Raw genomic sequence first — 72,089 nt, forward strand, 5'->3', positions numbered from 1 at the left:
TGGCAAAAGAAAAAAACAAAAAAGCTAAAAAATAAACACACACACACACACACACGCACAAACTAATAAATACCTGGTGACTGACCCCCAAAAAGCCGTACAATAAAAAAAGTGCTACAGGAATTTTAACTGCTGCCTCATAATTATAAAGACAAGCTCAAAACATGCAAAACAACTTATTTGCGCAGTCGATCGGGAGCGCTCAAAAAACACGTCCATTTACTGTGACAGTTCGAACCAACCGAGCGCAATCGTGGGTAGATGGATGGATATGGCTGTGCACTTTAGATTGGGCGGCGGCTAGCACCACCAAGCCATAATACTCAATGAACAAAAAATTTAGATTACTTTTTTCTTTAAATAGTGAGGTTGAGGATTCGCGCTCTGCAGTGAAGGGTTTAATTTTCACTCGTGCCTTGACTTTAGCCACCAATCAGACAACCTCCTGCTAGTTAATTCTACCCGCTTAAAGTCTATTTTGCCCTCACTGTCCCCTAAACCCCTGTGCTTTGAAAACTCTGTGCCATCATCCTGAACTATAGGGTGAAGCCCTTTACAGAACATTATCAAGTGTTCGGCAGTTTCTTCTTCCTCTCCACACGCACTGCATACCGTATCTACCCCTTCGTATTTGGCCCGATATGTCTTGGTTCGCAATACTTCCGCCCTGGCCGCAAACAGTAGAGAACTACCCCGTGTGTTATCATAGATCCTTTCCTTGGCAATTTCCTGCTTAAAAGTACGATAGATCTTTAGTGCGGACTTCTTAATCATGCCAATTTTCCACATGTCAGTCTCCGTTTCCTTCACCTTCTTCATAACCGATAGTTCTTTTTGATTTCGCCACCTGCTGTTTTCTAAGTATTTACCAGTCAATTTCCTGGTTTGCTTCCTCCATTTTGTATCGACATTGTTTATGGACAAGTATCTGAAAACCTTCCTAGCCTAACACTCCTCCCCCATTTCTCTCAATCGCTTCTCAAATTTTATCTTGCTTCTAGCTTCCCTGCCCTCAAATGATGTCCATCCCATATCACCTTGTATTCCCTCATTTGGTGTATTTCCGTGAGCTCCTAAAGCAAGCCTACCTATTCCACGTTGCTTAATTTCTAATCTTGTTTTAACTTCTGATCTCATGCACAAGACCGCATTGCCGAACGTCAGCCCAGGAACCATGACCCCTTCCCATATTCCTCTCAGAACATCATACCTATTGTAATTCCACAGTGCCCTATTTTTCAACACTGCTGCATTCCTGTTACCGTTAATCGTTACGTATATTTCGTGTTCCCTTAGGTACTCTGTCTATTGCTTATCCATACGCCAATATATTTGAATATATCTGTTATCTCGGGCAGTGGTGGCGGCGGCGGATACACAGGAGCAGCATCTGAGAAATTTTGCTCACTTTTGGAGTGCCAACGGGAGATCGATGCTCGGAACTGCGACGCGCCGACGAAGTGCCGGCTACCCACCCTTCCCAGGTTTCTACCGTGGAATCCACTGACGCAAAGGTGCCGGACAAGGAAATACGATGACACTTCAGAATAACATATTCAAGCGTCAACGCACCACGTGACCTGCTGCTACCCCATCTAATCAGCTATAAACGCCTACTGCACACCGGTGATCACACTCGGGCAGTGGTGGCGGCGGCGGATACACAGGAGCAGCATCTGAGAAATTTTGCTCACTTTCGCAGGTTAGTTTTGCTGTTCTGCAAAATATTTTTCTGCACTTGTACCCATTGCTATATTTTGCTGCTTCTCTACTGCCCGAGCAAGGGTTCTTTGTGTAACGCGTTTACTGAGAGAGTGTTGCTGAGCTTGTGTAGCGCGTTTACTGCACAAGCAGGTGTTCCTTATGTATCGCGTTTACTAGCACTCTAAGGAAACTTCCTGTGCACTATCACCTTGGAACTATCGTAAGTGTGCAGCCCGTGCTTACGCCATGAGCAACAACCCTGGCGAAACGTGTCTAGCATGTTTTGAGGAGATACTGACAGATGAATTGATTGATATGTGGGGTTTAACGTCCCAAAACCACAATATGATTATGAGAGACGCCGTAGTGGAGGACTCCGGAAATTTAGACCACCTGGGGTTCTTTAACGTGCACCCAAATCTGAGCACACGGGCCTACAACATTTCCGCCTCCATCGGAAATGCAGCCGCCGCAGCCGGGATAAGAACCCGCGCCCTGCGGGTCCGCAGCCGAGTACCTTAGCCACTAGACCACCGCGGTGGGGCACTGACAGATGAAGAATGCATGAAATGTGCAGAATATAGTCTGCGTTATCACCTCGGAAAGTGCTCAGGCGTCGGCGAGCGTACGTACAAATCCAAAGACGTTGAAGCGAGGGCGAGTATGAAGTGTCAGACATGTCGCTTAACAGCGTCTCGAAGCGCTGCCACTGCTCGACAGCAGGATGGCAATGTATCCATTGCTCTGAGCAGGCAGTTGGCGGACATAAGCAGAGCGCTTGCTGCGCTTACAGTTAAGGTCGATGAGACAACGAGTTTCAAAGATGTAGTGAGCAACATTGAGACATCTGTGCAACACATGTCTGACACTTATAAGCCTATAGAAGCCTCAAATAAACATGAGAAGCAAATCGAAGCCCTACAAAAGACACTTGATACGCTCGAAGCAGCTAATAACAAGCAAACAATTGCTGTGCTGCGCACGGAGCAGAACGCTCTAAATCAATATAGCAGAAAACAAAACATGGAAATACATGGCTTGTCTGAAACTGAACGCGAAGATTTGATGGAAAAAGTGAATGACCTGGCAAGAGGGCTCGATTTGCCGGTGCTTACAAAGAATGATGTTGATGGGCTGCATCGCATTCCCTTAAGGTCAGACAGAACCCCGGTCGTGCTCATGAGATTTTGCAAACAGTCCACAAAAGCGCTGTGGATTGCGAAGCGTAGCACTCTGAAGCAATGCATAAAGGATGTTAAGTTTTTCGACAACTTAACAGTGCAAAACAAGAGGTTATTGTGGCTCGCAAAGACAAAGGCTGCGGAAGCACACTGCCGTTTTGTTTGGACGAAGGAGGGGAAGATATTTGCTCGAAAGGAACCAAGTACTCGCGCCATCAACATCAACAATGAAAGCGACTTAGACAAAATTATCTAAAACAGACTGTGCGTTTCGCCAGAAAAGAAGTTAGTGAAGATGGCCCATTTTTCTACTGATTCATTCCTAGAAGTGTTAAAAACTTCTGGATACAGTACAAACAATAGCCTGTCCTTTTATCACTTAAATGCGCAAAGTTTAAGAAACAAGGGAGAGAAAGTCGAAGCTGAAATGAAGCAGATCAACTACACTTTTGATTTTTTTTTTTTTTGCTTTTACCGAGACGTGGTTCCGCTCGGAGGAAGACGTCATTCAATTTACTGGCTACAAACATGTAACTCAATTCAGGAAAAAAAAACTAGGTGGGGGTGTGACTATATACACGCGTCAAAACTTGTCTTTTGACATCCTGACTGATTATACGGGCGTTTTCGAAGATTTCGAATGTGTTAGCCTGTTACACCGGAACATTTTATCATTGCGCTGTACCGCCCACCTCAAGGTAACACAGAAGCCTTTCTTCAGTTTATTGAGACATGTTTAGATAATGCTAATTCAAATAAATGACGTGTTATTGCACTTGGTGATTTTAATATTGGTGTTATGGGTAGATTTCCCATAACACCAATATTTCCCCAACATGAGTAAACAAATCAACAGCAACAATAATATATCTTTGCTACACGAACTTTTCTCGAGACGCGGTTTTTTCCGGAGTGTTTTCGTCTGGTCTGAGTGGCCGTTCCTTGTATTTGTCCCTTTAAGTAATAAACGAACAACCCCTATCTATTCACGTAGAACGAATGATTTCAATAATATTGCTGTTTTCTGTGAGTTGCTGAAAAGAACCGATTGGACAGACGTCTACAATGAAACCGATCCAAATGAAGCGTACGAAAATTTCATTATAAAGGTTATTCACCATTACAATGTCGCTTTTCCTGTTATGGCAATTAGAAAATACAGAAAGGCCCGTAAAGATTGGATAAACAAGGCTCTTTTTATGAGAATAAAAGAAAAAACTTGATGTTCGCTAAATTCCTTAAAACGAGACGTTCTTAGATATTAGCTGAATACAAAAAGTTTCTTAATGTGCTAAATGCTGATCTAAAAAAAGCAAAGTCGTCATTTTACAGAAAAAAGTTTTCAAACATAGGTAACAATCCTAAGCAGATCTGGGAAGGAATTAAAACTCTCATCGGCAGCAAAGCTAACACAACACCCGTCGAAATGCGGGTTAAGGGTATTATCTATGACGGTGTTGCATTAGCCGAAAAATTCAATGAACACTTCCTGGAAGCTGGTAAATATGCCGGCTCCATTCCCTTGCCTAATAATACCTCTCTTACGTCATTCATTCAGATTCCTAACTATGACTCGATATTTCTGACGCCAACAACCGAAGCAGAAATCACAACCATGATTAATTCTCTAAAATATACTTGTGCCCCTAGTGATGATGACATCTCACCATTGCCAATTAAGAATTCCATTAGTTGCCTTATAGAACCACTGACCTATATAATAAATCAAATATTGGCTACTGGCGAGTTCCCAGATAGATTAAAGATAGCACGTGTTACTGTTGTCTTTAAAGGTGGAAATAAAACAGAATTCGGTAATTACCGGCCAATTTCAGTTCTGCCAATTTTTTCTAAGGTTGCTGAAAAAATGATTTGTACACGTTTCTTCGGCTTCCTTTCCGCAAATAATCTCATAAGTGATCATTAATACGGTTTTCAACCAGGGAAATTGACTGAAACCGCATTGTTTTATATAAAAAATGTCTTAATTCGAAACATTGAAATGAAACACTTTACTATCGGACTATTTCTCGACTTCAGTAAAGCGTTTGATTCGGTTCAACATGACATTCTCTTAGCAAAACTAGAAATTTATGGAATTCGTGGCATTGCAAGAAGCCTTATGAAAAGCTACCTGACTGCACGTCAATAATACACAAAGCTACATAACGACACTCGCTCTAACAACGGAACAATAAAATATGGAGTGCCTCAGGGATCAATATTAGGACCCCTTCTATTTACTTTGTACATAAATGATATTGTAAACATTCCTTCATCTTCGAACATTATCCTATATGCCGATAACACTAACATTTCTTTTCTGGTCTCAACCTAAAAGAACTTGAGCAGAGAGCGAATAGTTGGCTTGAAGAAATAGAGGGATGGCTGAGGGTAAATCAGCCGAGGTGAAACGTGAAAAAAACTAATTTCATATTATTCCGTGCTAAAAACAAAGCAATACACCACAACCCGAAACTCTATTTTGGTAATTCAGAAATAACATGTACCAGTAGCAGCAAGTTTCTAGGCGTACACTTCCGCAATGACTTGAGCTGGTCTGATCACGTGAGTCATGTAAAACTGAAAATGGCTCGATCCATTGGTGTTATAAGCCGTATTAACCATCTTCTTCTACATTCGGTGGCAAAGCAGCTGTACTTTTCTCTCGTTCATTCGCACTTCACATACTGCAACTTAGTTTGGGGCACATGTAATAGGACCAATGCACAAAAATTAATTACCATGCAACAAAAAGCATTGCAGCGAACAACTAAAAGGCCAGAGACATAGACATAGCAATTTATTTTCTGTTTTTCGTGTATTGTGTTTCACTGAATGCTACAAACTTAAAGTGATGGTTCTTATCTATAATCGTATAAAACAAGATTTTGCTTCATTCAGCAAAATGTACCTCACTCGCCACATTGAATATAAGTTACGAAGGACGTCACTTGTTTCAGCACGATCTAGAACAAATTATGGTACCCAAACAATTGACCATCAAATAGTAGATATATGTAACAGTTTTCCTTCTGTAGTAGAATTATCACAGATAAGCAGATCTGTATATCATTATAAAAAGAAAGTAAGATTACTATTTGATCCAGGATGAAGTGCTTGATGCAATATGTTTTACCACTTGCTATGCATACTTTTGTTCACCAGGTTGTACTTCACTGCATTTCAATTGTTAAGCTACGCACAATGTTAGCTCCACTTGAATTCTAAATTATGATGGATACTATTGCACCTCTTCATTCATTATTTCATTTCATTTCATTTCATTTTATTACCTTAAAGGTCCCCAGGGGGACATTACATAAGGGGTGGGGTTACAAAAAACGTACAAAAAAAAGCCATGAATTAGTTTGAAAAATGGCTTGTGACGCTATGCATAAATGTTGATGGACAGGTGATTGCTGCAATATGGTGGGGGAGGTCATTCCAGTCTTTTGCTGCACGAAGAAAAAATGAGGCAGCAAAAGTAACGGTGCGGGAACGTTGACGGGCAACTTGAAAGACATGGCCAATGCGATATGACCTGCGAAATGGGGGGGAAATGTAAGGTTCGATTGCAAGTGGACTGTGAAAAAGTTTATGAAACAAGCAAATGGTGGCAATGCGGCGGCGGGAAGATAGAGAGGACAGGCCAATTTCTTCTTTTAAAGATGACACGCTAATGTGATAGGCATATGAGGAATGAATGAATCTAGTAGCACGGTTTTGAAGTGATTCGAGTGCAGCAATGAGATACGCGTGTTGTGGGCTCCAAATTGACGATGCATATTCAAGCTTGCTTCTTACGAGGGACTGATATGCTAATAATTTTACATGGCGGGGTGTGTTGCGCAGATGACGTTTTAGGAAGCCGAGAGTACGATTAGCAGCTGCGATGATAGTCCGGATGTGCTCAGCCCAAGTTAGGTCACTGCACAAAGTTAGGCCAAGGTATTTGTAGGATTGCACAAGTTGAACAGGAGTGTTAGAGATTACGTAAGAAGTGGTGAGCGGGTTATGGCGACGCTGAAACGACACAAGTTTACATTTGTTAGGATTAAGTTCCATTTGCCACCGTTCACACCAACGCTGCACTTGGTTAATGTCACTTTGGAGGCTAATTTGATCAGATACATTCGTTACTGTGTGGTACAAAACGCAGTCATCAGCAAACATGCGTATGTTACAAGTTAAGTTTGTTGGTAGGTCATTAATATATATTAAAAATAACAAGGGACCAAGGACGGAACCCTGAGGGACACCTGATGTAACTGGAATAAAGTTGGAGAGCTGATCATTTACAAGGACAGATTGGGAACGGTTATGTAAGAATTCTTGGATCCAGATTAAGACAGCGGGATGTAAGTTTAAGTGGGAGAGTTTCAGTAACAGGCGTTTGTGAGGTACCTTATCAAATGCTTTGGTGAAATCTAGAAATATGGCGTCGGTTTGAAGGTTACTATCGAGATTGGAATGAAGGTCATGAACAAAAAGTGCTAGTTGAGTTTCGCATGAAAACCCTTTTCGGAAGCCATGTTGTGCAGGATGAAAAAAATTAACCTTGTCAAGAAAACTGATAATGTGAGTGAATATGACGTGTTCCATGATTTTGCAAGGCACTGAAGTTAATGAGATGGGACGATAATTTAGAGGCGAGTTTTTGTTACCAGCTTTGAAGACTGGAATGACCTTCCCTTTTTTCCAATCGTCGGGCAGTTGGCCTGTGACAAGTGACTGCGAAAACAATAAACATAAATATTCGGCACAGACGTCTACAGTGTTTTTGAGGAACTTGGAGTTAATATTGTCTACACCCGCGGAGGACGACAGCTTTAGGTTGTTAATTATAGATATTATACCAGACACGGAAAATGTGATGGGTGGCATCAAGAGTTCGATAGTGGAAGTCGGCATGTAAAATGAAATGTCTGTTTCTTTTGTGAACACTGATCCAAATGCGCTATTAAAGATGTTTGCACAATCAACGTCACTTACAGGTCTGCCGGCATCGTTGGTGAAGTTAGTAGACTGCGTGGGGTGAGGGTTGATTATTTCAAAAAACTTGCGTGGATCACTTTTTAGAATGGTCGGCAAGTTATAGTTATAGAAAGAGTGTTTTGCTTCGCCTATTTTTTCTAGGTAGTCATGTTCGGCTACATAGTATTTTTCCCATGCGCATTGGCTTCCCTTCTGTTTGGCTGAACGAAAGAGGCGTTTCTTTTTGTTTTCTAGGCGTTTTAATGTTTTGGTGAACCAGGGCTTTTGAGTGTCAGTCTGGAAATTGAATGTGGGTATATGTTTTCTCACAAGATAATCCACTTTGTCCGCAAATAATTTCCAGCTATCTTGCACTGATATATTTTGGAAAAATGATTCGAAAGATGGAAAGAAAGAGCGGAGTTCATCAATGATAGCTGTGTAATTTCCTTTGTCATAAAGACGTATAGTTTTTTTACTTTTCTGACGAGACACCGGTTTGAACGTAAACTCAGCATGAATTACCTTGTGATCGCTAATTTCTGGAAGATATGTAATGGACGAAAGGCTGTCAGGGTGATTTGTTAGTATTAGGTCAAGGGTATTGGCGCACGTTTGAGTTACGCGAGTTGGTTCAGTTACAAGTTGGGTTAAGTTAAAGTTGAGGCACACATCAAGAAAGTCGTGCGCTTCGGGTTCTCCTGACGTCAAAGTAACTTGGTTTACCCAGTCAATGAGAGGATGATTGAAATCCCCAAAAAGAAGAATGCGGGCGTTAGGGTATGCAGTAGTTAAATCATTTAACGTGTCGTTAAGCTTACTAGCAAAGTCGGGAGTGCTGTGGGGAGGCCTATAACAGGCACCAATTAAAACAGTTTCAGGAGTGGCATGGCAAAGAAGCCATATAATTTCGAGGTCAGTCTGAATGTTAGGCGCATTACAAGAAATATCTTTGCTGATTGCAATAGCCACGCCCCCGCCTCGCCTGTCTATACGGTCCTTGCGAAACACTGTAAAATTTGGAAGGTCTGTAAGAACTTCATGGTCGCTAATGTCACTGTATAGCCATGTTTCTGATAAAACTAGTATGTTGCTGCTCGACGAGGAAACAAGATTAGAAATGACGTCTCGCTTTGGAAGAAAACTGCGTATATTAGTAAAAATAACTGATAGCGAAAGTAGTGGGCGGGGGGTGGATCTGGGGCCATGACGCGTGTTTGGATCGCGAGGAACTAGCTATAGTAATTCTTTAACGGTTTGTGACGATTCCTCAAATATGTAGCGTTTCTTGCCCATGCGTAGTGTTTTGAAGGTCAACATAAATGGACATGACTGGGACCTAGCGAAAGCAATAAGATGCCTGCGAGCAGTTCGAACTGTTGCGGAAAAGTCTTCGCCAACGCTGTAACCGGTGTTTTTAAGTTTGCGACCGTTTGAAAGAATCTTGTCCTTTGTTTTAAAAGTATTGAATTTTACAATTATCGGCCTTACTTTGCCCGCAGTGTGACGGCCAAGACGATGTGCTCTGTCTATATCTTTTGATTCAATATTCAGTTCCATGTGATCAGCACAAAGAGCAATGACTAATTTTTCCGGTTCAGTGAAATGTTCGGAAGGGTTAGTGTCGGGAATGCCATAGAATATTAAGTTGTTTCTACGGGAGCGATTTTCAGAGTCGTCCACTCGGGCTGATAAGCTGTCTATCTGGTGGGACATCTGAAGTGTGGTAGCCTTTAGGCTGTCCATTTCAACTTTAAGAGATGAAAGGGACTTGAAGTGATTCTCAAGATCTGTTATTCGTTTACCTAAGTCTGTTATTACTTTATCAGTTGATTGCAACTGATTCTTCAACTCTTTTAGTTCGGTGAGAACGGTGGATTGACCAGCGGATAATTTTTTTAATTCGGTGGCAACTTCTTGAATGGTACTAGGTCCGGGGTTTGTTTCAACGTCACCGGCTTGCAGCAACAAGGAATAAATGACACTCGCGCATTCAGCGGCAATGGCAATGCAACACTGTGGGCTCGGAGACTGTACCAAAAAGTAATTACTAGATTTTTTAGCGAATAGACTGTGTGAATTACTGACCTGCATGGCAAAGGCAAACGGATTAGTGAACTGCGCTGTTGCACAGTCACCGAGCCCACAGAGCGCCGGCGGACGGTGTTGGTCTTTTATAGGCGAGGCAGTGGCTGATGTCGGTGGCGATGCTGTTTTCCGCGATGAAACCAGGTATTTGGGAGGACAGGAAAGGTTGAGGGGTGGCGCTTCCATGCACGCTGAAGCGTGAACGAAGTGGCGTGTCCAGTTGCCTGCACCGGTCCCGCAACTGTGAGTCGCTGGGATCAGCGAGGCTGCAGATTGGGGCAGCACAGGTCCAGAAAGCATGACTGCGGCGATGAGGGCGTAGGTCTGCATGGCAAAGGCAAACGGATTAGTGAACTGCGCTGTTGCACAGTCACCGAGCCCACAGAGCGCCGGCGGACGGTGTTGGTCTTTTATAGGCGAGGCAGTGGCTGATGTCGGTGGCGATGCTGTTTTCCGCGATGAAACCAGGTATTTGGGAGGACAGGAAAGGTTGAGGGGTGGCGCTTCCATGCACGCTGAAGCGTGAACGAAGTGGCGTGTCCAGTTGCCTGCACCGGTCCCGCAACTGTGAGTCGCTGGGATCAGCGAGGCTGCAGATTGGGGCAGCACAGGTCCAGAAAGCATGACTGCGGCGATGAGGGCGTAGGTCTGCATGGCAAAGGCAAACGGATTAGTGAACTGCGCTGTTGCACAGTCACCGAGCCCACCGAGCCATTAAATCAGTCACCGAGTCACCGAGCCATTAAATCTATTCACAACTTTATTCTGATGGACATATCAACATGAAATGGTGTTTTTAGGTTTTCGTACTTCTATAGCGAAATTGCTTGAAATTCCATGACTTCTCTACAGTGATGCTGATCAATTGTGCTGTACTGGATGTTTTTCGCTTTCCTCATCACTGTCCTTGTTTTTATTTTTTTTTTTTTTTGCTTTTTGTTCACGAAACTGTTTACACGAGTATCTGTCTCACTCCTTTTTTTTGTTTGTTTACGAGCCGGGAAGTAGGCCTAGTCAGGAAACAGTTTCGTCTGTTCCCTTTTGCCTCATTTCGGTGGCATGTAATTGTTGTACAAATGCCAGAATGAAGTAATATTATTATAAAGTATATTATAAATTATTATTATTATTATTATTATTATTATTATTATTATCTCTAGAGTGACTTCCTGTATTCTAAGCTAACTACCTGCGTTATCATTAAAAATCTTGACTGCTGAATTTTCCTTACTAAATCTAAAATCTAACCAATCTCTCTCACTACTGCAGATGTCCATCAATCTCTGCAAATCTTTGTTGTCGGCCAATAGCACTATATCATCTTCGTACATTAATGGTGGCAGTGCCTGATCAATGAGCTTTCCTTGACTAAAGAGAGGTTGAATCCAAGTCCCCTTCCCTCAAGTTTGGCCTATAATCCTTGTAGGTACATAATGAATAACAAGGGTGACGGTGGACACCCCTGCCTAAGTACCCGTTTCACCTCTGCGGGCTTGGATACCTGTTTTTCCCACTTTATAACTTTACCTTTATAGATTTCCTTTAAAAAATTAGTGACTCCATCTTCCACACCCAGTGTGTCTAGTATTCCCCACAAGTCCTCTTGGACCACGCTATCGTACGCTCCCTTGATATGCAAAAACGTTAGCCACAGTGGCCCGAGTTCCATTTCTGCTATTTTGATGCACGGCGTCAGTGAGAACGGATTGTCTGCCAACTTCCTGTGTTTCCGAAACCCATTCTGCGATTCCCCCAGCACCCCCTCATCCTCTATCCATGCCTGCAGTCTTTCCTTTATAATCTGCATCGCCAGCATGTAGACCACTGATGTCACTGTTATAGGGCGGTTGTTGTTTATGTCATCTTTGTCCCTCTTTCCTTTATAAATTATGCTCATCCTGCTAAGTTTCTATCAATCAGGGACTTCACCATCGATTATTGTTCTTCTCACTGCCTCTCTCAAAGTCTGTTTAGACTTTGGACCCAATGTCTTTATCAGCATAATCGGAATGCCATCTGGACCTGTTGATGTACTACTTGGAACCCTCTTCTCAGCCCTTTCCCACTCTCGTTGTGAAAACGGAGCCATTGTGCGACTTGATCCATCCCTGTCTGTTGTGGTGCATAAGGCACTTCTTTGTTGAAATTTTTCTGTCACCCTTGTTCTTATATATTCAATAGCTTTATACCCTTCTAGTCTAGCACCTTGAACAGTAGTTATAAACCTCTGCTCTAGGCCCGTATAAATTTTAAGGAGTTTAGATGGTTCCAAAATTGCACAGCTGCCTTTCTATCTTTTTATGTACTTCTGCCAGCCAATGAGCTCCCTTTCTTCTAATCTTTTCATTTATCTGAAGGGATGCATTCCTTCTACAGCTTAGAAAGATTTGCCATTTTCTTTCAACCTCATCTGTCGGTTCCATCCGCTGCTTAGCATGTCTGTGTTCCCTAGAAACTTCCTGACGTTTCGCTATGGCTCTCTGACCTTCCTCGTCTCACCAGCTTTTGGGATTGTGTCTTCTTTTCTTGGGTGACTTGTCACGTGCCTTAGCAAGCTATAGCTCAAACAGTCTAATTAGATTCCTGTATGTCCACAGTGTTTTATCATCCTCAGTGATTACTTTCTCAATTTGTTTAGTGGCTATTTCAATTTGCCTTTCTGAATAAAAATTTTCCTGTAGTTGCTCATCTTGTCTCCTTCCCACTTTCACTGCTCTTCCAAAACATAGCTTGATACGTTTGTGATCACTACCCAGACTTAGAAATTGCCACAGGCGTGTAGGGGAGATGCTCCGGTATCGGTGGACTCCAGTTTCACTGAAATCGGACCATTTTTCTTGTTTTTACGGCCACTTCTTCGTTCGCCCATGTGGAGCCTTCGCTACCTCTAGCGTCCAGTAGAGGAGCGGCGGCGACGACGCCGGGAGACGCTCGCCCGAAGACGACAACCACGGCGTTGCCGCGGTTGCTGACGGCTATGGACTCGACTGGGGAGTCGCAAACAGCGTCCGTGCGACAATCCGAACCAGGTTTGGGTGAAGAAGTCATGGACTTTGCCGCGCAAAACTGGGATGAAGCAGCACTGCCTGGGAACTGCAACGCGGCGTCCACGCACGCCGACGCAGATTTTTCCGCCCCAACGGAGACCGACCGCACAGAGGAGGGATGGCAAATATCCCAATCGCTCAGAGCGAAGAAGAAACAGGCGAAGGAGCGGAAACTTCAACAAGGAGGGGACTTCTCCGCAGGCAGCAGACCTACGACGGACAACCAGCCAAAGCGCCGGGGTCGACCTACAAGACGGAGGCCCCCAGCACTACCCAAGGACGATCTGAAAGTAGTCTTCCGACCTCACCAGGGACTGCCTCTGAAGAATGTGACCACGCAAGCGATCTCCGACGCTATAGTGGAGGCTTGCCAAGGAAAAGTCAGGTGGGATCAGTTTATTCTCCGCATCCGACCGGGGTCCAACATTGCGCTAGCGTCGACTCCAGACACGACCGTCGCGATGGCGATGAGAGGCGTCACGTCTTTGAATATCAACGGAAGACCACACCCGGTCAACGTCTACGTTACGGCAGGTGAAGGAACCAAAAAAGGTGTTATTCACGGTATAGAGCCGCACACCCCGTCTGAGACCATCAAAGCGAGCATCCGTTTTCGCACCCAGAGCGTGACGCTGGTCGACGCTCGGATGTTGGGAGACTCTCAGAGTGCCGTCTTGACTTTCTTCGGGGACATTCTACCAAGATATGTTTACTACAGAGGAGGTGAGAAGGAGTGTATTCCTTTTCGTAACACCGTCCAATTCTGCCGAGCGTGTGGGGCGGTTGGCCACCGCACCGACGTGTGTCCGCAGCCAGACTCACCCGTGTGCCATACCTGTGGAATGCGCAACCCCGAAATAAACCATAATTGCACTCCGACATGCGCAGTTTGCACGGGAAACCATATCACTGGAGACCGCAGTTGTCTGAAACGCCTCAAGCCTATTCGCAAGCAAGCAGCGAAACCACCCAAAAAACCACACAAGCCAGCCCCTCGCTGGTTTCAGTCGGAGGAAGAGGAATCAGAATGGGAGTACGGACGAGGCGGGACCCGAAAGAGCCGTTCCAGAACCCGCACGCCGTCGAAAAACCGTGCCGTGGAGACAGGACAACCAGGACAGCGGCATCCAAAGTCGACTTCGACGCCGAGAGCAATCTCCCAGGACAATCCGAACGCGCAAGCCCTTCCGAGAAGCAAGCCACCGGGGGCGTGTCCTGCACATAGCAACCCACAGGCGGACGCGGTAAGCTATGCGCAAGCCGTATCTCCCACTACCAAACATAAACCCGTTACACCAACGATCACAGAACACCCAGAATACAAGCGGGTAGTAGCTGAAAACAGACAACTTAGAACAGAACTACAGGAGGTTAAGTCTCGAATGGCGCGCCTGGAGTCACTACTAAACCAGTCGAGCAACACACAAAGCCCGGCGAGCACACCTGTTGTCTCGCAGCCCGTTGCGCAGCCCGTGGAAACGCAACCACCACAAACACCGCCGATAGCGTTCCTAGTTCAACAAATTCAACTTATTTTTGCCAAACTAGGCCAGATGGAACGCACCATAAGCGACTTGAGTCAGGCGCAGAATCCTCGCAAGAGATCTTGTCAGAGCCCTGGTGCCCCCACCAGACAACCTAAAGAAAGTGGAATAACAGATTCCGAGAATACCAATCATGGCTAGACACCATAACAATAAAAAGACCGAGCAAACGGAAATATGGCAGTGGAACTGCTGCTCATTGAGAACAAAACTTGAAAATTTCAAACAATTTATTGGAGCATCTCCAATCCCTCCTGATATAATCTGCCTTCAGGAAGTAGGCAAATTTCAGATAAATATGAGAGGGTACATAAGACATGTTAACCCAAAGTACCCACTAGTGGCGACATTTACCAAAAAAGATATCGCATTGAGTGTCAGCTACGTGAGCAATGAGGCAGTGCAACACCAGATAATAACAGTGTGGCCCAAAAAACGTGGAGGACCAAAAACAGTGGGGGTCAATATATATAGCCCACCTAAGGAGAGACGAGCCGACTTTGAGAACATTATAGCACATGCGATGGGTTTATTGAAAGAGAAAGACAGGTTAGTTATCATGGGGGATTTTAATGCGCCACACAGAAATTGGGGATATAAGCAGGACAGCCCTAAGGGCAAACTCCTTGTAGACCTTGTTGAACGGTATGATCTCTGCCAACTTACACAACCAGACCTACCGACACGGGTCGGGAATAGCTTAGCAAAAGACACGTCACCGGACTTAACGTTTACAAATTCTGAAGGAAACGTCTCATGGGCGCACCTCGGAGAAAACTTGGGAAGCGACCCCTACATTCTCGGAATAACTATTAATGCCGCCACGACAAGAAGAATGGGGAAAGCGACAATATCTGATTGGAACAAATTTAGGGAGAACGTAGGAGACCAAGGGGAAATAATAGATCTAGGTAACTGGGTGACACAGATAAAGGAGGCACACAGGAAAGTGACAAAGGAAATAGAAACAAGCGTGGAAATCCCAGCAGTCGACAAGCACCTGCTACATTTGTGGGACGCGCGGAGAAGCCTCACAAAGCGATGGCGGAAGCAAAAGCTTAATCGCAAATTGAAGATAAGGATAGCTCAGTTGTCACAGGAAGCCAATGACTACGCACGTCAACTAAATAACAGTAACTGGAGGCAATTTAGTAACTCACTTAGAGGGACGTTAGGAACCAAAAAGACCTGGCACATCCTGAGGAGTATGATCGATCCAGGGGCAACAAAAACAATGACGAACAGGGCTTTAAGAATTCTGGAGAATGAATTTAAAGGTAACGATGACGCACTTATCTACGAAGTCAAGAAATTATATGTCGGACAAGACGCATGTGAAGTGGTACATGGCAAATATGCAGGAAAAGAACAACCAGAGTTAGACGCTCCCATAACATTTGAAGAGGTTTATGCGGCGGCCCAGTCTTTCAAAAAGAATACTGCCCCAGGACGAGACAAAATAACAAACTCTATGCTTAGAAATTTGAGTGATGCGGCCCTTCGACGAATCACGGATTTCTTTAATGAAAAGGTATGGGTAGATGGAGGAAACCTTCCAGTAGAATGGAAGGACTCAAACATTATGTTAATACCAAAACCAGGGAAACCAAGAGATATTAAGAACCTCCGACCAATCTCCCTTACCTCATGCTTGGGTAAGCTTTTTGAAAAAAACAATATTGACTAGATTGACAGAATATGTAGAGAGAGAGGGTCTGCTACCGGTGAATATGTTCGGTTTCCGACCACATGTATCGGCCCAGGATGTTTTCCTGCTGTTGCAAAATGACGTCATGAACCCAAACAGAGGTTCAAGCGACGAATTCGTACTAGCACTAGATATCAAGAAAGCATTCGATACAATATCACACAAGGTGATAATGGAAGGCCTCGAATCGATTAACTGCGGCCAACGAATATATGAGTATGTCCGGTCATTTCTGACAAGCAGGAAAGCTACCATTTCTTTAGGCTCGGTTACATCTGAAACCTTCGACTGCCCAAATAGAGGCACCCCCCAGGGAGCCATGCTATCCCCGATACTATTTAATATCGGCCTGAGAAAGCTCGCATGTGAGCTGGAAAATATAAAAGGTCTAGGAGCAGCTCTTTACGCAGACGATGTCACCTTATGGACAAAGGGTGGCTCTTATGCGGACAAAGAAAACGCCCTCGAGGAGGCAGTAGATAAGATACAAGCTTTCGTGACAGCTGCAGGAATGCAATGCTCGCCGGAAAAAACTGAAATGGTTAGAATTAGGGCAAGATACGCAAAGAAAAAGGACTTAATACCGGTAGCAGTACTGCTGGATGGGAGACAAATCAGGGAGGCAGATGTAATACGCGTGCTTGGCATGTGGATACAAGGAAATTCGGGAACGTCACACACACTACAAAGGCTACGGGGAACCACGGCGAATGTGGCCCGGATGATCAGGCGGATAGCAAATAGCGAAATGGGACTAGAGGAGAAAGAAACCATTGCACTCGTTCATGCATTTGTGATCAGCCGAGTTACGTACGCGCTACCGTACCAGACAATGACAAACCAGGAGACAAAGCAAATAAACACAATAATAAGGAAAGCATTCAAAGCAGCATTGGGGATTCCGGAAAATGCCAAAACCGAGAGGGTAGAGAAATTGGGCATATACAATACCTTTGAGGAGTATGCGAATGCGGTGCTTTTATCTCAAAAGGAAAGGCTCAATTCAAGCTATCATGGGAGAAGAATTCTGGAAAAGATGGGATATACATTGCGACCGTTATATTGTGACGAGGAAACGGTGCTAATAGATGCGGAAAAACGCACACATTTAACTGTAGCGCCTATTCCCAGAAATATGCATCCGGCGTATCACGCAGGAAGGAGGAAAGCGAGAGCAGACTCCTTACGCAAAGCATTTCAGAATAGCTCAGAAGCCGTCTTTACAGACGTAAGTAAAGCGAGCAGAGGGTCACATGTAGTGGCAATTGTAGCACAAAATCACACCACAATGGCGTCGGTTAAAACTTGTTTCACACGAGTGGCAGAGGCGGCAGCAATAGCCATAGCCATATCCAACGCAGAAATCAGGGGAGAATCAGTGGTTGTGCTCTCCGATTCACAGGCGGCATGCCGAATGTTTCTCCGAGGAACGCTACCTAAAATAGCGTATAAATTTTTAAATAAACCGATAACAGGAGACCATCACATTATATGGTGTCCTGCTCACGAAGGTTTGGAGGGGAACGTCGTGGCAGACCGTATAGCTCGAGGCATCACCAACCGAGCGGCGGCAGGCCACGACGTTGAACCTCTTTCCAATTCGCGTGACATCCTCCTCCAACAAAGGAAGCAACGAAAGGAATATGGGCTTCCACATAAGGACTTGGATAGCCAGCAAAGCAGGAATTGGAGACGCATACAAACCAATAGCTTTCCCAATTTGTACCATCTAAGTAGAATATATCCCGCAAGATATAAAGACACCTGTCCGTGGTGTTCACAAGCACCAACACTCAGCCACATACCATGGGAGTGCACCCAGAGGCCCACACACATCGACAGCCCACACATCACAAAGCAACCACACATGTTTCACAGGCAGTGGGAGGCATGGCTTGCGGACGAGGACAAGCAGAGCCAAATAGCTTTGCTTGACCAGGTCCAGCGAGCCGCTCGTGCCAGTGGAGCCCTGGACTGAGGGCCCGACCAAACTGCCTGCATTTCAATTTTTTTTCTCTCTGAATAAAGTTTCTTCCTCCTCCTTACCCAGACTTATGGAGCCACCTTCATCAATGTACATTCCCCTGAGCTTACCATACAACCTATGCTACATCAGTGCGTAATCTAATGTCGACTGCAGCCTTCCTACCTCCCTTGTTATTTGCCCTTCACACTTCTCGGTACTGTTGCAAATGATCAAATCAAGCCTTTCACACATATCCATGATCATTTTGCCATTTGAGTCAGTATACCCATCTATATCTTCTATGTGCGCATTCATATCTCCTAGTATAATTATCTCGCACTCTCCTCCTAATCACTCAATGTCCTTTGATACACACTCCATCATTGCCTGGTTTTCCTCTCTGGCCTTTGCTCCCGTTCACAAGTACACGAAACCAAGGTGTGCCGTTTGCCCTGCCACTTTCCCTTTTAGCCATAAATGTTCCTCTCACTTCTGCTTGACCCTTTACCAGTCTGAACTTTTATGAATGAATGCCCCAATACCACCCCCCTTTCTGCTACGTTCTGTTCTATTACAATATTCCTATGCATAGTCCACTTTGTTAGGAGGTTCTTCCATGTCCTTGAGATGTGTGTCTACAAAACCGTATAACATCGGCCTCTCCTCCCTTAGCTGTTCTTCTATCTCTTCCCACTGCGGGCGCGCACAATCATTAGAAGGATGGATGGATGTGGCTGTACCCTTTAGATCGGGCGGTGGCTAACGCCACCTATCCGTAATACTTAGTGAACTAACCATTACACTTATCTTTTTTTCCTTTAAAAAGAGAGGTTGAGGATTCGTACTTTGCACAGAAGGGTTTAACTTTCACTCGTGCCTTGACTTCAGCCACCAATCAGATAACCTCCTTCAAGTTAAGTCTACCCACTTAAGGTCTATTTTGCCCCTCCTGTCCCTAAACCCCAGTGCTTTGTAAAACTCTGCGCTATCATCCTGAACTATAGGGTGAAGCCCTTTACAGAAGTGTTCCATCAAGTGTTCGGCAGTTTCTTCTTCCTCTCCACACGCACTGCATAGTGTGTCTACAGTGTCTACCCTTTCGTATTTGGCCCGATATGTCTTGGTTCGCAAAACTTCCGTCCTGGCCTCAAACAGTAGAGAAATATCCTGTGTGTTATCATAGATCCTTTCCTTGGAAATTTCCTGCTTAAAAGCTTATAAATCTCTAGGGCAGACTTCTTAATTATGCCAATTCTCCACATGTCAGTCTCTGTTTCTTTCACTTTCTTCTTAACCGATCGTTCTTTTTGATTTGGCCACCTACTGTTTTCTAAGTATTTACCAGTCAATTTCCTGGTTCGCTTCCTCCATTTTGTATCGACATTCTTCAGGTACAAGTAGCTGAAAACCTTCCTAGCCCAACGCTCCTCCCCCATTTCTCTCAATTGCTTCTCAAATTTTATCTTTCTGCTAGCTTCCCTCCCTCAAATAATGTCCATCCCATATCACCTTGTACTCCCTGCTTTGGTGTATTCCCGTGAGCTCCTAAAGCAAGCCTACCTATTCCACGTTGCTTAATTTGTAGTCTTGCTTTAACTTCTGATCTCATGCACAAGACCGCATTGCCAAACATCAGCCCAGGAACCATGACCCCTTTCCATATTTCTCTCACAACATCATACCTATTGTAATTCCACAGTGCCCTATTTTTCAACACTGCTGCATTTCTGTTACCTTTAGTCGTTACGTATATTTCGTGTTCCCTTAGGTACTCGGTCCCATTGCTTATCTATACGCCCAGATATTTGTTTTTATTTGTAATCTCTAGCGTGACCTCCTGTATTCAAAACTCACTATCTTCATTATCATTAAAATCATGACTGCTGATTTTTCCTTACTAAATCTGAAATCTAACCTATCTCCCTCATTACCGCAGATGTCCATCAATCCCTGCAAATCTTCCTTGTTGTCGACCATTAGAACTATATAATCTGCGTACATTAATGCTGGTAGTGCCTGATCAATGAGTTTTCTTTGTTTGACTAAAGAGGGGTTGCAGCCAAGTCCACTTCCCTCTAATTTGGCCTCTAATCCTTGTAGGTACACAATGAATAACAAGCGTGACAGTGGACACCCCTGCGTAAGTTTCCGTTTCACCTCTGTGGGCTTGGATACCTGTTTTTCCACTTTATAACTACCTTGTTACTTTTATAGATTTCGTTTGAAAGATTAGTGACTCCATCTTAGACAACCAGTGTGTCTAGTATTCCCCTCAAGTCCTTTTGAACCACGCTATCATACGCTCCCTTGATATCCAAAAATGCTAGTCACAGGGGCCCCGAGTTCCTTTTCTGCTATTTTGATGCAATGCATCAGTGAGAACTGATTGTCTACCAACCTCCTGTGTTTCGGAAACCATTCTGCAGTTTCCCCAGCACCCCCTCATCCTCTATCTATGCCTGCAGTCTTTCCTTTATAATCTGCATCGCCAGCCTGTAGACCACTCTTGTCACTGTTATAAGACGATAGTTGTTTATGTCAGCTTTGTCCCCCTTTCCTTCATAGATCATGCTCATCCTGCTAAGTTTTCACGCATCCGGAACTTCTCCTTCGGTTATTATTTTGCTCACTGCCTCTCCGAAAGCCTGCTTAGACTTCAGACCTAATGTCTTTATCAGCATAATCGGAATGCCATCTGGGCCTGTTGATGTACTACTTGGAACCCTCTTCTCAGCCCTTTCCAAATCTCGTTGTTAAAATGGAGCCATTGTGCCACTTGATCCATCCCTGTCTATTGTGGTGCATAAGGCACTTCTTTGTTAAAATTTTTCTGTCACCCTTGTTCTTATATATTCAATAGCTTCGTCCCTTTCTAGCCTAACACCTTGAGCTGTAGTTGTAAACCTCTGCTCCAGGTTTGTTTCACTGCTAAGGGAGTTTAGATGGTTCCAAAATTTCGCAGCTGCCTTTCTGTCCTTTTTATGTACTTCTACCAGCCACTGAGCACCCTTTCTTCTAATCGTTTCATTGATCAGTATGCTTCCCTTCTAAGCTCAGCAAGATTTCCCATTTCCTTTCAACATCGTCTGTCGGTTCACCCCGTTGCTTAGCATGTCTGTGTTCCCTAGAGGCTTCCTGACGTTTTGCTATGGCTCTCTTATTTTCTTCATCCCACCAACTTTTGGGTTTGTGTCTTCTTTCCCGGGGTGACTTGTCACGCGTCTTAGCAAGCTCTAGCTTAAAGAGTCTGATTAGATTCGTGTATGTCCACACTGTCTTATTATCCTCCGTGATTACTTTCTCAATTTGTTTAGTGGTATTTTAATTCGCCTTTCTGGATAAAATTTTCCTGCAGTTGCTCATTTTGTCTCCTTCCCACTTTCACTGCTATTCTTAAGCTTAGCTTGATACGTTTGTGATCACTACCCAGACTTATGGAGCCACCTTCATCTATGTGCATTCCCCTGAGATTATCATACATCCTATCTAACATCAGTGCATAATCTATCATTGACTGCAGCCTTCCTACCTTCAATGTTATTTGCTCTTCACAATTCTCGGTACTTTTTCAAATGATCAAATCATGCCTTTTACACATATCCATGATCATTTTGCCATTTGAGTCAGTATACCCATCTATATCTTCTATGTGCGCATTCATATCTCCTAGTATAATTATCTCGCACTCTCCTACAAATCAATCAATGTCCTTTGATACATACTCCACCATTGCCTGGTTTTCCTCTCTGGCCTTAGCTCCCGTCCACAAGTACACCAAACCAAAGAGTGTCATCTGGCCAGCAACTTTCCCTATTAACCATAAATGTTCCATGCATCCCTGCTTGACTCTTTGCCAACCCATGCTCTTATATGTATAAATACACCAATTCCACCCCCTTTTTGCTGCCTTCAGTTCTATTGCAATATTCCCGAACGTAGTCCGGATTGCAGGGTGGTTGCTTCATGTCCTGAAGATCTCCACAACCCCACATACCATCAGCTCCTCCTGCCTCAACTGTTCTTCTATCTCTTCCCAGTTTAACCTATTCCTGCCACACTGCATGTTAATATACCCTACGTATGACTTAGCAGTGTAGCACTTGTGCTTACGTCGATTTGTTCTCTCACGGACTTCGTGTGGCTTGAATATTTGTGTCCCTTTAGGTCCGTCTTTGGCTACACTGTTGCCCTCAGTACTCTGGGTCCGCCTAAAAAGCTATGACTTGGCGACCCTTTCTGTTACCGACCCTCCTGCCCGTCGAACCACTGTAGTGAATGCGATCCTGTGCAAAGGGGCGAGCGCCAGGCTCGTACACGTCTTGGTTAACTACCATTACGCTACATCAGAGTTGCCGGCTCAAACCCTTGATCACACAAATGACCTCCTCTACCCTCCTTTCAAGTCCACGACGCTGCTCCACACCTCTGGGACTGTGCATATGGTCACATGCACACTCCCAGAGTCTTTTCGGAGCTTACGAATCCCATCCTCTACCTTTCTCTGAAGGTTCTGATCCTTGCCCTTCAACACATCATTGAGCCCAGCATGAATAATGACTAGATTTTCGCCCTCCATGCTGTTTTCTACAACCTCTTGATCTCTGGCCAGTGCATCCACCAAGCTCTTCCCAAAATGTGCCTCCACCCGAACTCTCCCTTCTTCCTTCACTGTCTTGAAGACGCCATCCCTAACCCTGACAATGTTAAAGTCCCCCACCACTAGGACCCTTCTAAGCTCCAATCGCTGGCTTTCTGTTTGTGATGGCGCCCCTGTTTGGTTCACCTGTTTCTTTCTCTGCCGTCTGTCCTGTGTTTCTGCCCTGCTTGAAGACTGCTGCGCCACCGAGCTGTATGTTCTCGGAGCCTCCGTGCTGTGGCCAGACACTGCGGCCCCCTGACCTCCCTTCTCGCCTGTTCCTTCCTGCCTGTCGCTTTCTCCGCTACCAACGCCTTCCGTCTCACACCGCTCTGGGCCGGAACAAAGTGCCATTAGCTCCTTTACTCGCTGCTCTAGCTCGGTCCGCCCTTCCCGTTCTTTTCGAAGGTCGCCCTTCATTTGCTCTAACAGGCTGGCGGTAGCCTCCTCCCGCTCCCGCGACGCTCCGAGCTGTGGGTAGATGGATGGATGTATGTGGCTGTACCTTTTAGTTCGGGCGGCGCCTAGTGCCACCTAGCCGTAATGCTTAGTGAACTAACCACTAGATTTATCTTTTTTCCCTTTAAATAGTAAAGTTGGACGGGTACTTTGCAGTGAAGGGTTTAATTTTCACTCGTGCCTTGACTTTAGCCACCAATCAGATAACCTCCTTTTAGTTAAATCTACCGGCTTAAAGTCTATTTTGCCCTCCCTGTTCCTAACCCCAGTGCTTTGAAAAACTCTGCGCCATCATCCTGAACTATTGGGTGATGCCCTTTACAGAACATTATCAAGTGTTCGGCCGTTCCTTCTTTCTTGCCGTTGTCGGAAAGGTAGGGGTGTTGGCTCCCGAAAGCGCCGCGTCCCAGAGTACATGTCACTCTCCACACGCACTGCATACTGTGTCTACCCCTTCGTATTAGGCCCGATATGTCTTGGCTGTCCAAATACTAATAGGGAGCCTTCATGTGCGCGCGTCTCCGTGTTTTAGGGTGGTGTCAGTTTTTGACCCACCTCTTGCCGCCACCCGCTAAAACACAATGTTGCCAGTCCTAGTTTCCGTGGCAACAGGCACCATGTTGGTTCTTGCGGCCAGGCGTTTCTGCTCCGTCGCACTGCACCAACTGCATGTTGACGCGGGTGTGCAAGCTGCGGTATGAGCTGCGTTTGATTACCCCATAGGTAGACGTAGCTCCCGCTACGCCACCATCCTTGTGCTAACCACACCGAAAAGAACTTTGAAGTGTATATGCCAGGGTGCTGTATGCCACAATGTAAAACCATCTGGAGACCTTCCCGTGTTGATTATTTTTTCACGTTCTGGGCTGGGACAAGGAAACGAGAAAGAAGAGCGTGAGCGAGGGACGCGGGGACGCTCAAGTGACAGCCGAGCGCTTCCGAACGCAGTTAAATAAACAAGTTTTTTTGCCTTATACCTTAAAGACAAAGTTGAGTCTGATCGCAGTGTCTGGAACGCCATCGTCTAAACATTGGTGCCGAAACCCGGGATTGAAAACCAGGACCCCACGGACGGCTATCAGTCAACTGCAGCGGCATGGAGCGACTGAAGTCGAAGCGGACGTCGCGGCGAGCACAGAACACGAGGATTATAAACGAGGCAAGTGAGCTCCTCGCTAACGACTCTGCCTCCTATGACCAGCTCAACTCTATTTATGAGAGGCTGAAGGCTAATAACGAAGAACTTAAAACCCTGAACAACAAGATTGAGCCGCATATACCTGACGAGGAGTTCGAAGTCGAGTATAACGCTGTCTTACAATACGAGGACAGTGCTACGCGCATTCTCGCAGAGATTCTCAGCAAGAAAGAACGCATGCTAAGGACATCGGCAGGAACTCAAGAAACAGTTGCCCAGACAGTCCCAGCACCATCAGACGGAACTGGAGTTAAATTGCCTAAACTGACAATAGCTCCTTTTTTGCAGACCTATGCAAGTGGACTGAATTTCGGGAAAAATTCAAATTGTTCATAGTAACAATCACATCACTGCCACAGAGAAGTTTCATTACCTGCGACTGTATCTTAAAGGAGATGCTGCATCAGTAATTGCGGGCCTTCCGACGACAGAAAGTTGCTACAGTGACGTCATAAAAGTGCTACAGAAGCGATTTGGGGACAAGACGCACCTGGAGCAAAAATATTTTGCCAAGCTACGGATGTTAAGCCCTGTCCGTTCATCGACTGACACCAAAGCGCTACGCAGCTTGTACGACCAAGTTCTCGTGAATATCCGAGGCTTAGAGACTTTGGGCGTGCACAAGTCGTCATTTTCGTCAATGCTCTGCGACATCCTACTGCGTGCTCTTCCACGGGATATAGTCGTGCAGTATCATCGATCATGTGCCGTTCAGTTGGCATATGACTCGAGAGCTGAAGCTACACCCATGGGACTGGACCGTGTGCTCAACTTTCTGTGTATCGAGCTGGAAAGCCTGGAGAAGAGTGATTCTAAGGGTGCCAAAGGACGAGAACATGGAACACTCCCCGTGGCCAGTCAGTCGACGTACTCTTGGCGTGGGAAACCGACGTCATCTGTGCTTCACAGAAACTCTGTGTGAGAAAAAAGGACAACTGCGTATTCTGCTCATCCAGCCATCACGGATCGGAAGCCTGCACAGCTGACTTGTCACTGACGCAGAAGAAGGAACTGCTTTCCAACGACAAAAGGTGTTTCCGCTGCACCACCAAAGGACATCGGGCACGGGACTGCAAAAAAAAAGGATTTCCTGCTCCAGATGCCAAGCTCGACACGCTACAAGCATGTGCGATCTCGATAGGTGTTCGAGGAAGTCAGACTATGCTAACAAAAAATACGAAGAAACTACGACAGTCGGCGCATCACTTGGAAGAAGACCCGTCAAGGAAGGCTCTACCACTTGCGTTTTTCTTCAGACTTTCAGAGCATGGGCCATGAATGATGACACCTGCCGCTACATACGAGGCGTTTTTGATGGCGGCAGTAGAGGACTTTCATAACTGAAGATCTGTCCAAGCACCTCAAGCTGAAAAGCGTGGGAGCAACTCAAATAGCCTTCAATACTTTCGCAAATACATCGGACCAAGAGGCTAAGAGGCGTCGCATAGTAGAACTACGACTGCGAAGCCAGTTTTCCGACGCGGAAATAGTCTTAACTGCAATAGAGATCCCAAGCATCTGCCAAGACATCGCAGAGACTGCAATGGACGTAGCCTTCGTTGCGTCTTTCAAGAAGCTGGGAAGCGATGTTGCCGATGAGCTCAAACATCCATCTATCATAACTAAGAGTGGCATCAGCGTACTTATCGGGTCCGATCAGATGTGGAAAGTGTTGACCGGCAAAGTTTCACGGTGCGATAGGCAACGAATCATTCTATTCAGGTAAAAAATTGCGCTGAAATAGAAAGGACACCACAAAGAAGGAACACTTAAACAGGTCAAGCGCAAACTACCAACTGTTTTTTATTGACTGTAGAACGTCGGTAAAATAGGGAACCCGTACACAGCTGCGCCGACGCGTCGAGGATCAACACGTGCTACTTAACGCACCTTATCAATCAAAAAGGACACTTCTGCACCGTAGAGCGATACCGAGGCCTCACTTACACAGCTATCACCTTTCATGTTGATGAAGAATGCTTCCAACACCTCACGAGCACACGTATCTCTGCTATGTCCCAGTATCTTAGTCTCCTGAAATAGTGGTTCACATCCACATGCTGCGCAGTGTGCAGGCAAATTTCCCATTTCACTATTTTTGATCGACAGCTGGTGTTCACGTATGCGATCGTTAACGCAGCGGCCTGTTTGGCCCACGTAAGATCTGCCGCAGGAAAACGGAGTCGCATATACCACTCCCACATCGCATTGCACCACCGGGTTGGCATGCTTCTTGTTACACAGGCTAGTGCGCTCATTGCCGCTCGAAATTCGCGCGCACAACCTCGAGAGCTTCTTAGGTGCAGAAAACACCATGTCAACTCCGTGCCGGTTAGCAACCTTCTTCAGGTTGTGCGTCACCCGGTGTAAATAGGGTACCACTAACGGCCTCTCACGCCCACTGGGCGCGTCTTTCAGGCACTGCTTCCGTGATCGCCCTTTTAGCTTCTTCAGGAGGGTCTCGGCCACCGCCGCCAGCACAGACTGCGGGAACGCGGCTGCCTTCAGTCGTTCAATCTGAGCACGGAAGCTGGCCTGCCTCTCATGCGAGCACGACCTCACCAGCGCAGACTCCAAACACATTGAAGCGATCGCCCTCTTAACTACCTTAGAATGTGATGATGTATATGGTAAAGGCTTCTTTCTAGCACGCGGACAGTACGCATAACAAGTATGTTGATGCTTGAATATGAGCTTAAGATCTAAAAACTGAAGCGTTCCTTCCTGCGGTAGCTCGTAAGTAAAACATAGACCCCTCCCATACTTGTTAAACTTCTTTACAACGTTGTGCACATTACTGTTAGTACTCGTTTGTTTGTCCAAAACTACCAGGAAATCGTCTACGTACCTAAAAATCTTTAACACTCCGTCACTTCTAAACACCTCAAGCAGATCGCGGTCAATGTAGGCCAGGAAAATGTTACACAAAACAGGGGCAACACAGGAACCAATACAAATGCCTTTTCTTTGGAGGTACAAACCCTTGTCAAAACCTATGAAAGTGTGTTTCAGATAGAATTCCAAAAGCGACATAAAATTATCAACACTCAGACCCGTGGAATTTTGAAAACCAATAGCTGAATTCTCTAAAATGCAATCCATAACACACTCAAAAAGTTCAACATGGGAAACAGAATAAAACAGATCTTGCACATCCACTGAGAAAGTCAGCCCATGTGAAACTTTGCCTTCGAAAAACCGCGCTACTTCCATAGAATTCTTCGTCACGAACGGATCATTCAAACACAACCTGTTCAGGCATTTTTGTAAAAACATGCTAGACTGGTGCTGCCATGAGCCTTTTTCACTCACAATAGTGCGAAAGGGAATTTCCACTTTGTGCGTTTTTGCACTAAAAAACACTTGCAAGGTGCTGGATTTACTTCCTTGAATTGCATTCGCAAGTTTCGTTAGCTTCATGTCCCTACACAATGCCACTGCTTTTGTTTTAACACGTGCCTCACTAGGCTTTACCTTGACAAAGTTCTTTTCGATGGCCTGGCGTGCTTTCTCCTGGTAGATAGCTGACGGCATAATCACGAAGCCACCTTCTTTGTCAGCCGTAGTCAAGCTGAGACCTTTATCTTTGAAGTATCTCACAATATCTCCCAGGTTGTCTCTTGTCGTCCTCTTTGCCGGTCGAATTGTGCTCCTTTGAAGGCTTTCCACCCCCTCCAGCAGGCATCTTTCCCGATTCTCTTGACCTGCTTTTTCCGCCATCCTTCGGTTATAAGCCAAAAGCTCGAAAGCAGGTACCGCAGGCTCGTGAGAGAACTTTGGACCTTTCTGCAAAACCTTTGAAATGTTATCGGGAAGCTGTACATCACCAATGACTATCAAGTCAGAGTCGATCGATTCTTTTTTACTAACACGTGGTCTTAAAGCTGACAGGGCTTGCCTCAAGTAGAAACACCACCACTGCTCTGTCATTTCTGCTGCCAATCTTCTTGCTGACCGTAACTTGCTTTCGGCCACCCCCTCAGGGAAGTTGCCATAGCACATCACACGTAACCAGTCTTGACAGACCCGCACCTGTCTCCATAACTCTGATTTCCAAATCTTGGCGACCCGTTTTACATGTCCATTAGATGGCTTGACGCCACCAAACAACATCCAAATATCTTGAGGAATCAGGCCTTTCTTACGGCAAAAAGCCAAGTACCTTGCCTTGCAAGTTGACACGACGATATGGCTCACCAGTGCATTAATCCTGTCGTCCAGAGGCCAGAAAGAAGGAGAGTGTAAGAAGAAGCCCGATGTAGAAGAAATGTAATCGATCAGGACGTCTTGAGGGGCTAGTTGGTTCATTCTATTCAGGTAAAAAATTGCGCTGAAATAGAAAGGACACCACAAAGAAGGAACACTTAAACAGGTCAAGCGCAAACTACCAACTGTTTTTTATTGACTGTAGAACGTCGGTAAAATAGGGAACCCGTACACAGCTGCGCCGACGCGTCGAGGATCAACACGTGCTACTTAACGCACCTTATCAATCAAAAAGGACACTTCTGCACCGTAGAGCGATACCGAGGCCTCACTTACACAGCTATCACCTTTCATGTTGATGAAGAATGCTTCCAACACCTCACGAGCACACGTATCTCTGCTATGTCCCAGTATCTTAGTCTCCTGAAATAGTGGTTCACATCCACATGCTGCGCAGTGTGCAGGCAAATTTCCCATTTCACTATTTTTGATCGACAGCTGGTGTTCACGTATGCGATCGTTAACGCAGCGGCCTGTTTGGCCCACGTAAGATCTGCCGCAGGAAAACGGAGTCGCATATACCACTCCCACATCGCATTGCACCACCGGGTTGGCATGCTTCTTGTTACACAGGCTAGTGCGCTCATTGCCGCTCGAAATTCGCGCGCACAACCTCGAGAGCTTCTTAGGTGCAGAAAACACCATGTCAACTCCGTGCCGGTTAGCAACCTTCTTCAGGTTGTGATTGGTGATGTACAGCTTCCCGATAACATTTCAAAGGTTTTGCAGAAAGGTCCAAAGTTCTCTCACGAGCCTGCGGTACCTGCTTTCGAGCTTTTGGCTTATAACCGAAGGATGGCGGAAAAAGCAGGTCAAGAGAATCGGGAAAGATGCCTGCTGGAGGGGGTGGAAAGCCTTCAAAGGAGCACAATTCGACCGGCAAAGAGGACGACAAGAGACAACCTGGGAGATATTGTGAGATACTTCAAAGATAAAGGTCTCAGCTTGACTACGGCTGACAAAGAAGGTGGCTTCGTGATTATGCCGTCAGCTATCTACCAGGAGAAAGCACGCCAGGCCATCGAAAAGAACTTTGTCAAGGTAAAGCCTAGTGAGGCACGTGTTAAAACAAAAGCAGTGGCATTGTGTAGGGACATGAAGCTAACGAAACTTGCGAATGCAATTCAAGGAAGTAAATCCAGCACCTTGCAAGTGTTTTTTAGTGCAAAAACGCACAAAGTGGAAATTCCCTTTCGCACTATTGTGAGTGAAAAAGGCTCATGGCAGCACCAGTCTAGCATGTTTTTACAAAAATGCCTGAACAGGTTGTGTTTGAATGATCCGTTCGTGACGAAGAATTCTATGGAAGTAGCGCGGTTTTTCGAAGGCAAAGTTTCACATGGGCTGACTTTCTCAGTGGATGTGCAAGATCTGTTTTATTCTGTTTCCCATGTTGAACTTTTTGAGTGTGTTATGGATTGCATTTTAGAGAATTCAGCTATTGGTTTTCAAAATTCCACGGGTCTGAGTGTTGATAATTTTATGTCGCTTTTGGAATTCTATCTGAAACACACTTTCATAGGTTTTGACAAGGGTTTGTACCTCCAAAGAAAAGGCATTTGTATTGGTTCCTGTGTTGCCCCTGTTTTGTGTAACATTTTCCTGGCCTACATTGACCGCGATCTGCTTGAGGTGTTTAGAAGTGACGGAGTGTTAAAGATTTTTAGGTACGTAGACGATTTCCTGGTAGTTTTGGACAAACAAACGAGTACTAACAGTAATGTGCACAACGTTGTAAAGAAGTTTAACAAGTATGGGAGGGGTCTATGTTTTACTTACGAGCTACCGCAGGAAGGAACGCTTCAGTTTTTAGATCTTAAGCTCATATTCAAGCATCAACATACTTGTTATGCGTACTGTCCGCGTGCTAGAAAGAAGCCTTTACCATATACATCATCACATTCTAAGGTAGTTAAGAGGGCGATCGCTTCAATGTGTTTGGAGTCTGCGCTGGTGAGGTCGTGCTCGCATGAGAGGCAGGCCAGCTTCCGTGCTCAGATTGAACGACTGAAGGCAGCCGCGTTCCCGCAGTCTGTGCTGGCGGCGGTGGCCGAGACCCTCCTGAAGAAGCTAAAAGGGCGATCACGGAAGCAGTGCCTGAAAGACGCGCCCAGTGGGCGTGAGAGGCCGTTAGTGGTACCCTATTTACACCGGGTGACGCACAACCTGAAGAAGGTTGCTAACCGGCACGGAGTTGACATGGTGTTTTCTGCACCTAAGAAGCTCTCGAGGTTGTGCGCGCGAATTTCGAGCGGCAATGAGCGCACTAGCCTGTGTAACAAGAAGCATGCCAACCCGGTGGTGCAATGCGATGTGGGAGTGGTATATGCGACTCCGTTTTCCTGCGGCAGATCTTACGTGGGCCAAACAGGCCGCTGCGTTAACGATCGCATACGTGAACACCAGCTGTCGATCAAAAATAGTGAAATGGGAAATTTGCCTGCACACTGCGCAGCATGTGGATGTGAACCACTATTTCAGGAGACTAAGATACTGGGACATAGCAGAGATACGTGTGCTCGTGAGGTGTTGGAAGCATTCTTCATCAACATGAAAGGTGATAGCTGTGTAAGTGAGGCCTCGGTATCGCTCTACGGTGCAGAAGTGTCCTTTTTGATTGATAAGGTGCGTTAAGTAGCACGTGTTGATCCTCGACGCGTCGGCGCAGCTGTGTACGGGTTCCCTATTTTACCGACGTTCTACAGTCAATAAAAAACAGTTGGTAGTTTGCGCTTGACCTGTTGAAGTGTTCCTTCTTTGTGGTGTCCTTTCTATTTCAGCGCAATTTTTTACCTGAATAGAATGAACCAACTAGCCCCTCAAGACGTCCTGAACGAATCATTGATCGCACTGAACTCCAAGCTTGGATGGACCTTCCAGAGAAGCACATCGCACTTTGTGTCCCGACCAACTACTTCACAAATGATGGTATGCGTGCTAAAAGCCCAAGCTACCGATTCCGACGAGATTTTGCGCTCCTTTTGGGAACTTGAAAACATAGTAATGACGGACACGATAAACAAGCCACCTGAAATGAGCAACACCATGAGGCATTTTGAGCAAACGATTAGCTTTATAAACGGAAGATATGAAGTGACCCTCCCTTGGAAGGATAATTTCGAGCTTACAAGCAACAAGCAAGTAGCCGTTACTCCACTGGACAAGCTTGTCAACCGTCTCGACTCCAGGAAAGGACTGCTCGAAACGTATGACCGTACCATAAGGGAGTACATGAGAGCAGGACACGCCGAAGTAGTCAGTGACGTACCTGCAGAGGTGACAAAACTATATTACATGCCGCACAAGGAAGTCATGAGTGAACAAGCACTGACGACGAAAATGAGAGTAGTGTTTGACACTTCGTCACATGCCAAAGGATGCAAGTCCCTTAATGACTGCCTTGAAAAGGGTGACAACTTATACCAAGACCTCGTGCAAATTCTGCTACGCTTCAGAACGCACCCGGTGGCAGTTATCGCGGACATAGAAAATGCATTCCTTCAGATTGCGATTCAAGAGGACGACAGAGACGCTTTCCGCTTTCTCTGGTTTACAGAAGGAGATTTATCCAAAGGCAAGCTGCAAGAGTGGAGGATGACACGAGTGCCTTTTGGAGCTACATGTAGCCCATTTTTGCTCACAGCTACTATTCTCTACCACGTGAAAAGAGCACCGGCTGTCATGGCACAAACAGCGCAAACTCTTGCCGAGTCGTTTTACGTGGATGACTTAGTCACTGGTGCCGACACAGAAGAGGAAGCCGCTAAACTATGCCGAGAAGCGCGCACAATAATGAAATCGGCCGGCATGACATTGCGAAAATGGACAACAAATTCAGCAAATTTGACGCGCACGCTTGAAAATTAAGTGGAATATACTAGTAATGAGATGGTCGTTCTTCACGAAACGTCGGTCAAGGTCCTGGGTTTGCTTCGGTATCCTGCAAAGGATGAATTCAACTTTTCGGTTTAAAGTTTACTCCGGTTTTTGACAGCACAGACGGGTACAAAACGATTTGTCTTGCAGTCAGCATCAAGAATAGTTGACCCGTTGGGATTTGTAGGACCATATACTATTGCCATACGAATATTGTTTCAGAGACTGTGGATACGAGGAATTGGCTGGGATGAAGTACTACCCAATGACCTGCAAAAAGAATGGAATGATTGAGTCATCCAGCTGCCGCAACTGCAAGACGTCGTCGTTCCTCGCTATCTGGGCGGTGGAGCAAGGAAGCCCAATGTGCTTTAAGGACATGTTTTCTGCGATGCCAGTCCAGTGGCATACGGAACAGCGATATACGTCGTATCAAGTCCTGAGAAGCCGATACTGTTGATTGCGAAGTCCCGTGTAGCACCCATTAAGGAGACAACACTGCCGCGATTGGAGCTGCTGGCTGCCTTAATCGGCTCAAGAATGTTGGCATACGTGAAAAGCGCTTTGAGGAATGTTCAAGTTGACTACACGATGTGGACAGATTCCACCATTGTATTGTCATGGATAAAAGGTGACGTCAAAAAGTGGAAACAGTTCGTAGCCAACAGAGTCAATGAAATTAGGTGCACTACAGATCCATCAAAGTGGAGATACTGCTCTGGAAAGGACAACTAAGCTAACCTACTCACACGTGGCACGACGCTTGAAAGACTGCTGTGCAGCTCAAAATTGTGGCATGGTCCTGAGTGGCTAACTAAACCGATGTCTGAATGCCCCCTACAGTTCAGTGAACTAGACATAGCGGAAGCCACCCAAGGTCAAGTTACAACAGTCCACGTCGAACTAATGACACGCTTCTCAGTTCCGATAACTGATATTCAACGGTACAGCAGGCTTCAGCACCTGCTAAGAGTCACTGCGTGAATTTTCAGACTTACTGACCGATGCAGAAAAAGAAGTAATCATACAGGACATCTCGTGGCAACAGAAATTCTGAACGCTGAACAGTATTAGATAAGATGTACACAAGAGCAGGGCTTTCTTGAAGAACTCACCACTTTGACCAACGGCCAACCAGTCGAGTCTACATCTCGAATCGCTGAACTACGCCCTTACATAGACGACAAAGACAGAATTCTTTGGGTTGGAGGCCATTTATCCCTCATGCATTCCACACAAGATGTCAAGCACCCAATAATAATGCCGTCAAGCCACCACTTTTCGGCACTTTTGGCAAACAGAGCCCATCTTCAAGTCCTACATGGAGGAGTTAGAGATAGACTTACGCAGCTTCGGGAACGCTACTGGATTCGTCGAGCTCGCTCTTTGGTAAAAAGAGTGCTGCATGGCTGCAATATATGCAAGCGTTTCAGTGCGGGCCCAGGAAGTGCTGAGACTGCTCCGTTAACAAGTCATCGAGTGTCACCAACGAACCCGTTCGAAGTTGTAGGAGTCGACTTCGCGGGCCCTCTGTAAGCACGCACGGAGAAAGGGGACACGAAGTGCTACGTTGCACACTTTTTACGTGCGCCGTATCTAGAGCCGTGCATCTCGAGCTTGTCTCGGAAATGACATCCGAGGCTTTCCTGCGGTGCCTACGACGATTTGCAGCTCGGAGAGGATTACCTACGGTGATCTATTCTGACAACGCATGAAGCTTTCACAAGACATCGGCAGACATAAAGCGGCTAAACCGAATGTTCTCTGAAGAGGACGTCGCTGGTCACCTCCGCACCAACGGCATTTCGTGGAAGTTTATAGCACCAAATGCTCCTTGGTGGGGTGGATGGTGGGAGCGCTTTGTACGATCAGTGAAGCTTCCGCTGCGAAAAATTATCGTCAAAGCTCGTCTGAACTACGAAGAAATATCGACAGTGCTGTCGGAGGTCGAAGCAGTCGTAAACTCTAGGCCTCTGACTTTCATCGAGACAGATGCAGGAGAACCTTGCACTTTGACGCCAGCCGAACTTCTCCTTGGACGAAGGTTGACTTCCATACCGTATGCGACCGCTGACGAAGTCAACAGTAATTCCAAACGATCAGACGCCATACGCAGACACAACTACAGGAAGCTGCTGGTTGAAAGTTTTTGCAAACGTTGGCAAAAATAATACCTGTTGCAATCACGATCTGCACACTTTGCCGACACGAAATCAAATACAGCATTGAAGCAAGGGGACATCGTTCTTGCAGGGGTCACGGAAGTGTACCGCAGTGCAGAAGGTCTCATTCGTTCTTGCAAGATCAAGTTGCAAGGCGGTCACCTTGTGATCAGGCTGATACAAAGACTGTACCCACTTGAACTATGTGTTTAACTTTGCGCGGCCGGGAATGTTGATTATTTTTTCACGTTCTGGGCTGGGACAAGGAAACGAGAAAGAAGAGCGCGAGCGAGGGACGCAGGAGAAGAAGTAGGCCGTGAGAAGCTAGGTTTAAAAATAAACGTGGAACTAATTTTATCCTTCGGAGGGATTACATTAGGTAATAGCCACAGAGAGGTTTTCTCTGCTGTGTGCGAGTACATAAGGGCAACAAACCCTGTTAGCCTATTGTTATTATTTATGGCTACGAGACTACCTGAATGCCTGAATTAGCACACTTGATGATCCTGCCGCCCGGTTCTTGGCCGATCCCCCTTTGTGGGCGAGTGCCAGCAAAGCCGAAGGTTCATCATCATCATCATCATCATCATCATCATCATCATCATCATCATCATCATCATCAAGTAGACCATGCCGTTTCTCGAACACGCAAGTAGCTGGTCGTGCTTGCTCTGGGGTTTCGGCCTAAGTTTGTGTAGTGGCTTTGGTTTCTTTGTCTTTATTAGGTGTTCCTATAGTGCTTTTACACCTAAGTAAGCGCTTTAGCGCTAGAAGGAGCACTCAGATGCCGTTTTCTTCACCTGGACCACTGGCTTGCCTCTGGTCTGCTTCACTTCCGCCACAGGATTTACCAGTGGATCAGTTTCTGCGCAACGGCATTCCCTCAGTTCCTGTGGCCCTCGTCCCTAGCAATGACGGCTTCTTTCGGATGAAGAATCCGAAAGTGGTCCAGGCCGAGCTTAGAGCTGCGACGTCTCACTTTCACAGCATCACACTGGTCCGCCAGTTCGGCAGAGGTGGTATTCTATGTTTTTCATCTGATCAGCTCTGTGTCCAAGACCTATTCAAGTGCTCGAGTTTCGCGGTCAATCCGGTGAGCGCTTTTATTCCCCCGCATCTGGCATGTGTGAAAGGTATTGTTCGCGGTGTCGATGTTAACTTGACCCCGTCTGAGGTATTAGAGATGTTTGCTGTGACTGGTGCTATCTCCGTTTATAGGTGTGCACGACTGGTAGAGAAACAGAAAATGCCGACTGAGTCGGTAATTGTAACCTTTGCCGGAGCGAATCTCCCGAGCGAAATCAAGGCATGGCCACTAATATACAGAGTGGAACCGCTATCACCGCGACCACTCCAGTGTACGAAGTGCTGGCGATACGGTCACACTATTAAAGGATGCAGGTCAGAACTCGGATGCCGCGTGTGTGGTGACAACCACGAAACAAATTACTGCAAAGCTAAAGAAGAGAAATGTTGTCTCTGCAACGAACAACACTGTGCTGATAATCCTGATTGCTCAGAAAAGGCTCGAGAAATGCAAATTCTTGAAGTTATAGGGTGTAGGCGGTGTTCTCGACGAGAAGCCCTAGCGGAAATACAGGCTAGAACTCAGGGGTATGCCAGTGTAGCAGCACGACATCTCTCGGAAATAAATGGGTCGATTTCCCTGAATATAGCGGAGGTCGTAGAAAAGGCTCTAGAAAAAGCAATGGAACGACTGTCTTCTAACCTTTGCGATTCTCTATCTCAAATTTTGGCTAACCAGATGACTCGCATATTTGGTACAACGGGAGAGTCAGGCCTAGTATCCCAACATGTTGAGAGTTCACGACCAATAGCTGACGATGAATCTGAAACCGCACCATCGTATTCTCCGTCTGCAGCACCCTCTGCAGTAGATATACAGTATTTTTTTATTTAATAATACTGTCAACCCTCGCTTGAGGGTCATAACAGGGAGGGCCCTGCCATAATAGCCCTGCCGTCTAAGTGAGGACAAAGCTGCATATACAATAGATTCCGATGACATGGATTTGGACCCCAGGTCCCTGACGCGATCTAGATCCCCTGTGTCAAGGAAAACTAACTCATCGAAACAAACAAAGAGCAAAAAGTATCTGAAGGAAAAGGAGAGCCTTTCAAAGAGAGATTTCTTGAAAGAAAGCATTCTAGAGAAATCTATAGCGGAAGCAGCTCTTTCAAAACCATAGGGTCGCTTAAGATTCTCCATTGGAATTGCCGATCAATTTATTCTGCATCTACGGATTTGGTATACTTGTCTTCTAAATTCGCTCCTGATATTATAGCATTACAAGAGACATGGCTCTCTGTACATTATTTGTTCCAGTTAAATAACTTTCGGTCTTTTCGACTAGACCGTCCATTTAGAGGTGGTGGTCTAGCTTTCTTTATTCTTTATAGAATTAGTATGAAAGTCAAATGCTCATACAAACATATGTCGCCAGAATGCGAAATTTCGGCAGTAGACATTACATTACCCAACTGCACTCCTTTCAGTTTAGTTAATATGTATTTTGCGGATGGAGTTGAAGACACACGAAGTTTGGATCTAGCTACAAAGTCGTGGTGCAAAGACAAAGTTCTAGTTGGAGACTTAAATTCCCACCACACGAGTTGGGGTTTTAGAACTGATCTGAGTGGGAAACGCTTGTGGGAGTGGACAATGGCTAACGACCTGACGTGCCTCAACGTCAGAACCCCCACATTTATTCGTAATCACTCCAGGTTGGCCTTAGATTTAAGTTTTGTCAGTTCGGCCATTACTACTTCTTGGAAAGCGCTGGACTGTGGCACCAACAGTGACCACTTACCGATAAGTTTTGAAATTTCTTGCCCAATAATTTCATCTTGCACAAATGTAAGAGTATTACTAAATTACACTAAATTTAAGAATGATCTGAAGTCAGCATTGGCTTTGAGGGAGCGATAATACAAAAGTACTGAAGATAAATGCAGTCATTAAAAGATCCTACAAAAGAGCCGAATTTACTGTTGAATCCACAAAAAGAGTATATAGCCGTTCGTGGAATGATGAATGTACAAGAGAGCACCGTCGACGTCAGGCAGCTTGGAAGCAGCTCTTACATAATCAATCCCCCCAAAACTGGACCGATTAGAAATTCATTGCAGCGGGCTTTAAGAGAACGGTAGCTCAAGCTAAACAAGAATATTACAGAAGACAGTATGAATACCTGTCGAAGCCTAAACACAAGAAAGCACTGTTCCGATATATGAGAGCTCGGAAAATCTTGCCATCACCAGTTAATGCAGCTTGTGATAATCAGTCGGCGCAAGAAATGACCACTACCTTAGAGGCAATCGGTAAAGGTCTGGAAAGCAGAATTACTTCAGTAGTGCCAAACAACTGGCACAAGTCTACGACAAAGTCTGACTTTGACGAAGTGACCCAGACGGAAGTATACAGCGTGATTAAACATTTACCCTGTGCGTCACCTGGCCCAGATGGAATCACAGTACCCATGATTAAAACTCTGTTCAATTTATCGCCTCGAGACGTCGCCAATCTTATTAACTACTCCTTAAAAAACTCATGGGTGCCACAGGATTGGAGGATAGCAAAAGTGATTCCTATACTAAAAAATTGGGGTGTAGGATTAACAGTCGATAATATCAGGCCAATCTCTCTGACATCTAACATGGTCAAACTAATGGAGAGGGTCCTACATAGCCGAGTAAGTATCTGGATGGCAGACAATTTAGTAATAAAACCGAACCAAATCGGCTTTCGTAGTGGTTTCTCTATTTGGTGTGCCCATGCTTATTAAGAGAGCCGAATACAGCTCGCACGAAAAAGAAGGCAATACGCTGCTTTAGTAACGCTTGACATAGCCAAAGCGTATGACAGTGTGGAGCACTTCATATTGTTAAATACGCTAAAGAGATTGAATTTCCCACAATATTTTATTGAGTAGGTGGTAGAATTTTTAAAATCAAGAGAATTATACTGCGTCAAGGATGGATGTTCCTCATCTAGATTTAAACAAACGCGCGGAGTTCCCCAAGGAGCAGTCTTATATCCAGTTTTACTTAATGTTTTAATGAGCACAATTCCAACAGATCAAGAAGTTACTGTCTACATTTATGCTGATGACATCGCATTCTTTGCTGCTGACTGTGATATTTACTCACTACAACTTAAATTACAAAGATATATTAACATGTTAGAAATTTGGTTGCAGTCGATTTCGTTATCGTTAAATGTCAACAAAAGTGCGCTCATGGTGTTTCCGCTTGCAGAGCCAATTTATATTTTAATTCTATATAAGCAGGAACCCATCCAGAAATTAGGCTCTATAAAATATTTGGGAATCATTTATAATGACAAACTTAACTCGAGTCCACACAGAGAGTATATAACTACCAAAGCACAGCGGGCTTCAGGCTTACTGCACAAGCTAAGTAACCGTAAATAGTGGTTACGGAGGCACACCTTGATAACGTTGTACAAGATGTATATGCGCCCCATCATGGAATTCGGCTGCATATTATTCTCGGGTGGCCCTGCTTATAAAACGAAACCTCTAGTTGTATTGGAGCGAGAAGCACTGCGAATGTGTCTGGGACTCCCTAGGTTTGTGGCTATCAACGTACTGTACCAGGAAGCGCACCTGCCTACACTACTTTGTCGATGTCGAATTTTGACCGTACAAGCATTTTTAAAATTTTATAGCTTACCGGCGAGAAGATCTCAATATGCTTTTATCGCGAACCCAGACGCCTTCTTTCTTGCTCATTGGCCACGGTTTCACACACCTCAGATAATGTTTGTACAAAAGAATCTACAAAGTATAAATGTGAACATTAGACGTGCAATTGAGACTAATGACTCGAATTGTCATGTTATAATTGAGTATGATGATATATTCCCCCAAAACGCAAGTTACAATCTCTCAAATTTTAAATAACATATTATTAGATTACTTCGAGCATGCAGAAACTAAATATATAATAGCCACAGATGCTTCCGTAAATAATCAAAAGGCAGGTGTAGGCATTGCCTCTGATTCGCTTGACTGGTCCTTTTCAGTGAGACTGCCTGATTTTACTCCAGTTTTTCAAGCGGAGCTCGTGGCGATTATTTTAGCTCTTCGAAAACTTCCATCAAATAAAAACAACGCAGTCATAATGACGGATTCTCTTTCAGTTTGTGCAGCTCTGACAGCTTCAGAGAACTCTCGAATTCTAAGCACATTCAAAACATTAGTGCCCCCGCAGTGGAGACTCCTGAGGTTACTATGGGTTCCGGGACACTGTGGATTAAGAATAAATGAATTGGCCGATTCCTTAGCACGAGTTGCACTTGATGGGTCAGTTTTGTCCATACTGCCAGATGTTGAATATATTGCGGCAATAAGATATCGAAAATCAGCAATCTCCACTGATACGATAGAAAAAGTAAATACACGGACAGAATATAACCACCTCATGTTTCCATGGCAACCCCACTGGAGCCAGTTCAGAAAGCTCTAAGTTTTAATTACTAAATTTTGATGTCGTGTCCCTCCCCCCTAAACCTGTATCTACACAGAGCTGGTCATACAACATCACCCCTCTGCGCATTCTGCGGAGAAATGGAATCACTAGAACATTATTTTTTGTATTGTCGCCGCTACGCTATACTTCGAAAAAGGTTACTAGTTATGCCATTTCTGAAAATAGGCATTCAATACATGGCGGAAACGGCGCTAAGCTTTGGTGCCTCAGTTTTGGGACATTGCCACAGGGATGCTTTCAATGCCATTTGCGATTATATTCAGGCAACCAAGCGTATACCTTTGTGATCTTCAATAAAAAAAAATTATGTATTACTTCCCAAGGCAAAGTGAAGTAAACGCAGCTGAGTGGTAATCATAACACCCCAAATCTCAAAATTGCTCAACTTGATTTATCTATTTTTTTCTCGTTCGCTCTTTTTTACGTTGTTTTTTACATTAGTCTTATTATATTACAAATTAACTACACATAGATAAAATGATCACAGAAAAACTGCACTGCACTTTCTTGGCCGATTCCCCTGAGTGGGTATGAGCCATCACCCCAGGGAAACAAACAAACAAACAGGGACGCGGGGGCGCTCAAGTGACAGCAGAGCGCTTCCGAACGCAGGTAAATAAACAAGTATTTTTTTGCCTTATACCTTAAAGAGGGAGTTAAGTCTGATCGCAGTGTCTGGAATGCCATCGTCCTAATACCCGCTTCCCGACTTGCTCTAGCCAACGGAAACGCTGGGCTACACAAGTGAAGTGAGACTGCTTGGAGGCGACTACTACTCGCCGTGTTTGTGAGGTGAGTTTTCGTTGTATTGCGAGTGGGTTGAGTATATCGCTGCACATTTCGTGAAATGGCTGACTTAGCCATGCAACGAAAAGCAGTTTGAGCAAAGTAAGCACGACAACGTGCACAGTATAATAATGAATTAGGCTTCGTTCGACTACGCTGTGCGAGCGGAAAATAAATGAGTATGCTTGTTTATCCTTGTAGTCGAAGCGCAGTTCCTCAATCGAATCACTAGTCGAATGTGTGGTCCTGCATGCATTCACTATCTGCACTTTGTCGGTTCCCGAAGCCGTCACTGCATTCGTCGCGGAAAACGCGAGGTCCGTAAATCACCTAGAAGCGAACGCTCCCGCTCGCTTCTTCCTTTTTTGGAAGATGTTCGCATTCCTGCAATTTTACCTCGGTTGCTGAGGAAGGGCATTTGGAGAGGTAGACAGATGAGCCGATGAACGCGTTTCGTGTAGGCGCTTGTCTTGCACAGTTGCAACGCAACTAACTTTTTGTGTGGCTTGCTATGGGGTATTCGTTCTTCGCTTCAATGACACGCGCAACCACACCGAAACTCGCTCAATTATTGCAAACAGGACTTCTCTTTAATAACATAGAATGCAACAGATTTACTGTTCGTGTCCGTCCATCCTTCCGTCTATCTGTCGGTTCTGAACGGAGCAGTATATGTGCACTAAGCAAGTCGGTTCTCAGCCCATAACTCAAATATGCCTTATGTGGTGCATCGTTATTTGTGTCGTCCTTTTGTTTCATAACCAGACACACAGATGATTTGATATCGTAAACTCCGCTTTTATTTAGTGCTTGTAGAGAAAATGTGTATGGACTCCGTATATGGGGTTGGAGCCGTGTATGATTTTTTGTCTTTTGCTTTACTCTAGGCCCACTACGAGGACACAAGTTTCCAGCAAAGGAGGCAGGATGGTTTGAAGACGCAAGGCCAGATGCCATTTGGATGCTGTTTGCAATAAAATCTGACCTGGAAAAACTAGATTTGTCCCTCGTTGCTCCCCTTTGCTTTTCTTCTAGCCTAATATACAGGCTTTTGGACATAGTGGGAGGGCGGTGTAATGTGATTGAGTGCCCTACTTTTTCGGGCAATGCTTACAGCTTGCAAGGTCATTTTAAGCAGTCATTGTACAGATTCGTTCGCAGGAACTAAATTTGCTGTAGGAAATTATAATACGGAGAAACGCAATGTTTAGGGTATGAGAAACAGGCTAGCTGAGCTATTCGGTTTACAGAGCTATTCGGTTACAACATCGCGAGCTACCCAGTTGTTTGTTCTGCCTTCCCTGTCGTTGGGAATTCCGTGGCAACAGGCGCCATGTTGGTTCTTGCGGCCAGGTGTTCCTGCTTCGTCGCACTGCACCAGCTGCATGTTGGCGCGGGTGTGCAAGCTGCGGTATGAGCTGCGTTTGATTACCCCATAGCTAGACGTAGCTTCCGCTACGACACCATCCTCGTACTAACCACACAGAAAAGAACTTTGAAGTATATATGCCAGGGTGCTGTATGCTACAATGTAAAACCATCTGGAGACGGTGTAATGTGATTGAATGCCCTACTTTTTCGGGCAATACTTAGAGCTTGCAAGGTTATTTTAAGCAGTCATTGTACAGATTCGTTCGCAGGAACTAAATTTGCTGTAGGAAATTATATTACGGAGAAACGCAATGTTTAGGGTATGAGAAACGGGCTAGCTGAGCAATTGGGTTTACAGAGCTATTCGGTTACAATATCGCGAGCTACCCAGTTGTTTGTTCTGCCTTCCCTGTCGTTACGAGTTCCGTGGCAACAGGCGCCATGTTGGTTCTTGCGGCCAGGCGTTCCTGCTCCGTCACACTGCACCAGCTGCATGTTGGCGCGGGTGTGCAAGCTGCGGTATGAGCTGCGTTTAATTACCCCATAGCTAGACGTAGCTTCCGCTACGACACCATCCTCGTACTAACCACACAGAAAAGAACTTTGAAGTATATATGCCAGGGTGCTGTATGCTACAATGTAAAACCATCTGGAGACGGTGTAATGTGATTGAATGCCCTACTTTTTCGGGCAATACTTAGAGCTTGCAAGGTTATTTTAAGCAGTCATTGTACAGATTCGTTCGCAGGAACTAAATTTGCTGTAGGAAATTATATTACGGAGAAACGCAATGTTTAGGGTATGAGAAACGGGCTAGCTGAGCAATTGGGTTTACAGAGCTATTCGGTTACAATATCGCGAGCTACCCAGTTGTTTGTTCTGCCTTCCCTGTCGTTACGAGTTCCGTGGCAACAGGCGCCATGTTGGTTCTTGCGGCCAGGCGTTCCTGCTCCGTCACACTGCACCAGCTGCATGTTGGCGCGGGTGTGCAAGCTGCGGTATGAGCTGCGTTTAATTACCCCATAGCTAGACGTAGCTTCCGCTACGACACCATCCTCGTACTAACCACACAGAAAAGAACTTTGAAGTATAAATGCCAGGGTGCTGTATGCTACAATGTAAAACCATCTGGAGACGGTGTAATGTGATTGAATGCCCTACTTTTTCGGGCAATACTTAGAGCTTGCAAGGTTATTTTAAGCAGTCATTGTACAGATTCGTTCGCAGGAACTAAATTTGCTGTAGGAAATTATATTACGGAGAAACGCAATGTTTAGGGTATGAGAAACGGGCTAGCTGAGCAATTGGGTTTACAGAGCTATTCGGTTACAATATCGCGAGCTACCCAGTTGTTTGTTCTGCCTTCCCTGTCATTACGAGTTCCGTGGCAACAGGCGCCATGTTGGTTCTTGCGGCCAGGCGTTCCTGCTCCGTCACACTGCACCAGCTGCATGTTGGCGCGGGTGTGCAAGCTGCGGTATGAGCTGCGTTTAATTACCCCATAGCTAGACGTAGCTTCCGCTACGACACCATCCTCGTACTAACCACACAGAAAAGAACTTTGAAGTATATATGCCAGGGTGCTGTATGCTACAATGTAAAAACATCTGGAGACGGTGTAATGTGATTGAATGCCCTACTTTTTCGGGCAATACTTAGAGCTTGCAAGGTTATTTTAAGCAGTCATTGTACAGATTCGTTCGCAGGAACTAAATTTGCTGTAGGAAATTATATTACGGAGAAACGCAATGTTTAGGGTATGAGAAACGGGCTAGCTGAGCAATTGGGTTACAGAGCTATTTGGTTACAACATCGCGAGCTACCCAGTTGTTTGTTCTGCCTTCCCTGTCGTTACGAGTTCCGTGGCAACAGGCGCCATGTTGGTTCTTGCGGCCAGGCGTTCCTGCTCCGTCACACTGCACCAGCTGCATGTTGGCGCGGGTGTGCAAGCTGCGGTATGAGCTGCGTTTAATTACCCCATAGCTAGACGTAGCTTCCGCTACGACACCATCCTCGTACTAACCACACAGAAAAGAACTTTGAAGTATATATGCCAGGGTGCTGTATGCTACAATGTAAAACCATCTGGAGACGGTGTAATGTGATTGAATGCCCTACTTTTTCGGGCAATACTTAGAGCTTGCAAGGTTATTTTAAGCAGTCATTGTACAGATTCGTTCGCAGGAACTAAATTTGTGTCAGGAAATTATATTACGGAAAAACGCAATGTTTAGGGTATGAGAAACGGGCTAGCTGAGCAATTGGGTTTACAGAGCTATTCGGTTACAATATCGCGAGCTACCCAGTTGTTTGTTCTGCCTTCCCTGTCGTTACGAGTTCCGTGGCAACAGGCGCCATGTTGGTTCTTGCGGCCAGGTGTTCCTGCTTCGTCGCACTGCACCAGCTGCATGTTGGCGCGGGTGTGCAAGCTGCGGTATGAGCTGCGTTTGATTACCCCACAGCTAGACGTAGCTTCCGCTACGACACCATCCTCGTACTAACCACACAGAAAAGAACTTTGAAGTATATATGCCAGGGTGCTGTATGCTACAATGTAAAACCATCTGGAGACGGTGTAATGTGATTGAATGCCCTACTTTTTCGGGCAATACTTAGAGCTTGCAAGGTTATTTTAAGCAGTCATTGTACAGATTCGTTCGCAGGAACTAAATTTGCTGTAGGAAATTATATTACGGAGAAACGCAATGTTTAGGGTATGAGAAACGGGCTAGCTGAGCAATTGGGTTTACAGAGCTATTTGGTTACAACATCGCGAGCTACCCAGTTGTTTGTTCTGCCTTCCCTGTCGTTACGAGTTCCGTGGCAACAGGCGCCATGTTGGTTCTTGCGGCCAGGCGTTCCTGCTCCATCACACTGCACCAGCTGCATGTTGGCGCGGGTGTGCAAGCTGCGGTATGAGCTGCGTTTAATTACCCCATAGCTAGACGTAGCTTCCGCTACGACACCATCCTCGTACTAACCACACAGAAAAGAACTTTGAAGTATATATGCCAGGGTGCTGTATGCTACAATGTAAAACCATCTGGAGACGGTGTAATGTGATTGAATGCCCTACTTTTTCGGGCAATACTTAGAGCTTGCAAGGTTATTTTAAGCAGTCATTGTACAGATTCGTTCGCAGGAACTAAATTTGCTGTAGGAAATTATATTACGGAGAAACGCAATGTTTAGGGTATGAGAAACGGGCTAGCTGAGCAATTGGGTTTACAGAGCTATTCGGTTACAATATCGCGAGCTACCCAGTTGTTTGTTCTGCCTTCCCTGTCGTTACGAGTTCCGTGGCAACAGGCGCCATGTTGGTTCTTGCGGCCAGGTGTTCCTGCTTCGTCGCACTGCACCAGCTGCATGTTGGCGCGGGTGTGCAAGCTGCGGTATGAGCTGCGTTTGATTACCCCACAGCTAGACGTAGCTTCCGCTACGACACCATCCTCGTACTAACCACACAGAAAAGAACTTTGAAGTATATATGCCAGGTTGCTGTATGCTACAATGTAAAACCATCTGGAGACGGTGTAATGTGATTGAATGCCCTACTTTTTCGGGCAATACTTAGAGCTTGCAAGGTTATTTTAAGCAGTCATTGTACAGATTCGTTCGCAGGAACTAAATTTGCTGTAGGAAATTATATTACGGAGAAACGCAATGTTTAGGGTATGAGAAACGGGCTAGCTGAGCAATTGGGTTTACAGAGCTATTCGGTTACAATATCGCGAGCTACCCAGTTGTTTGTTCTGCCTTCCCTGTCGTTACGAGTTCCGTGGCAACAGGCGCCATGTTGGTTCTTGCGGCCAGGTGTTCCTGCTTCGTCGCACTGCACCAGCTGCATGTTGGCGCGGGTGTGCAAGCTGCGGTATGAGCTGCGTTTGATTACCCCACAGCTAGACGTAGCTTCCGCTACGACACCATCCTCGTACTAACCACACAGAAAAGAACTTTGAAGTATATATGCCAGGGTGCTGTATGCTACAATGTAAAACCATCTGGAGACGGTGTAATGTGATTGAATGCCCTACTTTTTCGGGCAATACTTAGAGCTTGCAAGGTTATTTTAAGCAGTCATTGTACAGATTCGTTCGCAGGAACTAAATTTGCTGTAGGAAATTATATTACGGAGAAACGCAATGTTTAGGGTATGAGAAACGGGCTAGCTGAGCAATTGGGTTTACAGAGCTATTCGGTTACAATATCGCGAGCTACCCAGTTGTTTGTTCTGCCTTCCCGGTCGTTACGAGTTCCGTGGCAAACGGCGCCATGTTGGTTCTTGCGGCCAGGTGTTCCTGCTTCGTCGCACTGCACCAGCTGCATGTTGGCGCGGGTGTGCAAGCTGCGGTATGAGCTGCGTTTGATTACCCCACAGCTAGACGTAGCTTCCGCTACGACACCATCCTCGTACTAACCACACAGAAAAGAACTTTGAAGTATATATGCCAGGGTGCTGTATGCTACAATGTAAAACCATCTGGAGACGGTGTAATGTGATTGAATGCCCTACTTTTTCGGGCAATACTTAGAGCTTGCAAGGTTATTTTAAGCAGTCATTGTACAGATTCGTTCGCAGGAACTAAATTTGTGTCAGGAAATTATATTACGGAGAAACGCAATGTTTAGGGTATGAGAAACGGGCTAGCTGAGCAATTGGGTTTACAGAGCTATTCGGTTACAACATCGCGAGCTACCCAGTTGTTTGTTCTGCCTTCCCTGTCGTTACGAGTTCCGTGGCAACAGGCGCCATGTTGGTTCTTGCGGCCAGGTGTTCCTGCTTCGTCGCACTGCACCAGCTGCATGTTGGCGCGGGTGTGCAAGCTGCGGTATGAGCTGCGTTTGATTACCCCACAGCTAGACGTAGCTTCCGCTACGACACCATCCTCGTACTCACCACACAGAAAAGAACTTTGAAGTATATATGCCAGGGTGCTGTATGCTACAATGTAAAACCATCTGGAGACGGTGTAATGTGATTGAATGCCCTACTTTTTCGGGCAATACTTAGAGCTTGCAAGGTTATTTTAAGCAGTCATTGTACAGATTCGTTCGCAGGAACTAAATTTGTGTCAGGAAATTATATTACGGAGAAACGCAATGTTTAGGGTATGAGAAACGGGCTAGCTGAGCAATTGGGTTTACAGAGCTATTCGGTTACAATATCGCGAGCTACCCAGTTGTTTGTTCTGCCTTCCCTGTCGTTACGAGTTTCGTGGCAACAGGCGCCATGTTGGTTCTTGCGGCCAGGTGTTCCTGCTTCGTCGCACTGCACCAGCTGCATGTTGGCGCGGGTGTGCAAGCTGCGGTATGAGCTGCGTTTGATTACCCCACAGCTAGACGTAGCTTCCGCTACGACACCATCCTCGTACTAACCACACAGAAAAGAACTTTGAAGTATATATGCCAGGGTGCTGTATGCTACAATGTAAAACCATCTGGAGACGGTGTAATGTGATTGAATGCCCTACTTTTTCGGGCAATACTTAGAGCTTGCAAGGTTATTTTAAGCAGTCATTGTACAGATTCGTTCGCAGGAACTAAATTTGCTGTAGGAAATTATATTACGGAGAAACGCAATGTTTAGGGTATGAGAAACGGGCTAGCTGAGCAATTGGGTTTACAGAGCTATTCGGTTACAATATCGCGAGCTACCCAGTTGTTTGTTCTGCCTTCCCTGTCGTTACGAGTTCCGTGGCAACAGGCGCCATGTTGGTTCTTGCGGCCAGGCGTTCCTGCTCCGTCACACTGCACCAGCTGCATGTTGGCGCGGGTGTGCAAGCTGCGGTATGAGCTGCGTTTAATTACCCCATAGCTAGACGTAGCTTCCGCTACGACACCATCCTCGTACTAACCACACAGAAAAGAACTTTGAAGTATATATGCCAGGGTGCTGTATGCTACAATGTAAAACCATCTGGAGACGGTGTAATGTGATTGAATGCCCTACTTTTTCGGGCAATACTTAGAGCTTGCAAGGTTATTTTAAGCAGTCATTGTACAGATTCGTTCGCAGGAACTAAATTTGCTGTAGGAAATTATATTACGGAGAAACGCAATGTTTAGGGTATGAGAAACGGGCTAGCTGAGCAATTGGGTTTACAGAGCTATTCGGTTACAATATCGCGAGCTACCCAGTTGTTTGTTCTGCCTTCCCTGTCATTACGAGTTCCGTGGCAACAGGCGCCATGTTGGTTCTTGCGGCCAGGCGTTCCTGCTCCGTCACACTGCACCAGCTGCATGTTGGCGCGGGTGTGCAAGCTGCGGTATGAGCTGCGTTTAATTACCCCATAGCTAGACGTAGCTTCCGCTACGACACCATCCTCGTACTAACCACACAGAAAAGAACTTTGAAGTATATATGCCAGGGTGCTGTATGCTACAATGTAAAAACATCTGGAGACGGTGTAATGTGATTGAATGCCCTACTTTTTCGGGCAATACTTAGAGCTTGCAAGGTTATTTTAAGCAGTCATTGTACAGATTCGTTCGCAGGAACTAAATTTGCTGTAGGAAATTATATTACGGAGAAACGCAATGTTTAGGGTATGAGAAACGGGCTAGCTGAGCAATTGGGTTACAGAGCTATTTGGTTACAACATCGCGAGCTACCCAGTTGTTTGTTCTGCCTTCCCTGTCGTTACGAGTTTCGTGGCAACAGGCGCCATGTTGGTTCTTGCGGCCAGGCGTTCCTGCTCCGTCACACTGCACCAGCTGCATGTTGGCGCGGGTGTGCAAGCTGCGGTATGAGCTGCGTTTAATTACCCCATAGCTAGACGTAGCTTCCGCTACGACACCATCCTCGTACTAACCACACAGAAAAGAACTTTGAAGTATATATGCCAGGGTGCTGTATGCTACAATGTAAAACCATCTGGAGACGGTGTAATGTGATTGAATGCCCTACTTTTTCGGGCAATACTTAGAGCTTGCAAGGTTATTTTAAGCAGTCATTGTACAGATTCGTTCGCAGGAACTAAATTTGTGTCAGGAAATTATATTACGGAGAAACGCAATGTTTAGGGTATGAGAAACGGGCTAGCTGAGCAATTGGGTTTACAGAGCTATTCGGTTACAATATCGCGAGCTACCCAGTTGTTTGTTCTGCCTTCCCTGTCGTTACGAGTTCCGTGGCAACAGGCGCCATGTTGGTTCTTGCGGCCAGGTGTTCCTGCTTCGTCGCACTGCACCAGCTGCATGTTGGCGCGGGTGTGCAAGCTGCGGTATGAGCTGCGTTTGATTACCCCACAGCTAGACGTAGCTTCCGCTACGACACCATCCTCGTACTAACCACACAGAAAAGAACTTTGAAGTATATATGCCAGGGTGCTGTATGCTACAATGTAAAACCATCTGGAGACGGTGTAATGTGATTGAATGCCCTACTTTTTCGGGCAATACTTAGAGCTTGCAAGGTTATTTTAAGCAGTCATTGTACAGATTCGTTCGCAGGAACTAAATTTGCTGTAGGAAATTATATTACGGAGAAACGCAATGTTTAGGGTATGAGAAACGGGCTAGCTGAGCAATTGGGTTTACAGAGCTATTTGGTTACAACATCGCGAGCTACCCAGTTGTTTGTTCTGCCTTCCCTGTCGTTACGAGTTCCGTGGCAACAGGCGCCATGTTGGTTCTTGCGGCCAGGCGTTCCTGCTCCATCACACTGCACCAGCTGCATGTTGGCGCGGGTGTGCAAGCTGCGGTATGAGCTGCGTTTAATTACCCCATAGCTAGACGTAGCTTCCGCTACGACACCATCCTCGTACTAACCACACAGAAAAGAACTTTGAAGTATATATGCCAGGGTGCTGTATGCTACAATGTAAAACCATCTGGAGACGGTGTAATGTGATTGAATGCCCTACTTTTTCGGGCAATACTTAGAGCTTGCAAGGTTATTTTAAGCAGTCATTGTACAGATTCGTTCGCAGGAACTAAATTTGCTGTAGGAAATTATATTACGGAGAAACGCAATGTTTAGGGTATGAGAAACGGGCTAGCTGAGCAATTGGGTTTACAGAGCTATTCGGTTACAATATCGCGAGCTACCCAGTTGTTTGTTCTGCCTTCCCTGTCGTTACGAGTTCCGTGGCAACAGGCGCCATGTTGGTTCTTGCGGCCAGGTGTTCCTGCTTCGTCGCACTGCACCAGCTGCATGTTGGCGCGGGTGTGCAAGCTGCGGTATGAGCTGCGTTTGATTACCCCACAGCTAGACGTAGCTTCCGCTACGACACCATCCTCGTACTAACCACACAGAAAAGAACTTTGAAGTATATATGCCAGGGTGCTGTATGCTACAATGTAAAACCATCTGGAGACGGTGTAATGTGATTGAATGCCCTACTTTTTCGGGCAATACTTAGAGCTTGCAAGGTTATTTTAAGCAGTCATTGTACAGATTCGTTCGCAGGAACTAAATTTGCTGTAGGAAATTATATTACGGAGAAACGCAATGTTTAGGGTATGAGAAACGGGCTAGCTGAGCAATTGGGTTTACAGAGCTATTCGGTTACAATATCGCGAGCTACCCAGTTGTTTGTTCTGCCTTCCCGGTCGTTACGAGTTCCGTGGCAAACGGCGCCATGTTGGTTCTTGCGGCCAGGTGTTCCTGCTTCGTCGCACTGCACCAGCTGCATGTTGGCGCGGGTGTGCAAGGTGCGGTATGAGCTGTGTTTGATTACCCCACAGCTAGACGTAGCTTCCGCTACGACACCATCCTCGTACTAACCACACAGAAAAGAACTTTGAAGTATATATGCCAGGGTGCTGTATGCTACAATGTAAAACCATCTGGAGACGGTGTAATGTGATTGAATGCCCTACTTTTTCGGGCAATACTTAGAGCTTGCAAGGTTATTTTAAGCAGTCATTGTACAGATTCGTTCGCAGGAACTAAATTTGTGTCAGGAAATTATATTACGGAGAAACGCAATGTTTAGGGTATGAGAAACGGGCTAGCTGAGCAATTGGGTTTACAGAGCTATTCGGTTACAACATCGCGAGCTACCCAGTTGTTTGTTCTGCCTTCCCTGTCGTTACGAGTTCCGTGGCAACAGGCGCCATGTTGGTTTTTGCGGCCAGGTGTTCCTGCTTCGTCGCACTGCACCAGCTGCATGTTGGCGCGGGTGTGCAAGCTGCGGTATGAGCTGCGTTTGATTACCCCACAGCTAGACGTAGCTTCCGCTACGACACCATCCTCGTACTCACCACACAGAAAAGAACTTTGAAGTATATATGCCAGGGTGCTGTATGCTACAATGTAAAACCATCTGTAGACGGTGTAATGTGATTGAATGCCCTACTTTTTCGGGCAATACTTAGAGCTTGCAAGGTTATTTTAAGCAGTCATTGTACAGATTCGTTCGCAGGAACTAAATTTGTGTCAGGAAATTATATTACGGAGAAACGCAATGTTTAGGGTATGAGAAACGGGCTAGCTGAGCAATTGGGTTTACAGAGCTATTCGGTTACAATATCGCGAGCTACCCAGTTGTTGGTTCTGCCTTCCCTGTCGTTACGAGTTCCGTGGCAACAGGCGCCATGTTGGTTCTTGCGGCCAGGTGTTCCTGCTTCGTCGCACTGCACCAGCTGCATGTTGGCGCGGGTGTGCAAGCTGCGGTATGAGCTGCGTTTGATTACCCCACAGCTAGACGTAGCTTCCGCTACGACACCATCCTCGTACTAACCACACAGAAAAGAACTTTGAAGTATATATGCCAGGGTGCTGTATGCTACAATGTAAAACCATCTGGAGACGGTGTAATGTGATTGAATGCCCTACTTTTTCGGGCAATACTTAGAGCTTGCAAGGTTATTTTAAGCAGTCATTGTACAGATTCGTTCGCAGGAACTAAATTTGCTGTAGGAAATTATATTACGGAGAAACGCAATGTTTAGGGTATGAGAAACGGGCTAGCTGAGCAATTGGGTTTACAGAGCTATTCGGTTACAATATCGCGAGCTACCCAGTTGTTTGTTCTGCCTTCCCGGTCGTTACGAGTTCCGTGGCAAACGGCGCCATGTTGGTTCTTGCGGCCAGGTGTTCCTGCTTCGTCGCACTGCACCAGCTGCATGTTGGCGCGGGTGTGCAAGGTGCGGTATGAGCTGTGTTTGATTACCCCACAGCTAGACGTAGCTTCCGCTACGACACCATCCTCGTACTAACCACACAGAAAAGAACTTTGAAGTATATATGCCAGGGTGCTGTATGCTACAATGTAAAACCATCTGGAGACGGTGTAATGTGATTGAATGCCCTACTTTTTCGGGCAATACTTAGAGCTTGCAAGGTTATTTTAAGCAGTCATTGTACAGATTCGTTCGCAGGAACTAAATTTGTGTCAGGAAATTATATTACGGAGAAACGCAATGTTTAGGGTATGAGAAACGGGCTAGCTGAGCAATTGGGTTTACAGAGCTATTCGGTTACAACATCGCGAGCTACCCAGTTGTTTGTTCTGCCTTCCCTGTCGTTACGAGTTCCGTGGCAACAGGCGCCATGTTGGTTTTTGCGGCCAGGTGTTCCTGCTTCGTCGCACTGCACCAGCTGCATGTTGGCGCGGGTGTGCAAGCTGCGGTATGAGCTGCGTTTGATTACCCCACAGCTAGACGTAGCTTCCGCTACGACACCATCCTCGTACTCACCACACAGAAAATAACTTTGAAGTATATATGCCAGGGTGCTGTATGCTACAATGTAAAACCATCTGTAGACGGTGTAATGTGATTGAATGCCCTACTTTTTCGGGCAATACTTAGAGCTTGCAAGGTTATTTTAAGCAGTCATTGTACAGATTCGTTCGCAGGAACTAAATTTGTGTCAGGAAATTATATTACGGAGAAACGCAATGTTTAGGGTATGAGAAACGGGCTAGCTGAGCAATTGGGTTTACAGAGCTATTCGGTTACAATATCGCGAGCTACCCAGTTGTTGGTTCTGCCTTCCCTGTCGTTACGAGTTCCGTGGCAACAGGCGCCATGTTGGTTCTTGCGGCCAGGTGTTCCTGCTTCGTCGCACTGCACCAGCTGCATGTTGGCGCGGGTGTGCAAGCTGCGGTATGAGCTGCGTTTGATTACCCCACAGCTAGACGTAGCTTCCGCTACGACACCATCCTCGTACTAACCACACAGAAAAGAACTTTGAAGTATATATGCCAGGGTGCTGTATGCTACAATGTAAAACCATCTGTAGACGGTGTAATGTGATTGAATGCCCTACTTTTTCGGGCAATACTTAGAGCTTGCAAGGTTATTTTAAGCAGTCATTGTACAGATTCGTTCGCAGGAACTAAATTTGTATCAGGAAATTATATTACGGAGAAACGCAAAGTTTAGGGTATGAGAAACGGGCTAGCTGAGCAATTGGGTTTACAGAGCTATTCGGTTACAATATCGCGAGCTACCCAGTTGTTTGTTCTGCCTTCCCTGTCGTTACGAGTTCCGTGGCAACAGGCGCCATGTTGGTTCTTGCGGCCAGGTGTTCCTGCTTCGTCGCACTGCACCAGCTGCATGTTGGCGCGGGTGTGCAAGCTGCGGTATGAGCTGCGTTTGATTACCCCACAGCTAGACGTAGCTTCCGCTACGACACCATCCTCGTACTAACCACACAGAAAAGAACTTTGAAGTATATATGCCAGGGTGCTGTATGCTACAATGTAAAACCATCTGGAGACGGTGTAATGTGATTGAATGCCCTACTTTTTCGGGCAATACTTAGAGCTTGCAAGGTTATTTTAAGCAGTCATTGTACAGATTCGTTCGCAGGAACTAAATTTGTCTCAGGAAATTATATTACGGAGAAACGCAATGTTTAGGGTATGAGAAACGGGCTAGCTGAGCAATTGGGTTTACAGAGCTATTCGGTTACAATATCGCGAGCTACCCAGTTGTTTGTTCTGCCTTCCCTGTCGTTACGAGTTCCGTGGCAACAGGCGCCATGTTGGTTCTTGCGGCCAGGTGTTCCTGCTTCGTCGCACTGCACCAGCTGCATGTTGGCGCGGGTGTGCAAGCTGCGGTATGAGCTGCGTTTGATTACCCCACAGCTAGACGTAGCTTCCGCTACGACACCATCCTCGTACTAACCACACAGAAAAGAACTTTGAAGTTTATATGCCAGGGTGCTGTATGCTACAATGTAAAACCATCTGGAGACGGTGTAATGTGATTGAATGCCCTACTTTTTCGGGCAATACTTAGAGCTTGCAAGGTTATTTTAAGCAGTCATTGTACAGATTCGTTCGCAGGAACTAAATTTGTGTCAGGAAATTATATTACGGAGAAACGCAATGTTTAGGGTATGAGAAACGGGCTAGCTGAGCAATTGGGTTTACAGAGCTATTAGGTTACAACATCGCGAGCTACCCAGTTGTTTGTTCTGCCTTCCTTTCGTTACGAGTTCCGTGGCAACAGGCGCCATGTTGGTTCTTGCGGCCAGGTGTTCCTGCTTCGTCGCACTGCACCAGCTGCATGTTGGCGCGGGTGTGCAAGCTGCGGTATGAGCTGCGTTTGATTACCCCACAGCTAGACGTAGCTTCCGCTACGACACCATCCTCGTACTAACCACACAGAAAAGAACTTTGAAGTATATATGCCAGGGTGCTGTATGCTACAATGTAAAACCATCTGGAGACGGTGTAATGTGATTGAATGCCCTACTTTTTCGGGCAATACTTAGAGCTTGCAAGGTTATTTTAAGCAGTCATTGTACAGATTCGTTCGCAGGAACTAAATTTGTGTCAGGAAATTATATTACGGAGAAACGCAATGTTTAGGGTATGAGAAACGGGCTAGCTGAGCAATTGGGTTTACAGAGCTATTCGGTTACAATATCGCGAGCTACCCAGTTGTTTGTTCTGCCTTCCCTGTCGTTACGAGTTCCGTGGCAACAGGCGCCATGTTGGTTCTTGCGGCGAGGTGTTCCTGCTTCGTCGCACTGCACCAGCTGCATGTTGGCGCGGGTGTGCAAGCTGCGGTATGAGCTGCGTTTGATTACCCCACAGCTAGACGTAGCTTCCGCTACGACACCATCCTCGTACTAACCACACAGAAAAGAACTTTGAAGTATATATGCCAGGGTGCTGTATGCTACAATGTAAAACCATCTGGAGACGGTGTAATGTGATTGAATGCCCTACTTTTTCGGGCAATACTTAGAGCTTGCAAGGTTATTTTAAGCAGTCATTGTACAGATTCGTTCGCAGGAACTAAATTTGCTGTAGGAAATTATAATACGGAGAAACGCAATGTTTAGGGTATGAGAAACAGGCTAGCTGAGCTATTCGGTTTACAGAGCTATTCGGTTACAACATCGCGAGCTACCCAGTTGTTTGTTCTGCCTTCCCTGTCGTTGGGAATTCCGTGGCAACAGGCGCCATGTTGGTTCTTGCGGCCAGGTGTTCCTGCTTCGTCGCACTGCACCAGCTGCATGTTGGCGCGGGTGTGCAAGCTGCGGTATGAGCTGCGTTTGATTACCCCATAGCTAGACGTAGCTTCCGCTACGACACCATCCTCGTACTAACCACACAGAAAAGAACTTTGAAGTATATATGCCAGGGTGCTGTATGCTACAATGTAAAACCATCTGGAGACGGTGTAATGTGATTGAATGCCCTACTTTTTCGGGCAATACTTAGAGCTTGCAAGGTTATTTTAAGCAGTCATTGTACAGGTTCGTTCGCAGGAACTAAATTTGCTGTAGGAAATTATATTACGGAGAAACGCAATGTTTAGGGTATGAGAAACGGGCTAGCTGAGCAATTGGGTTTACAGAGCTATTCGGTTACAATATCGCGAGCTACCCAGTTGTTTGTTCTGCCTTCCCTGTCGTTACGAGTTCCGTGGCAACAGGCGCCATGTTGGTTCTTGCGGCCAGGCGTTCCTGCTCCGTCACACTGCACCAGCTGCATGTTGGCGCGGGTGTGCAAGCTGCGGTATGAGCTGCGTTTAATTACCCCATAGCTAGACGTAGCTTCCGCTACGACACCATCCTCGTACTAACCACACAGAAAAGAACTTTGAAGTATATACGCCAGGGTGCTGTATGCTACAATGTAAAACCATCTGGAGACGGTGTAATGTGATTGAATGCCCTACTTTTTCGGGCAATACTTAGAGCTTGCAAGGTTATTTTAAGCAGCCATTGTACAGATTCGTTCGCAGGAACTAAATTTGCTGTAGGAAATTATATTACGGAGAAACGCAATGTTTAGGGTATGAGAAACGGGCTAGCTGAGCAATTGGGTTTACAGAGCTATTCGGTTACAATATCGCGAGCTACCCAGTTGTTTGTTCTGCCTTCCCTGTCGTTACGAGTTCCGTGGCAACAGGCGCCATGTTGGTTCTTGCGGCCAGGCGTTCCTGCTCCGTCACACTGCACCAGCTGCATGTTGGCGCGGGTGTGCAAGCTGCGGTATGAGCTGCGTTTAATTACCCCATAGCTAGACGTAGCTTCCGCTACGACACCATCCTCGTACTAACCACACAGAAAAGAACTTTGAAGTATATATGCCAGGGTGCTGTATGCTACAATGTAAAACCATCTGGAGACGGTGTAATGTGATTGAATGCCCTACTTTATCGGGCAATACTTAGAGCTTGCAAGGTTATTTTAAGCAGTCATTGTACAGATTCGTTCGCAGGAACTAAATTTGCTGTAGGAAATTATATTACGGAGAAACGCAATGTTTAGGGTATGAGAAACGGGCTAGCTGAGCAATTGGGTTTAGAGAGCTATTCGGTTACAATATCGCGAGCTACCCAGTTGTTTGTTCTGCCTTCCCTGTCATTACGAGTTCCGTGGCAACAGGCGCCATGTTGGTTCTTGCGGCCAGGCGTTCCTGCTCCGTCACACTGCACCAGCTGCATGTTGGCGCGGGTGTGCAAGCTGCGGTATGAGCTGCGTTTAATTACCCCATAGCTAGACGTAGCTTCCGCTACGACACCATCCTCGTACTAACCACACAGAAAAGAACTTTGAAGTATATATGCCAGGGTGCTGTATGCTACAATGTAAAACCATCTGGAGACGGTGTAATGTGATTGAATGCCCTACTTTTTCGGGCAATACTTAGAGCTTGCAAGGTTATTTTAAGCAGTCATTGTACAGATTCGTTCGCAGGAACTAAATTTGCTGTAGGAAATTATATTACGGAGAAACGCAATGTTTAGGGTATGAGAAACGGGCTAGCTGAGCAATTGGGTTTACAGAGCTATTTGGTTACAACATCGCGAGCTACCCAGTTGTTTGTTCTGCCTTCCCTGTCGTTACGAGTTCCGTGGCAACAGGCGCCATGTTGGTTCTTGCGGCCAGGCGTTCCTGCTCCGTCACACTGCACCAGCTGCATGTTGGCGCGGGTGTGCAAGCTGCGGTATGAGCTGCGTTTAATTACCCCATAGCTAGACGTAGCTTCCGCTACGACACCATCCTCGTACTAACCACACAGAAAAGAACTTTGAAGTATATATGCCAGGGTGCTGTATGCTACAATGTAAAACCATCTGGAGACGGTGTAATGTGATTGAATGCCCTACTTTTTCGGGCAATACTTAGAGCTTGCAAGGTTATTTTAAGCAGTCATTGTACAGATTCGTTCGCAGGAACTAAATTTGTGTCAGGAAATTATATTACGGAGAAACGCAATGTTTAGGGTATGAGAAACGGGCTAGCTGAGCAATTGGGTTTACAGAGCTATTCGGTTACAATATCGCGAGCTACCCAGTTGTTTGTTCTGCCTTCCCTGTCGTTACGAGTTCCGTGGCAACAGGCGCCATGTTGGTTCTTGCGGCGAGGTGTTCCTGCTTCGTCGCACTGCACCAGCTGCATGTTGGCGCGGGTGTGCAAGCTGCGGTATGAGCTGCGTTTGATTACCCCACAGCTAGACGTAGCTTCCGCTACGACACCATCCTCGTACTAACCACACAGAAAAGAACTTTGAAGTATATATGCCAGGGTGCTGTATGCTACAATGTAAAACCATCTGGAGACGGTGTAATGTGATTGAATGCCCTACTTTTTCGGGCAATACTTAGAGCTTGCAAGGTTATTTTAAGCAGTCATTGTACAGATTCGTTCGCAGGAACTAAATTTGCTGTAGGAAATTATAATACGGAGAAACGCAATGTTTAGGGTATGAGAAACAGGCTAGCTGAGCTATTCGGTTTACAGAGCTATTCGGTTACAACATCGCGAGCTACCCAGTTGTTTGTTCTGCCTTCCCTGTCGTTGGGAATTCCGTGGCAACAGGCGCCATGTTGGTTCTTGCGGCCAGGTGTTCCTGCTTCGTCGCACTGCACCAGCTGCATGTTGGCGCGGGTGTGCAAGCTGCGGTATGAGCTGCGTTTGATTACCCCATAGCTAGACGTAGCTTCCGCTACGACACCATCCTCGTACTAACCACACAGAAAAGAACTTTGAAGTATATATGCCAGGGTGCTGTATGCTACAATGTAAAACCATCTGGAGACGGTGTAATGTGATTGAATGCCCTACTTTTTCGGGCAATACTTAGAGCTTGCAAGGTTATTTTAAGCAGTCATTGTACAGATTCGTTCGCAGGAACTAAATTTGCTGTAGGAAATTATAATACGGAGAAACGCAATGTTTAGGGTATGAGAACTTAGAGCTTGCAAGCTGCGGTCAATACTTAGAGCTTGCACTGTCACACTGCACCGTCACACTGCACCAGCTGCATGTTGGCGCGGGTGTGCAAGCTGCGGTATGAGCTGCGTTTAATTACCCCATAGCTAGACGTAGCTTCCGCTACGACACCATCCTCGTACTAACCACACAGAAAAGAACTTTGAAGTATATATGCCAGGGTGCTGTATGCTACAATGTAAAACCATCTGGAGACGGTGTAATGTGATTGAATGCCCTACTTTATCGGGCAATACTTAGAGCTTGCAAGGTTATTTTAAGCAGTCATTGTACAGGTTCGTTCGCAGGAACTAAATTTGCTGTAGGAAATTATATTACGGAGAAACGCAATGTTTAGGGTATGAGAAACGGGCTAGCTGAGCAATTGGGTTTAGAGAGCTATTCGGTTACAATATCGCGAGCTACCCAGTTGTTTGTTCTGCCTTCCCTGTCATTACGAGTTCCGTGGCAACAGGCGCCATGTTGGTTCTTGCGGCCAGGCGTTCCTGCTCCGTCACACTGCACCAGCTGCATGTTGGCGCGGGTGTGCAAGCTGCGGTATGAGCTGCGTTTAATTACCCCATAGCTAGACGTAGCTTCCGCTACGACACCATCCTCGTACTAACCACACAGAAAAGAACTTTGAAGTATATATGCCAGGGTGCTGTATGCTACAATGTAAAACCATCTGGAGACGGTGTAATGTGATTGAATGCCCTACTTTTTCGGGCAATACTTAGAGCTTGCAAGGTTATTTTAAGCAGTCATTGTACAGATTCGTTCGCAGGAACTAAATTTGTGTCAGGAAATTATATTACGGAGAAACGCAATGTTTAGGGTATGAGAAACGGGCTAGCTGAGCAATTGGGTTTACAGAGCTATTCGGTTACAATATCGCGAGCTACCCAGTTGTTTGTTCTGCCTTCCCTGTCGTTACGAGTTCCGTGGCAACAGGCGCCATGTTGGTTCTTGCGGCCAGGTGTTCCTGCTTCGTCGCACTGCACCAGCTGCATGTTGGCGCGGGTGTGCAAGCTGCGGTATGAGCTGCGTTTGATTACCCCACAGCTAGACGTAGCTTCCGCTACGACACCATCCTCGTACTAACCACACAGAAAAGAACTTTGAAGTATATATGCCAGGGTGCTGTATGCTACAATGTAAAACCATCTGGAGACGGTGTAATGTGATTGAATGCCCTACTTTTTCGGGCAATACTTAGAGCTTGCAAGGTTATTTTAAGCAGTCATTGTACAGATTCGTTCGCAGGAACTAAATTTGTGTCAGGAAATTATATTACGGAGAAACGCAATGTTTAGGGTATGAGAAACGGGCTAGCTGAGCAATTGGGTTTACAGAGCTATTAGGTTACAACATCGCGAGCTACCCAGTTGTTTGTTCTGCCTTCCCTGTCGTTACGAGTTCCGTGGCAACAGGCGCCATGTTGGTTCTTGCGGCCAGGTGTTCCTGCTTCGTCGCACTGCACCAGCTGCATGTTGGCGCGGGTGTGCAAGCTGCGGTATGAGCTGCGTTTGATTACCCCACAGCTAGACGTAGCTTCCGCTACGACACCATCCTCGTACTAACCACACAGAAAAGAACTTTGAAGTATATATGCCAGGGTGCTGTATGCTACAATGTAAAACCATCTGGAGACGGTGTAATGTGATTGAATGCCCTACTTTTTCGGGCAATACTTAGAGCTTGCAAGGTTATTTTAAGCAGTCATTGTACAGATTCGTTCGCAGGAACTAAATTTGTGTCAGGAAATTATATTACGGAGAAACGCAATGTTTAGGGTATGAGAAACGGGCTAGCTGAGCAATTGGGTTTACAGAGCTATTCGGTTACAATATCGCGAGCTACCCAGTTGTTTGTTCTGCCTTCCCTGTCGTTACGAGTTCCGTGGCAACAGGCGCCATGTTGGTTCTTGCGGCGAGGTGTTCCTGCTTCGTCGCACTGCACCAGCTGCATGTTGGCGCGGGTGTGCAAGCTGCGGTATGAGCTGCGTTTGATTACCCCACAGCTAGACGTAGCTTCCGCTACGACACCATCCTCGTACTAACCACACAGAAAAGAACTTTGAAGTATATATGCCAGGGTGCTGTATGCTACAATGTAAAACCATCTGGAGACGGTGTAATGTGATTGAATGCCCTACTTTTTCGGGCAATACTTAGAGCTTGCAAGGTTATTTTAAGCAGTCATTGTACAGATTCGTTCGCAGGAACTAAATTTGCTGTAGGAAATTATAATACGGAGAAACGCAATGTTTAGGGTATGAGAAACAGGCTAGCTGAGCTATTCGGTTTACAGAGCTATTCGGTTTCAACATCGCGAGCTACCCAGTTGTTTGTTCTGCCTTCCCTGTCGTTGGGAATTCCGTGGCAACAGGCGCCATGTTGGTTCTTGCGGCCAGGTGTTCCTGCTTCGTCGCACTGCACCAGCTGCATGTTGGCGCGGGTGTGCAAGCTGCGGTATGAGCTGCGTTTGATTACCCCATAGCTAGACGTAGCTTCCGCTACGACACCATCCTCGTACTAACCACACAGAAAAGAACTTTGAAGTATATATGCCAGGGTGCTGTATGCTACAATGTAAAACCATCTGGAGACGGTGTAATGTGATTGAATGCCCTACTTTTTCGGGCAATACTTAGAGCTTGCAAGGTTATTTTAAGCAGTCATTGTACAGATTCGTTCGCAGGAACTAAATTTGCTGTAGGAAATTATAATACGGAGAAACGCAATGTTTAGGGTATGAGAACTTAGAGCTTGCAAGCTGCGGTCAATACTTAGAGCTTGCACTGTCACACTGCACCGTCACACTGCACCAGCTGCATGTTGGCGCGGGTGTGCAAGCTGCGGTATGAGCTGCGTTTAATTACCCCATAGCTAGACGTAGCTTCCGCTACGACACCATCCTCGTACTAACCACACAGAAAAGAACTTTGAAGTATATATGCCAGGGTGCTGTATGCTACAATGTAAAACCATCTGGAGACGGTGTAATGTGATTGAATGCCCTACTTTATCGGGCAATACTTAGAGCTTGCAAGGTTATTTTAAGCAGTCATTGTACAGGTTCGTTCGCAGGAACTAAATTTGCTGTAGGAAATTATATTACGGAGAAACGCAATGTTTAGGGTATGAGAAACGGGCTAGCTGAGCAATTGGGTTTAGAGAGCTATTCGGTTACAATATCGCGAGCTACCCAGTTGTTTGTTCTGCCTTCCCTGTCATTACGAGTTCCGTGGCAACAGGCGCCATGTTGGTTCTTGCGGCCAGGCGTTCCTGCTCCGTCACACTGCACCAGCTGCATGTTGGCGCGGGTGTGCAAGCTGCGGTATGAGCTGCGTTTAATTACCCCATAGCTAGACGTAGCTTCCGCTACGACACCATCCTCGTACTAACCACACAGAAAAGAACTTTGAAGTATATATGCCAGGGTGCTGTATGCTACAATGTAAAACCATCTGGAGACGGTGTAATGTGATTGAATGCCCTACTTTTTCGGGCAATACTTAGAGCTTGCAAGGTTATTTTAAGCAGTCATTGTACAGATTCGTTCGCAGGAACTAAATTTGTGTCAGGAAATTATATTACGGAGAAACGCAATGTTTAGGGTATGAGAAACGGGCTAGCTGAGCAATTGGGTTTACAGAGCTATTCGGTTACAATATCGCGAGCTACCCAGTTGTTTGTTCTGCCTTCCCTGTCGTTACGAGTTCCGTGGCAACAGGCGCCATGTTGGTTCTTGCGGCCAGGTGTTCCTGCTTCGTCGCACTGCACCAGCTGCATGTTGGCGCGGGTGTGCAAGCTGCGGTATGAGCTGCGTTTGATTACCCCACAGCTAGACGTAGCTTCCGCTACGACACCATCCTCGTACTAACCACACAGAAAAGAACTTTGAAGTATATATGCCAGGGTGCTGTATGCTACAATGTAAAACCATCTGGAGACGGTGTAATGTGATTGAATGCCCTACTTTTTCGGGCAATACTTAGAGCTTGCAAGGTTATTTTAAGCAGTCATTGTACAGATTCGTTCGCAGGAACTAAATTTGTGTCAGGAAATTATATTACGGAGAAACGCAATGTTTAGGGTATGAGAAACGGGCTAGCTGAGCAATTGGGTTTACAGAGCTATTAGGTTACAACATCGCGAGCTACCCAGTTGTTTGTTCTGCCTTCCCTGTCGTTACGAGTTCCGTGGCAACAGGCGCCATGTTGGTTCTTGCGGCCAGGTGTTCCTGCTTCGTCGCACTGCACCAGCTGCATGTTGGCGCGGGTGTGCAAGCTGCGGTATGAGCTGCGTTTGATTACCCCACAGCTAGACGTAGCTTCCGCTACGACACCATCCTCGTACTAACCACACAGAAAAGAACTTTGAAGTATATATGCCAGGGTGCTGTATGCTACAATGTAAAACCATCTGGAGACGGTGTAATGTGATTGAATGCCCTACTTTTTCGGGCAATACTTAGAGCTTGCAAGGTTATTTTAAGCAGTCATTGTACAGATTCGTTCGCAGGAACTAAATTTGTGTCAGGAAATTATATTACGGAGAAACGCAATGTCTAGGGTATGAGAAACGGGCTAGCTGAGCAATTGGGTTTACAGAGCTATTCGGTTACAATATCGCGAGCTACCCAGTTGTTTGTTCTGCCTTCCCTGTCGTTACGAGTTCCGTGGCAACAGGCGCCATGTTGGTTCTTGCGGCGAGGTGTTCCTGCTTCGTCGCACTGCACCAGCTGCATGTTGGCGCGGGTGTGCAAGCTGCGGTATGAGCTGCGTTTGATTACCCCACAGCTAGACGTAGCTTCCGCTACGACACCATCCTCGTACTAACCACACAGAAAAGAACTTTGAAGTATATATGCCAGGGTGCTGTATGCTACAATGTAAAACCATCTGGAGACGGTGTAATGTGATTGAATGCCCTACTTTTTCGGGCAATACTTAGAGCTTGCAAGGTTATTTTAAGCAGTCATTGTACAGATTCGTTCGCAGGAACTAAATTTGCTGTAGGAAATTATAATACGGAGAAACGCAATGTTTAGGGTATGAGAAACAGGCTAGCTGAGCTATTCGGTTTACAGAGCTATTCGGTTACAACATCGCGAGCTACCCAGTTGTTTGTTCTGCCTTCCCTGTCGTTGGGAATTCCGTGGCAACAGGCGCCATGTTGGTTCTTGCGGCCAGGTGTTCCTGCTTCGTCGCACTGCACCAGCTGCATGTTGGCGCGGGTGTGCAAGCTGCGGTATGAGCTGCGTTTGATTACCCCATAGCTAGACGTAGCTTCCGCTACGACACCATCCTCGTACTAACCACACAGAAAAGAACTTTGAAGTATATATGCCAGGGTGCTGTATGCTACAATGTAAAACCATCTGGAGACGGTGTAATGTGATTGAATGCCCTACTTTTTCGGGCAATACTTAGAGCTTGCAAGGTTATTTTAAGCAGTCATTGTACAGGTTCGTTCGCAGGAACTAAATTTGCTGTAGGAAATTATATTACGGAGAAACGCAATGTTTAGGGTATGAGAAACGGGCTAGCTGAGCAATTGGGTTTACAGAGCTATTCGGTTACAATATCGCGAGCTACCCAGTTGTTTGTTCTGCCTTCCCTGTCGTTACGAGTTCCGTGGCAACAGGCGCCATGTTGGTTCTTGCGGCCAGGCGTTCCTGCTCCGTCACACTGCACCAGCTGCATGTTGGCGCGGGTGTGCAAGCTGCGGTATGAGCTGCGTTTAATTACCCCATAGCTAGACGTAGCTTCCGCTACGACACCATCCTCGTACTAACCACACAGAAAAGAACTTTGAAGTATATACGCCAGGGTGCTGTATGCTACAATGTAAAACCATCTGGAGACGGTGTAATGTGATTGAATGCCCTACTTTTTCGGGCAATACTTAGAGCTTGCAAGGTTATTTTAAGCAGTCATTGTACAGATTCGTTCGCAGGAACTAAATTTGCTGTAGGAAATTATATTACGGAGAAACGCAATGTTTAGGGTATGAGAAACGGGCTAGCTGAGCAATTGGGTTTACAGAGCTATTCGGTTACAATATCGCGAGCTACCCAGTTGTTTGTTCTGCCTTCCCTGTCGTTACGAGTTCCGTGGCAACAGGCGCCATGTTGGTTCTTGCGGCCAGGCGTTCCTGCTCCGTCACACTGCACCAGCTGCATGTTGGCGCGGGTGTGCAAGCTGCGGTATGAGCTGCGTTTAATTACCCCATAGCTAGACGTAGCTTCCGCTACGACACCATCCTCGTACTAACCACACAGAAAAGAACTTTGAAGTATATATGCCAGGGTGCTGTATGCTACAATGTAAAACCATCTGGAGACGGTGTAATGTGATTGAATGCCCTACTTTATCGGGCAATACTTAGAGCTTGCAAGGTTATTTTAAGCAGTCATTGTACAGATTCGTTCGCAGGAACTAAATTTGCTGTAGGAAATTATATTACGGAGAAACGCAATGTTTAGGGTATGAGAAACGGGCTAGCTGAGCAATTGGGTTTAGAGAGCTATTCGGTTACAATATCGCGAGCTTCCCAGTTGTTTGTTCTGCCTTCCCTGTCATTACGAGTTCCGTGGCAACAGGCGCCATGTTGGTTCTTGCGGCCAGGCGTTCCTGCTCCGTCACACTGCACCAGCTGCATGTTGGCGCGGGTGTGCAAGCTGCGGTATGAGCTGCGTTTAATTACCCCATAGCTAGACGTAGCTTCCGCTACGACACCATCCTCGTACTAACCACACAGAAAAGAACTTTGAAGTATATATGCCAGGGTGCTGTATGCTACAATGTAAAACCATCTGGAGACGGTGTAATGTGATTGAATGCCCTACTTTTTCGGGCAATACTTAGAGCTTGCAAGGTTATTTTAAGCAGTCATTGTACAGATTCGTTCGCAGGAACTAAATTTGCTGTAGGAAATTATATTACGGAGAAACGCAATGTTTAGGGTATGAGAAACGGGCTAGCTGAGCAATTGGGTTTACAGAGCTATTTGGTTACAACATCGCGAGCTACCCAGTTGTTTGTTCTGCCTTCCCTGTCGTTACGAGTTCCGTGGCAACAGGCGCCATGTTGGTTCTTGCGGCCAGGCGTTCCTGCTCCGTCACACTGCACCAGCTGCATGTTGGCGCGGGTGTGCAAGCTGCGGTATGAGCTGCGTTTAATTACCCCATAGCTAGACGTAGCTTCCGCTACGACACCATCCTCGTACTAACCACACAGAAAAGAACTTTGAAGTATATATGCCAGGGTGCTGTATGCTACAATGTAAAACCATCTGGAGACGGTGTAATGTGATTGAATGCCCTACTTTTTCGGGCAATACTTAGAGCTTGCAAGGTTATTTTAAGCAGTCATTGTACAGATTCGTTCGCAGGAACTAAATTTGTGTCAGGAAATTATATTACGGAGAAACGCAATGTTTAGGGTATGAGAAACGGGCTAGCTGAGCAATTGGGTTTACAGAGCTATTCGGTTACAATATCGCGAGCTACCCAGTTGTTTGTTCTGCCTTCCCTGTCGTTACGAGTTCCGTGGCAACAGGCGCCATGTTGGTTCTTGCGGCGAGGTGTTCCTGCTTCGTCGCACTGCACCAGCTGCATGTTGGCGCGGGTGTGCAAGCTGCGGTATGAGCTGCGTTTGATTACCCCACAGCTAGACGTAGCTTCCGCTACGACACCATCCTCGTACTAACCACACAGAAAAGAACTTTGAAGTATATATGCCAGGGTGCTGTATGCTACAATGTAAAACCATCTGGAGACGGTGTAATGTGATTGAATGCCCTACTTTTTCGGGCAATACTTAGAGCTTGCAAGGTTATTTTAAGCAGTCATTGTACAGATTCGTTCGCAGGAACTAAATTTGCTGTAGGAAATTATAATACGGAGAAACGCAATGTTTAGGGTATGAGAAACAGGCTAGCTGAGCTATTCGGTTTACAGAGCTATTCGGTTTCAACATCGCGAGCTACCCAGTTGTTTGTTCTGCCTTCCCTGTCGTTGGGAATTCCGTGGCAACAGGCGCCATGTTGGTTCTTGCGGCCAGGTGTTCCTGCTTCGTCGCACTGCACCAGCTGCATGTTGGCGCGGGTGTGCAAGCTGCGGTATGAGCTGCGTTTGATTACCCCATAGCTAGACGTAGCTTCCGCTACGACACCATCCTCGTACTAACCACACAGAAAAGAACTTTGAAGTATATATGCCAGGGTGCTGTATGCTACAATGTAAAACCATCTGGAGACGGTGTAATGTGATTGAATGCCCTACTTTTTCGGGCAATACTTAGAGCTTGCAAGGTTATTTTAAGCAGTCATTGTACAGATTCGTTCGCAGGAACTAAATTTGCTGTAGGAAATTATAATACGGAGAAACGCAATGTTTAGGGTATGAGAACTTAGAGCTTGCAAGCTGCGGTCAATACTTAGAGCTTGCACTGTCACACTGCACCGTCACACTGCACCAGCTGCATGTTGGCGCGGGTGTGCAAGCTGCGGTATGAGCTGCGTTTAATTACCCCATAGCTAGACGTAGCTTCCGCTACGACACCATCCTCGTACTAACCACACAGAAAAGAACTTTGAAGTATATATGCCAGGGTGCTGTATGCTACAATGTAAAACCATCTGGAGACGGTGTAATGTGATTGAATGCCCTACTTTATCGGGCAATACTTAGAGCTTGCAAGGTTATTTTAAGCAGTCATTGTACAGGTTCGTTCGCAGGAACTAAATTTGCTGTAGGAAATTATATTACGGAGAAACGCAATGTTTAGGGTATGAGAAACGGGCTAGCTGAGCAATTGGGTTTAGAGAGCTATTCGGTTACAATATCGCGAGCTACCCAGTTGTTTGTTCTGCCTTCCCTGTCATTACGAGTTCCGTGGCAACAGGCGCCATGTTGGTTCTTGCGGCCAGGCGTTCCTGCTCCGTCACACAGCACCAGCTGCATGTTGGCGCGGGTGTGCAAGCTGCGGTATGAGCTGCGTTTAATTACCCCATAGCTAGACGTAGCTTCCGCTACGACACCATCCTCGTACTAACCACACAGAAAAGAACTTTGAAGTATATATGCCAGGGTGCTGTATGCTACAATGTAAAACCATCTGGAGACGGTGTAATGTGATTGAATGCCCTACTTTTTCGGGCAATACTTAGAGCTTGCAAGGTTATTTTAAGCAGTCATTGTACAGATTCGTTCGCAGGAACTAAATTTGCTGTAGGAAATTATATTACGGAGAAACGCAATGTTTAGGGTATGAGAAACGGGCTAGCTGAGCAATTGGGTTTACAGAGCTATTTGGTTACAACATCGCGAGCTACCCAGTTGTTTGTTCTGCCTTCCCTGTCGTTACGAGTTCCGTGGCAACAGGCGCCATGTTGGTTCTTGCGGCCAGGCGTTCCTGCTCCGTCACACTGCACCAGCTGCATGTTGGCGCGGGTGTGCAAGCTGCGGTATGAGCTGCGTTTAATTACCCCATAGCTAGACGTAGCTTCCGCTACGACACCATCCTCGTACTAACCACACAGAAAAGAACTTTGAAATATATATGCCAGGGTGCTGTATGCTACAATGTAAAACCATCTGGAGACGGTGTAATGTGATTGAATGCCCTACTTTTTCGGGCAATACTTAGAGCTTGCAAGGTTATTTTAAGCAGTCATTGTACAGATTCGTTCGCAGGAACTAAATTTGTGTCAGGAAATTATATTACGGAGAAACGCAATGTTTAGGGTATGAGAAACGGGCTAGCTGAGCAATTGGGTTTACAGAGCTATTCGGTTACAATATCGCGAGCTACCCAGTTGTTTGTTCTGCCTTCCCTGTCGTTACGAGTTCCGTGGCAACAGGCGCCATGTTGGTTCTCTCGGCGAGGTGTTCCTGCTTCGTCGCACTGCACCAGCTGCATGTTGGCGCGGGTGTGCAAGCTGCGGTATGAGCTGCGTTTGATTACCCCACAGCTAGACGTAGCTTCCGCTACGACACCATCCTCGTACTAACCACACAGAAAAGAACTTTGAAGTATATATGCCAGGGTGCTGTATGCTACAATGTAAAACCATCTGGAGACGGTGTAATGTGATTGAATGCCCTACTTTTTCGGGCAATACTTAGAGCTTGCAAGGTTATTTTAAGCAGTCATTGTACAGATTCGTTCGCAGGAACTAAATTTGCTGTAGGAAATTATAATACGGAGAAACGCAATGTTTAGGGTATGAGAAACAGGCTAGCTGAGCTATTCGGTTTACAGAGCTATTCGGTTACAACATCGCGAGCTACCCAGTTGTTTGTTCTGCCTTCCCTGTCGTTGGGAATTCCGTGGCAACAGGCGCCATGTTGGTTCTTGCGGCCAGGTGTTCCTGCTTCGTCGCACTGCACCAGCTGCATGTTGGCGCGGGTGTGCAAGCTGCGGTATGAGCTGCGTTTGATTACCCCATAGCTAGACGTAGCTTCCGCTACGACACCATCCTCGTACTAACCACACAGAAAAGAACTTTGAAGTATATATGCCAGGGTGCTGTATGCTACAATGTAAAACCATCTGGAGACGGTGTAATGTGATTGAATGCCCTACTTTTTCGGGCAATACTTAGAGCTTGCAAGGTTATTTTAAGCAGTCATTGTACAGGTTCGTTCGCAGGAACTAAATTTGCTGTAGGAAATTATATTACGGAGAAACGCAATGTTTAGGGTATGAGAAACGGGCTAGCTGAGCAATTGGGTTTACAGAGCTATTCGGTTACAATATCGCGAGCTACCCAGTTGTTTGTTCTGCCTTCCCTGTCGTTACGAGTTCCGTGGCAACAGGCGCCATGTTGGTTCTTGCGGCCAGGCGTTCCTGCTCCGTCACACTGCACCAGCTGCATGTTGGCGCGGGTGTGCAAGCTGCGGTATGAGCTGCGTTTAATTACCCCATAGCTAGACGTAGCTTCCGCTACGACACCATCCTCGTACTAACCACACAGAAAAGAACTTTGAAGTATATACGCCAGGGTGCTGTATGCTACAATGTAAAACCATCTGGAGACGGTGTAATGTGATTGAATGCCCTACTTTTTCGGGCAATACTTAGAGCTTGCAAGGTTATTTTAAGCAGTCATTGTACAGATTCGTTCGCAGGAACTAAATTTGCTGTAGGAAATTATATTACGGAGAAACGCAATGTTTAGGGTATGAGAAACGGGCTAGCTGAGCAATTGGGTTTACAGAGCTATTCGGTTACAATATCGCGAGCTACCCAGTTGTTTGTTCTGCCTTCCCTGTCGTTACGAGTTCCGTGGCAACAGGCGCCATGTTGGTTCTTGCGGCCAGGCGTTCCTGCTCCGTCACACTGCACCAGCTGCATGTTGGCGCGGGTGTGCAAGCTGCGGTATGAGCTGCGTTTAATTACCCCATAGCTAGACGTAGCTTCCGCTACGACACCATCCTCGTACTAACCACACAGAAAAGAACTTTGAAGTATATATGCCAGGGTGCTGTATGCTACAATGTAAAACCATCTGGAGACGGTGTAATGTGATTGAATGCCCTACTTTTTCGGGCAATACTTAGAGCTTGCAAGGTTATTTTAAGCAGTCATTGTACAGATTCGTTCGCAGGAACTAAATTTGCTGTAGGAAATTATATTACGGAGAAACGCAATGTTTAGGGTATGAGAAACGGGCTAGCTGAGCAATTGGGTTTACAGAGCTATTCGGTTACAATATCGCGAGCTACCCAGTTGTTTGTTCTGCCTTCCCTGTCATTACGAGTTCCGTGGCAACAGGCGCCATGTTGGTTCTTGCGGCCAGGCGTTCCTGCTCCGTCACACTGCACCAGCTGCATGTTGGCGCGGGTGTGCAAGCTGCGGTATGAGCTGCGTTTAATTACCCCATAGCTAGACGTAGCTTCCGCTACGACACCATCCTCGTACTAACCACACAGAAAAGAACTTTGAAGTATATATGCCAGGGTGCTGTATGCTACAATGTAAAACCATCTGGAGACGGTGTAATGTGATTGAATGCCCTACTTTTTCGGGCAATACTTAGAGCTTGCAAGGTTATTTTAAGCAGTCATTGTACAGATTCGTTCGCAGGAACTAAATTTGCTGTAGGAAATTATATTACGGAGAAACGCAATGTTTAGGGTATGAGAAACGGGCTAGCTGAGCAATTGGGTTTACAGAGCTATTTGGTTACAACATCGCGAGCTACCCAGTTGTTTGTTCTGCCTTCCCTGTCGTTACGAGTTCCGTGGCAACAGGCGCCATGTTGGTTCTTGCGGCCAGGCGTTCCTGCTCCGTCACACTGCACCAGCTGCATGTTGGCGCGGGTGTGCAAGCTGCGGTATGAGCTGCGTTTAATTACCCCATAGCTAGACGTAGCTTCCGCTACGACACCATCCTCGTACTAACCACACAGAAAAGAACTTTGAAGTATATATGCCAGGGTGCTGTATGCTACAATGTAAAACCATCTGGAGACGGTGTAATGTGATTGAATGTCCTACTTTTTCGGGCAATACTTAGAGCTTGCAAGGTTATTTTAAGCAGTCATTGTACAGATTCGTTCGCAGGAACTAAATTTGTGTCAGGAAATTATATTACGGAGAAACGCAATGTTTAGGGTATGAGAAACGGGCTAGCTGAGCAATTGGGTTTACAGAGCTATTCGGTTACAATATCGCGAGCTACCCAGTTGTTTGTTCTGCCTTCCCTGTCGTTACGAGTTCCGTGGCAACAGGCGCCATGTTGGTTCTTGCGGCCAGGTGTTCCTGCTTCGTCGCACTGCACCAGCTGCATGTTGGCGCGGGTGTGCAAGCTGCGGTATGAGCTGCGTTTGATTACCCCACAGCTAGACGTAGCTTCCGCTACGACACCATCCTCGTACTAACCACACAGAAAAGAACTTTGAAGTATATATGCCAGGGTGCTGTATGCTACAAT

General features: G+C 46.1%; 1 protein-coding gene and 1 long non-coding RNA gene across 2 annotated transcripts; one reads left to right on the forward strand and one right to left on the reverse strand.

The window, feature by feature from the left end:
* Nucleotides 1-1,254: 1,254 nt before the first annotated feature.
* On the forward strand, nucleotides 1,255-42,130 carry LOC142767658 (uncharacterized). The gene is made up of 3 exons (XR_012885080.1): nucleotides 1,255-1,702; nucleotides 41,067-41,139; nucleotides 42,021-42,130. It is a non-coding gene; the product is annotated as an uncharacterized LOC142767658 (long non-coding RNA).
* Nucleotides 6,179-10,656, reverse strand: LOC142796417 (uncharacterized). Its single transcript, XM_075886966.1, has 2 exons — nucleotides 9,951-10,656; nucleotides 6,179-6,429 (listed from the first exon to the last, which is right to left on the reverse strand). The coding sequence occupies exons 1-2, from the start codon at nucleotides 10,602-10,604 to the stop codon at nucleotides 6,328-6,330; spliced, it is 756 nt and encodes a 251-aa protein (XP_075743081.1). The 5' UTR covers nucleotides 10,605-10,656; the 3' UTR covers nucleotides 6,179-6,327.
* Nucleotides 42,131-72,089: the final 29,959 nt, after the last annotated feature.

The sequence above is a fragment of the Rhipicephalus microplus genome, chromosome 1 (assembly GCF_043290135.1).
Source record: "Rhipicephalus microplus isolate Deutch F79 chromosome 1, USDA_Rmic, whole genome shotgun sequence".
NCBI lineage: Eukaryota > Metazoa > Arthropoda > Arachnida > Ixodida > Ixodidae > Rhipicephalus > Rhipicephalus microplus.

What these genes read in the sequence shown, in the direction of transcription:
- LOC142796417 (XM_075886966.1), bottom strand. Translation starts at nt 10,604, where the DNA reads ATGCAGACCTACGCCCTCATCGCCGCAGTCATGCTTTCTGGACCTGTG. An exon ending in CGTTTGCCTTTGCCATGCAG is followed by an intron (nt 6,430 to 9,950) that starts GTCAGTAATTCA and finishes CCCATTTCGCAG; the next exon opens with GTCATATCGCATTGGCCATG.